Source organism: Equus asinus, chromosome 17 (assembly GCF_041296235.1).
Source record: "Equus asinus isolate D_3611 breed Donkey chromosome 17, EquAss-T2T_v2, whole genome shotgun sequence".
Taxonomy (NCBI): domain Eukaryota; kingdom Metazoa; phylum Chordata; class Mammalia; order Perissodactyla; family Equidae; genus Equus; species Equus asinus.
The window spans coordinates 18050876-18122964 of NC_091806.1; the positions used below are offsets into that span (position 1 = coordinate 18050876).

Below are 72089 nucleotides of genomic sequence, written 5' to 3' on the forward strand. Positions count from 1 at the left end.
TATTGGCCAGGAAAGGGTGGATCATCCACCCAAAGACTCTAAGAAAGAGGTTTCAGAGAAAACTGAGACAATTGAGGGCAGTGACTTTCCCTTCATAATTTGATCTATTCACTTTGGATATGTAAATTGCCTTAATGGTTCTCTAGTACTACGCTTTTGTGATTTTATGAATGGTGCATCTTTTCAGGAATTTCCTTCCCATATTCTCTTGTTCTTTTCTTTTTCCTTTAAACAGCTAAAGCATTGCTTCCTCTGAGAAATTTTCCCTGATTGTAGTTTGATTGATATCTTCCTACAAGGTGACTATTAGCTTTGCATGAATATTTTTATAATAGCACATATTACATTGGTCTGGAATTGACTGATATCTTATTATGCATCCTATCACTGAGGGTAGGGAACTATGTCTTATTCAACTTGGTGGTCACAATGTCTACAACATGTTTGACACAAATACATACTCAATATAGAGTTTTTAAAAATTGAATGAATTAATATAAGATTAAACTTATAATGCATTTAAAAGCTTTCCCCTTGTTTTATAGATAAACTGCTTCTAGCATATGAAGTCAGCATCTGTAAAGACTAGATGGAACCAAAGAACAATGTGACTTACTTTGTCCTCTTGGGCCTCACACAGAATCCAAAGGAGCAGAAAGTCCTTTTTGTTATGTTCTTGCTTTTCTACATTTTGACCATGGTGGGTAACATGCTCATTGTCGTGACTGTAATTGCCAGTAAGACACTGAACTCACCGATGTACTTTTTTCTTTGCTAGATTATCATTTATGGATGCCACTTTTTCCTCTGTCATTACCCCAAGGTTGATTTCAGACTTGTTCTTTGGGACAAATACTATATCTTTCCAATCTTGTATGACTCAACTCTTTACAGAGCACTTTTTTGGTGGGTCAGAGATCTTTCTTCTGTTGGTGATGGCCTATGACCGCTATGTGGCCATCTGTAAGCTCTTGCATTATTTGGTTATCATGAGGCATTGGGTGTGTGTTGTGCTACTGGTAGTGTCCTGGGGTGGAGGTCTTCTGCACTCGGCAATTCAACTTAGTACTATTTATGGGCTCCTATTCTGTGGCCCTAATGTCATTGATCACTTTATCTGTGACATGTACCCCTTATTGAAGCTCATCTGTACTGACACATATGTCATTGGCCTCTTAGTGGTGGCCAATGGAGGACTGATCTGCACTGTTGTGTTTCTGCTCTTGCTCATCTCTTATGGTGTCATCTTGTACTCTCTAAAGAACCTTAGTCAGGAAGGGAGGTGGAAAGCCCTCCAGACCTGTGGTTCCCACATCACTGTGGTTGTCTTCTTCTTTGTTCCCTGTATTTTCATGTATGCAAGACCTGCAGAGACCTTCCCCATTGACAAGTTACTGAGTGTGTTTTACACAATCATAACTCCCATGCTCAATCCACTAATCTACACTCTGAGAAATTCAGAGATGACAAGTACTATGAAGAAGCTCTGGATAAGAAAAGTTATACCTGATAATAAATAAGTTTACCATTTACCATGAGGAGTTGACATTGAGAACAGTCTCCTTGGTATGCAGGAATTTTCTTAAATCTGATGCAAACTTTTTTTTCTCCACAGGGTTTATGGTAATTATAATTAAAGAATGAACTATAATTGTGTAAATAATATGTATATAATTAATATATGTATACAGGAATGTGCTTTAATTATAATTAAAAATGAACATATGTTTGTGCTATTAGTAAGGGTGTCCTTGATAGAATGTAAGCTCTATAATGCCTTGCTTATCCCTGTAGCTAGAAATCTGAAATGCATGCAAAGTGAGAAGCTAACAAATAATATGTCATGAATTAGTCAATGAAATATCTAGAGTAATGCTAATTAGTAATTAATTTCTGTATTTATTTTTATTTCTTTCTCATTCTTAGTTTTATTTTTAGTCAGATTCTTGTCCTTTGTCTTCTTTTTATTTATTGTACTAGTTAAAATATTTAATGTTATATAGACCAGCCCAGTTTTTCAATTTCATTTGCATCACACATGAAATTTTTAGTCATATTTTCCTTTTTTAAATAAAAATTGACAATGTAGTAGATAATGAATCAATTTTATTGATTAAATTTAATTTTCAATAATATTTAATTTTTAATTAATTAAATTGAATGTTTATTTTATTTATTAATTTTATTTATTATTAATTAGTTCATTAATTGTGAATTAATATATTAAATATAAATAATGGAATCCATACAGAATGGTAATAGTATAGAATCGATTTCTTACCCATCCCTCATCAGAGACTCCCAGTTCTACTCTAGATGCAGTCACTGTACTCAGTTTGTAAGATTCTTCAAGTAATAATCTTTGCCATAATCATGCCATAATATCCTACCATTTTGAATGTGGCTTTTTATTGGTTGGAAATTTGTTTGGTTTCTATATATCTTTAGCTAGTTTCTCAAGCTCCTCTAAAGTTATTTTAGTCAGTTCAGTGTTTCTCCCCATATTCCTGTGGGGAATCTAAGGCCTGTGATGTCCTCATCTGCTATCTTCGTCTGGCAGCACCTTATTAAGGCATTTCCTGGGAAGTATCCTTCACAGCTAAAGTTTTGGGAATAATAAAGTGCTTACATTTTGATAAATCATGCAAAGCAAACTCATCGTCTTTGCAATTACAAAAAAAAACTTCGTATATAAGAATGTTTTACGTCTGCATTTTCCATATTCTCTTTTTATACTTTTTAATCTTCTGCCACATTTGGGCTGATTCTTACTCCTTCTGCCCTCAAACAGAAGATCTACCATTTATTCTTATTACATTATTTGGGCAAAAACTCACTATTATTTTTATCTTAACTAGTCATTCACACTGACAGCCTTTTTTTCATGGTTTGGGCGTGTGAAGAAGATTTTCTCAATCATTTTGTAAGCACATTTCAGAGACATGCATGAAAGGATTTAGTATATTAGAATGATATATTATTATGATTATTTTAATCATGATATGATATAATATGATTAGAAATTTTACAGCATACTATTTGAGTGAGACAGTCCTGAGATAAAACTTAACTTTTTCACCCATAGTGTGAATTTCACAAAACACAATGTCTTGAGGATTCAATTCAAGAGTAATGATAACGACATTATCAAGATCAAATAAATAATCCTTGTAAAACTCTTAGGGCCACTGAATGCTTAATAGATGCTAGTTATTGTGAACATTCATTCTTACTGGAGTATCTGAAAGTACAATAGAAATATTAATTAATGTAATCTTTTGTGAGCTTTAGAAGGAATAGTACACTACATTTTCCTGTTGTGAAGAATATTCTGAAAGCTGACTGTCATTTTAGAAGCTCTTGGGGACTGGAATGGTTTCCAACTTCTTCGGCCATTACTGAACCTCTGTCTCTTGGTTTTCTAATCTACATTTGCCCTGTGCCTCCATGTTCTTGGGGCCGAGCCATTTGTGGGCCTGATTTTCTTATGACAAGTCCTTTGTGAGTGGTCTAAAGGTCATTTTATTATGAATCTGAGGTCAATGGAGCAGGCAACCAGAATATGAACTGTTGAAATGAAGGAAGATATTTGTTTAGGGAAGATAGTAGGGTGCACTGGTTAAGAGAAGGCTCTGGAGTCAAATTTCCTGTTTGAATGTGACCTGGGAAATTTTTAAAATTCTCTGTGCCATTTTTTCTTCATCTGTAAAAACAGACATGATAGTACCTATCTCCTAAATTTGTTGGGCCACTTAAATGAGTAAATATTTGTTATATGCTAATAACAGTGTCTGACACATTGAAACATTATAAAAGCGTTTTTAAGGCAAAATATATTGACTTGTACTGAGCCAACTTCTGGATGAGTGTGGAACTTGCCCTGTCTTTTTCTTCTTAGTTGGAAAGGTATCTTCTTGTATGAGTATCCTAATACAAATTATCACCAATATGATTACTTCCTTGAAGTTCAAGCAGTTGTGTATGAGCTCTTAGGGCCATTATTCAGCCTTGGAAGTTCTGTAAGAAGTGGAGTCCAGAGGATGTAGAAGAAGTTGGTAGTTTGGAGTCAACTGAGTTAAGATCATATTCCATCTCACTAGTTAATGTATCACTGCATGTGTGCCTCGATCTCGGAATCTTATTTTAATCTCAGTTATTAAATATAATGAAAAGGTAGTACTTACTTCATAGAGTTATTTTAAGTATTAGACGAGATAATGTATGCAAAGCATCCAGGACAATGTCTGGCACTCAGTAGCTGCTTTATTAATGTCTGTGTTAATTAAAACTGTGTTTGTTGCCTCCCTCCCTTCTACAGCAATGTCTGGTTTGTCTAACTTTTTTGAACTGTGTGATTATTTTTATGATTCAATTATGTGTAGATAATATATTAAGCCCATGAGAAACTTTCAGAAATCTGAATGTAAGCCTAATAAAATTAATGTAAGGTGGATGAGATTAACTCTGAATAGCTTACTTCAAAAATGTCAGTGTCACCCAAATTAAAATTAGCTTAAGGAAAACCTCATAATTGAATGAACTTTTTAATGTCAAATAAAAAACATGTGACAAATACAATTGTGTTAAAGATTATTATTTATGTACTACAATGTGGCATAAGCTATGAAAGCATTGCTTTATATAATCTTCATAAGAGGCTTATGAAAAAGCTACCATTAATCCTTTTTCCAGAATAATGTACTGAAGTTTGGAAAACTTAAATAACTTACCCAAGGTCACAGAGCTGGCAAATACCTAAGGTAGGATTTGAACCCGTAGTTTAGTTTCAGAACTTCCACTCTTAAACACTTTGGCAAATATCATAATAATGATCATTCCTGAATAAAGAAACAGTTTCTAGTGGTGAGAGATAAGCAAAAAAATAAGTAAACATATATGAAGAAGATAAAGAGAGTAAAATTTCTAAAACAATAAAGGAGTGATTTAACAGAGTGTGACTCAGAGGCAGGGGGCCATGCTAGACTGGGTGTTCAAAGAAGACCCAAGAGGAAGAATTTACAGCATTTATCTAACCATGTCCAGGGATGAAAGACAATGAGCTGACGGTCATGAGTAAAACCACTAGAGATGAATTTCTGTATCTGCGAAAGGGAATTTTATCTGACCTGTAGGATTATCATTATCTACTTTTGTCTCTTCTGTCTCAAAGATCATGAAACAACCTTAATCTTGTTTAATAAATTCAGTTCTAATTAAATCAGGATGAAGCTAAATAAAATGTTATATATATATATATAATACACATAAATCATAGATATTTAAGCAAATATTACTTCAAGATGCTGAGTTAAGCACAGTTGTAGACAGAAGGCTATCTGTTTAACCAAATTTGCATGAAAATATAACTGGGCTTTCCATAGTCTATAAGACTATGCACAATTGCTGCCACTCAAACACACATCTCCATAAACTTATCCAGTACCACAGTCTCCCATGGTGCCTATGTTTCAGTCCCAATGGCTTCATTCTTGCCCCAGGGCCTTTGTACTATCTCTTCTTTATTTCTAAAATGCTTTCCTTCCAGAGGTCCACATGACTCGCTCGTTGTTATCACTCAGTTTTCAGTCCAACTGCCATTTTCTAAGAGAGGACTTTCTTAACCATCCATGCAAAGTCATCCTCTTTCTCCTTGAGTTACCGTTTATCAAACAACTCTGTTAATTTTTTCTACAGGATTTTCACCATCTGATTTATCTGTTTATTGTTTCTATCTTTCAACTCGTACATAAACTCCATAAAAGTAGAGGTATTACTTGTTTTTCTCATTACTGCATCTCCAAGCACCGAGGACAGAGACTGGTACAGAATAAATGCTTAATAAATATTTACTCAATAAATTGCCATCAGCTCCATGTACCACTCTTTAGAATAAATGAATTGGTAAAAGAAAGCCTTGTTAACTGGAATGCTTCTGATATTGATGGTATTCCACCTTGGTGAATAAATTGAAATGGAGAATTTTATATTAGTTTGGTATATGTCAGCGATCTTATCTGAAGAGACAGAATCATATCTAGAGAGATTAATTAGAAAGGACTTACTATATGAAATTATAGCATAAAGAATCTTTGGATGGTCTAGAGTCACAGATTCTAATCTGAGTGGCAAGGAACAATTTGCATAAGCACACCTGACAGGGCTGGCATGCTAAAGGACATGCTGCCTCTGCTGACACCATGACTGACTAACTGCAAAGGTGCCATCAGTGCCCTGACCTAGGGACCACTCTGACTCTATTGACGCCGTACCAGAACCCAGCCTCAGATAACTAATTTCCAATTTAAAGACTTGCACAGATGATTTTGGTTGGCAGAACCAAAGTCACATGTCTGTACTCGATTGTCAAGGAGATCTGGAAAATGTAGGCCTCTGGATTTTATTTTGGATATTACATCCTCTGGGACACTAACAAAATGTCTGAGTGCATTCAAAGTTTTTGGGAAGTCACTCACTGTTTCATACAGTTGGGGATGGAGTCTTGTGTAAAGCATTTTATTTTATCTGCTAGATAGTTGTCCCTGTTTCTGTTTTCCCTACACATAAGAAAGAAGGGAGTCATAAAGGACTATAAGTAAGTTTGTGAGCAGAAAAATTGGTGATACTGTAGAGAGCTATTGGTATATTCATGTAAATTTTACTGAACACCTACTCTGTCTGCATGGATTGTGCTTAGTGCTCAAAAAGAAACAAATAACTGGGATATTTTTTAATCCTCTCAGTATAGTATAACATGTGATTTGGTAGCAATTTTAAGAAAAGCAATTTTTTTTAAAAGCTATGTCCTATCTTAATTTTGAAATGTTTTAGATGGAAGCTTTCCTCAATTAAGAAAAAATTGTCCAAGCTATTTACTGTCACTTTAAATAAAATCAAAATTCCTTACTAAGCTCTGTACTGCCTTGAAGACTACAGTTCCTATTCATCTCTTCAATTTCAGCTTCTTTTCTTCTCTCCTTTCCCTATTACGTCCATGTAACTGACCTTTCAGTGCCTTGAACTTGCTTAACTCTTCTCCACATCGAGACTCTACATGTAACAGAGCTTCCAATTTTTTTTTTTATAAGGAAGATTAGCCCTGAGCTAACTACTGCCGATCCTCCTCTTTTTGCTGAGGAAGACTGGCCCTGAGCTAACATCCATGCCCATCTTCCTCTGTTTTATATGGGGAACGCCTACCACAGCATGGCTTTTACCAAGTGGTGCCATGTCCGCACCTGAGATCCGAACCGGTGAACCCCGAGCCACCGAGAAGCGGAACATGCGCACTTAACCGCTGCGCCACCGGGCCGGCCCAACAGCGCTTCCAATGGAAGCAACTTCCTCTCCTTTGGATCTCAGCTTCAACGTCATCTTTTAAGAAAGACGTTCTCTGATTACCTTATCCATAGTAGTATTCTCCCTCTTATTTTCTGTCACTTTTCATCCGCCTAGAATTTATATTGATAGAGGAGTTTAATAGGGATTGAATTTTAGGTTTTTTTCTAAATTTTAGTTTCTTTATAGTTGCATAATTATCTTTTTGTCATTGATTTCAAGTTCTGACTACTGTCTAAAGTCACATATATGTTAGGATCTGATTGTGGCCTCTATTTCATTGATCTCTTCATTTAGGTACCAATTGACACATAATTGCTTCAATATATAACACATTTTGATTTATGATGCAACTAGCAGTCCCTCATTATGTTTCAAAATTAAGTTTAAAATAAAATAGTGTTTGAATTTAAATAAGAAATATGTTTAAATTTAAATTAAGCTTACAATTGTTAAAATAAGTTTAAGGTAGTTTGATGACAAAACAAAGTTAAGTTATTGTTTTCTATATGATTCAATTTAAGAAGATTAATTTAGGAAGAGTTTGTGTCTTGGGAGTATTGAGAACTGCTAGTTATGAAGAGAATAGATCTTTTCCTTTAACAAGGCATCTTTTATTCCCTTGGGTAGTGCTTCCATTTCCTGCCTGTGCTACTTATCCCTTATAGGTAGCTGCTCTTCTTCACCCATGACCCATAAATGATAGCTGACACTTTTTTTGTTTTTGAGCAAGATTAACCCTGAGTTAACATCTGCTGCCACTCCTTCTCTTTTCGCTGAGGAAGACTGGCCCTGAGCTAACATCTGTGCCCATCTTCCTCTACTTTATATGTGGGACACCTGCCACAGCATGGCTTGACAAGTGGTGTGCAGGTCCACACCTGGGATCCGAACTGGCGAACCCCAGGCTGCCAAAGAGGAATGTGTGAATTTAACTGCTATGCCACTGGGCTGGCCCCAATAGCTGACACTTTTGCTTTAAGGAAAACCGTCTTTTTCAGGAAGTGGATGATCAAAGTGTTTGCTAAGCATCTTTTGGTGGTGTTGAGATCATTCTACCAATGGTGGTTGCGATTGACCATTATGTGACCATCTGGAAAGTCCTGTACTATGAAATCATCTGATTTCCTATGTACTATGAACCCCTGCACTTTGAGTGACAGGAAGTAGCTTTCTATCTCTAGTGGCATGAGGCAGAGGCTTTGTCCTTGCAACCATTCAGATCCTCTTCAGTCTGGCTGCCTGTCTCTCGCTCCAACGTCATAGACCATTCATGTGTGGACCTATAGCTTTGAGGGGAGCTGCAAAGCCCTGTTGACCTGTGTCTCTCAGATCCCTGAGGTCATCTTAGTCTTTGTGCACTGCATGTTTTTATTTTTGCACCCAATCACCACCTTCTCCATTGATAAGCCAAGGCTGTGTTTTCTCAGGATCATTTAGGGTTCTCATAAAATGCAGATTCTCAGGACACAGCAATGGAGATTTTAATTTAGTAATTTTGTTGTTGGATTATGTCTACCTTTTAAAAAAATTACGCAGGTATATCTGAAGTCAATGATCTTGACATGTACTTTGAACTATTATGTTCACATCAAGAGCCTATTGATGAAATCACTGTAATTTTTAAATTTATTTTTAAATTGTGGTAAAATATACATAACAAATTTGCAATTTTAACCATTTTAAGTGTCCAGTTCATGTGATCATTAAATTAATTCACATACATCACAAACATCACCACCATCCATCTCCAGAAATTTTTCTTCCTCTAAAACTGAGTGTCCACATCCATTAAACAATAATTCCTTGGGGCTGGCACAGTGGAGCAGTGGTTAAGTTTGCACGTTCTGCTTTGGCAGCACGGGGTTCGCTGGTCTGATTCCAGGTGCGGACATGGCACTGCTTGGCAAGCCATGCTGTTGTAGGCGTCCCACATATAAAGTAGAGGAAGATGGGCACGGATATTAGCTCAGGGCCAGTCTTCCTCAGCAAAAAGAGGAGGATTGGCAGCAGATATTAGCTCACGGCTAATCTTCCTCAAAAAAAAAATAAATAAATAAAAATAAAAATAAATAAATAAATAAAATAAACATTCCTCATTCCCCCTCCCTGAGCCCCAGGAAACCAACATTCATACTTTCTGTCTATGAATTTGACTGCTTTATGTAACTTATGTAATTGAAATCACACGTCTTTGTCCTTTTGAGAATGCCTTATTTACCTTAGAATAATGTATTGCAGGTTAATCTTTGTTTTAACATGTATCAAGATTTCCTTCCTTTCCAAGGCTGAAAATATTCCATTGTATGCACGTCTCATTTTAGTTATATATTGATCTGTCAGTAGACACTTCCTTTGTTTCTACTTTCTGGCTATTATAATTAATACTGCCATGAAAATGGGTGTAGAAATAGCAGGGCGTTTGAGTTTCTGTTTTCCGTTATTTTGGATATATATCCAAAAGCAGGACTGCTAATCATATGATAATTCTTTGCTTAATTTTTTGAGGTAAAACCACAGCATTTCTCTAGCAGCTACATCATTGTACATTCCCACCAGCCATGCACTATTGTCCCAATTTCTCCATTCTCTTTCTTATGTGTGCTATGTTCTGTTTTTTTCATAGTAGTTATCCTAAGGGGTGGGAAGCTGTATTTTATTATGGTTTTGATTTGCATTTCCATAATTATTAGTGATGTTTATATCTTTCCGTATGCTTACTGGACATTTATATGTTTTATTTGGAGAAAGGTCTATTAAAATCCTTTTCTCAACTTTGGTCAGTTATTTCTTTTATTTCTTTTCTCGTTGTTGAGATGTGGAGGTTCTTTATATATTTTGCACATTAACACCTTATCAGATAGATTGTTTGCTAATCTTTCTCCCATTCTGTGTGTTGCCTTTTCACTCTGTGACAGAGCATTTGATGCACAAAAGTTCTTAATTTTAAGGCACAATTTATGTATTTTTTCTCTTCTTGCCTGTACTTTTTGTCTCATACCCAAGAAATCGTTGCTGAGTCTAAATTTTCTTCTAAGAGTTTTATAGTTTTAGCTAGTATTTTAGGTCTTTGAACTATTATGAGCTAATTTTTGTATAAGGTTCAGGGTTCAATTTTATTCTTTGGCTTTTAGATATCCAGTTCTCTCAACACCATTTGTTGAAAGGTTGTCATTTTGCCATTGAATGCTCTTTGTACCCTTGTCAAAAATCGTTTGAAAACATATGCAAAGGTTTCTTTCGAGGCTCTGTACTTTATTGCACTAGTCTGTATGTCTGTCTTTATGCCAACACCGCACTGTTTGATTACCATATCTTTCTAGTAAGTTTTGGAATCAGGAAGTATGAGACATCCAACTTTGTTCTTCTTTTTCAAGATTATTTTGGCTATTTGGAGTACCTTGACATTCCATGTGAATTTTAGGATGGATTTTTCTATGTCTGCAAAACACCCTTAGGGATTTAATAGGGATTACATTGAACCTGTAGGTGACTTTAGGTAGTGTGACATCTTACTAACATTAAATCCTCCAGTCCATGAATGTCTTTCCATTTATTTGTGTCTTCTATAATATCTTTCAGCAACATTTTGCAGTTTTCAGTATACAAGCCTTTTCTCGCCTTGGTTAAGTTTGTTCTTAAGTATTTTATTCTTTTTGGTGATGTTTTGAAATGGAATTGTTTTCTTAATTTCCTCTTTGAGACATTCCTATATAGTATAGAAATTCAGCATCATTTTATGATAAAAAGCTCCCAAGAAATTGGATGTAGAAGTAACATACCTCAACATAATAAATGTTGTATAGGTCAAATCCACAACTACCATCATATATGGATTAAGTTTTAAAACTTTCCCACTAAAATCGGGAACAAGACAAGTATGCCCAGTCTCACCCTTACTTTTCAACATGGTACTGCAATAAAAATTCCTGTGAAATTTTTAGTTTTCTACATATAGATCATGTCATCTGTGAAGTGAGATAATTTTACTTAATGAGATAATTTTTACTTAATATTATTACATGTAGCAGTGCTTCTAATGGTAACAATTTCCTATCTTTTGGATCTCAGGGTAAACATTACTTCTTAAGAAAGTCCTTCTCTGATGAACTTAGCCATAGTAGACTTCTCCCTCTTATTTTCTGTCACAGCACCCTGTTTGCTGTCTTAGAAGCTCTGAATAAAACAATAATAACTTTATTAAACTATCCCTTATATATTGTGTGACTCAAAAGAACGTAAGGCCCATGCAGGAAGGACCTTTTAAAGATTTTATTTCAGTTTTATTTATTGCTGGGGTCCCACTCATAGCACAGTTCCTGGTATGGAAGTTGACAAAAGAAACCTTAATTTAATTTGAGTCCAGAAGCCTGGAGGGGGAGCTCTCACACCCTATCCTACACTCTAAGAGGAAGAAACCTGTGCTTGCATCTTCAACAAGAAGTAAAACTACATTAATGCTGAAGGAAGATTTCTCTCCCCACCTGGAAACAGCGAAGCCAATGGGAAATGCCGCGCCTCAGCCAAGGAGAAGCCATTTCTTCCCTGAACTGTTGCTTTCCCCCATGTACTTTCTTTTAGATCAGTTCCTCCCCTTTTCCTCGTAACTCATCTCCTTTGTTGTCTAGATTTGCCTACAGTCCACCATAGCACGCACATGCCAAATTGCAATTCCTTTGGCTGTTGCCAAATAAACTCATCTTGAGGGTGAAATAGTAGGTGCCGACAAAAATAATCCATAACCAATCTATAAATGAAAACTTGAGTGAGTTTATTCTGAGCTAAAATGTGAGGACCATGGCCTGGGGCCTTTCTTCCCGAAGGAAGAAAGGGCACCAAAGAAGTGGGGTATACAGAGTGGTTATACACCCCCAGAGAGAATGTTTCACATATGATTAAAATGTCCTTCACACAATAGTCACAAGATTGCTCTGTTGGCACAGCAATTGATGGACACAGCAGATAGGTCTGCTCTCTTGGTGAACACAGCAGGGTGGCAAGTCTGTTTTCTCAAGCTGGCTGGTCACAGGTGAGCTGGGTGGTCAAAGGTGAGCACAGTAATCAGTTCCTAGCCAAGGAAGAGATGCTTATCCTTAAGGAAATGCCAATATGGGGGGAAGTTGCACCTTTATCTTAAGGGCATTTGTTCTTGCCATAGTAAATGTTTAAAGCAGATATACAATGCATGCTCAATGGCCATGGTCAGGCTCTTTTGGAAAAAAAAATGTCAGGATGAATTAGGTTTACACCAAATGGCTTTCTCATATACTCTGATATACCCTCTTGCTTGCCATTTCTATTTGTCACAGGTGAATTTGCTTTTTAAGTTGACACTGGAATAAAATAGGTGGCCTTAATTTTTAAAAGTAATCCATAATTGGATAAATAATTAGTTATTACACCTAAATTGGTGACATTTTTTAACATATGTTATCACACTTCAAGACAGAATAAATTGACTATTAAATAAAAGGAAAGAGAAATTTGCTATGACAAGAGAGGAAATACTTGATAAATTAATCTTCACTGGAACAAAATGACTGGCTTGATATTTTATTCTTGACTTGCAATAGTCTTATCATGGTTCTGAAGCTTTTTGGTTTCTCTATGTTACATCTTTCTGACACTAATTATGTGATTTGTGCTAGTATATATTTACACCTAAATGTTCTTTTAAATTTTATGGCAAATCCCAGTGAATTTAATTAAGCAAGCATTAGTCTTGGATATATGCCAATTCCAGGACTCAATGATAAATGTGATCAGAAAGGGTAAAGTGTCCAATGATCTTTGCCCCAGTTGAGAAGAAGATGCTACCCTCTTCAGAACTGCTCTGAACTTTTCAGGAGTTCCTTTGTTAGGCTTAAAGTATGTCATAAAAAAATCACAAGAATATCTCTAAAAACTCAAGTCAAATGGTCTGGCTGTACCAACACAATAGAATGAGAAGCACTAAACAATTGAATGGTGTTTTTCTATTTTGAAGTTAGTAGGAAAGAAGTTACCCCAGGAAACTTTCCCTGGGAAATGGCTAGTAGCTGTTCTTATGTAAAATTAGGATTTGCTTATCTTTTGATTAAATTATCCTAACGTGATAAAATTTTGTTTATCTGTGTGCATCATACAAATCCTATCAAATAATCTACAGTGCAAATGAAAATAATCTTCTGTATAATCAGACGACTCAGTGGAGAAAATAGACAGACAGTCGAATGAAACAAAATCTATCCTCAAGTCATAATGCAGCTTTTTGTCCTCTCTTGTCATAGTGGATGAAAGAAGAATTCCAGGTCCCTATGAATAAGTTAAAAAGTCTTCCTTCAGATTGTCAACAAGCCATCATAAGGTAAGACTAACAGTAAACAGTGGGAACCAGGCTTCACAATTGTGTGACTTTCTTCATTATGTAAGAAATTAAATCACTTTGAAATAAATCAAACTTAAAGTTCAATTCTAGTTTTATTACTTAGAAATGTGTGATCTTGGGAAAATTAATTACATGTTCTGTACCTCAATTTTTTCAGCTATGAAATGGGGATTACAATTCTTGTTACAGTAAGTATTAAGTATGATATATTAAATTGTGAGTGTGTGATTAGAACCCCTTGTAAGAGTTTTGAGCATTAGTTGATATAATCACAATAAGATTTTAAAAGGATCATTTGAGCTGCTTCTGGAGAAGAAACTGTTGGAGGACAGAATGAAAATGGAGATACTGTGCAGGAGGTTATTGCAGTGGGCCAGGAAGAAAATGGGGGTTGGGAAATGATCAAATTTGTGATATATTAGAAAGTAGAGTCAATAGAACTTGTTAAATGTATCAACAAGTAAAACGGAAGCAATAAGGGAGTGAAGGACACTGTCACATTAATTGTCTGAAAAATTGCATGGAAAGTGATACCATTTAATGAGATAAGGAACATGTATGCTTATTGTAGAAAATTAAAAATTTAGTTTTATAAATACTAAACTGACATCCAATTAGTGACGTCTAGCAGTGGAGATTTTGTATACACACATTTGAAAATTAATGGAGAGATAGCTGCTGGAGACACAAAACTGAAGTGCCTCAGGGTTTACTGGTCACAGAAAACTGAAATATTCATCTAAAGACCCTAAAAAAATGGTTTCAATGAGACAAGAGACAACCTAGCACAGTGACCTTCCATTCATATTTGATCTACTCACTTTGACTATGTAAATTACCCTAAATGGGTCTCAAGTATTACACTTTTTTGACTTTATGAACGGTGCACCTTTCATGGAATTCCATTTCCATCTTCTCTTGTTCTTTCACTTTTCATTTAAAACCCAGCTAGAACATTGCTTCCTTTGCGAAGCCATCTCTTATTCCAATTTGGTTGATACATTCCTACACTGTGTCCCTTAGCATTGTGTGAATATTCTTATAATGGTTCTTATGACAGTAGCCTAGAATTGACTTGTCATTCAATACATATCAAATCATTAAGGACAGGCAACAATGTCTTATTCAATTTGGTAATCACTGTGTCCATGACTCATTTGCCACAAATAGATACTGTTAATTGAATGAATAAATAAAATATTAAATTTATAGTACATTTAAAAGGTTTCCCACTTGCTTTGTAGGTAAAGTGCTTCTAATATCTGAAGTCAGCATCTAATAGAGATTAGATGGAACCAAGCAACAATGTGACTTACTTTGTCCTCTTGGGCCTCACGCAGAATCCAAAGGAACAGAAAGTCCTTTCCATTATTTTCTTGTTCTTCTATATTTTGACCATGGTGGGCAACATGCTCATTCTTGAGACTGTAACTTTCAGTAAGAGGCTGGACACCCCAATGTACTTTTTTCTTGGTAACCTGTCAATTTTGGATGTCATTTATTCCTCTTCCATTACCCCCTGGTTGATTTCAGACTTGTTCTTTGGGACAAACACCATGTCCTTCCAATATTGTATGATGCAGCTCTTTACAGAGCATTTTTCTGCTGGATCAGGGGTGTTTCTTCTGTTGGTGATGGCCTATGACCAGATGTGGCCATCTGTAAGCCCTTGCATTATTTGGTCATCATGAGGAGGTGGGTGTGTATTTGGCTGCTAGTAGTGTGTTGGGTTGGAGGTTTTCTGCACTAGTAATTCAGCTTTACACTATTTATGGGCTCCCATTCTGTGGACCGAACATCATTGATCATTTTTTCTGTGACATGTACCCCTTATTGAAGCTCATCTGTACGGACACCTATGTCATTGGCCTTTTAGTGGTGGCCAATGGAGGACTGATCTGCACTTTTGCTCTTACTCCTCTCTTATGGTGTCATCTTGCACTCTCTAAAAAACCTTAGTCAGGAAGGGAGGCTGAAAGCTCTCTAGACCTGTGGTTCCCACATCACTGTGGTTGTTTTCTTCTTTGTTCCTTGTATTTTCATAAATGCAAGACCTGCACAGACTTTCCCCATTGACAAATCATTGAGCTTGTTTTATACAGTCATAACTCCCATGCTGAACCCATTAATCTACACTCTGAGAAATTCGGAGATGACGAATGCTGTGAAGAAACTCTGGAGAAGAAATTTCATATCTTGTAGTAAACAAGTTTATTACCTACCATGAAGAGAGTCATTTCACATTAGGGTCCATTTCCTTGCAATGCAGAAGTCTTCTTAAATCTGATACTGACTTTCTTCAAAGAATTTATGATAATTATAATTAAGCAAAGAACTATGTGATTGTGCTATTAATTACTGCTTCTCTCCCTTGTTGGGGATCATAACTGGTCACCTCAAAATATGTCTGTTTGGCTGGATTATTTTTAAGAACAAAAGACTCTGAAAGAAAGTTTGCCCTCCCCTACCTGCCTAAAAGAATTTAAGATAAAAGGCCTGTCCCCAGGATAGGCCATCACCATAGATAACTCTGGGTATTGATAGACTGAAAGAGTCCTTGCTAAACACATTCTTATCAAAGTTCTGTTTACCAAATATTTGCTTTTCCATTTCCATGTGAATTGCCTTCCTCCCCTTTGAAGTCCCAAACCACTACCACCAACATTCTCTTTTGTCCTTATCTAAAGATGCTATTTAAGGTGACAACTTTGGTCATTCTAGGGAGATACTCAGTTTTCCTGAGTGTCTCCCAACTACACACATTACAAAGCTTTGTTTGATTTTCTCCTATTTTTTTTTTTTTTTGGAGGAAGATTAGCCCTGAGCTAACTACTGCCAATCCTTTTTTTGCTGAGGAAGACTGGCCCTGAGCTAACATCGATGCCCATCTTGCTCTACTTTATACGTGGGATGCCTACCACAGCATGGCTTTTGCCAAGCGATGCCATGTCCACACCCGGATCCAAACCAGTGAACCCCGGGCCACCAAGAAGCGGAACATGTGAACTTAACTGCTGCACTGCTGGGCCACCCTGATTTTCTCCTGTTATTCTGTGTCATGTCAATTTAATTTATAGCCCAGGCAGAAGGACCCAGAGGATAGAGGATTTGTCTTCTTCCCCTACACCCTGCTAGAATGTAGGGTCTTATAATGTCCTGTTTATCACTTCACCTAGAGCAGTAATGCCTATAAAGCAACGAGTCAATAATATATAATGAATTAGTGAGGAAATTTTTATTTAGTTACCTTAATTTTTAATCAATTTATACATTTCTCTTTTTTGCTTTTTTCCGAGACTATTATTTCTATTCAGATTCTCGTCATTTAAGTTCATTCTTATAATTACAGTATTTAAAATACTTAATGCTATATACTCTGTCTTCTTTGTGAAATTTTAGTTGCGTTATATATGAAATTTTTAATGTAATACGTCTAGATTTTAAAGAAAAATTGAAGTGTAATATATAATAAGTAGTAAAAATGCAAACTGTACAAAACGGGATAAAGTGAAGATAAATTTCTTATTTATCTCTGTTTAGTCTCCAGTCCTCTTCCCCAGAGGCAGTCACTTATCTTTTTCTTAATATTCTTCAGGTAATAATCTTTCCAAATGCAAATGCATTCAAATATATTTGTGTTTTTTCTGTGTATGTTAATACTTGCATTTGCTATGCAACATCTTGAAAAGATTTCCATACCAGTCCATATAGTTCTAACAGTTTTTCTCAAACTGTATTATACTGCCTTATAAACATATATTAAAATTCATATATGCATACCTCTTCATGCTATTCCTCTTTTTCTATGACAAATAATTTTACAATAAATATGCTTTTGAATATGTGCAAGTATGAGTTCCTAGAAGTGAAACTGTCGTACATATTTGAATCAGTGGTCAGATACTGTATGTATATGAAATGTTGGTATTCATAGTTACTGCCAAACTAGCATCCTTGAGGACATACAAACTGCCACACTCCTGCCCACCATCTATGAGGATACTTTTGTCTACAATCTCAACCAACAGCACCTGATAAATATTTATGCATACATCTTGAAGTTATTTTATTTCATTTTTTATACTTTATTTAAAATCCTTTTGATATAATTGAATTTGAGCATCTTTTTGCATTTACTGTGATTTGTATTTCTTTTCCTGTGAGTTGTCTATTAATATCTTATATGTATTTTATTCAATAGATGTTTTGCATACTGATTTCTGTGAGTTAATTGTGTACGGGAAATGACACCTTTTACTATTGTTCATGCAGTTATTATTTTTCTGGCTTCTGTTATGGTTTTGACTTTATTATACTATGTAGAATGCTTTTGGCATGCAAATTATTTTTCTTTACATGTGATATTTATTTACTTTTAGTTTTTTGTTTCTTGCTGAAAGACTTTCTCCACTTTACTCTTACCAAAATATTCTTCAGCTATATTTGGCATTTAATTTTTAAGCATTTTTGTGGTCCTTATCTTATTTTAAAACTTCTAATCCATCTGAAGTTTATTTGATATAGGAGTTAAATAGGGATTGCACTTTAGTTGTTTTTCTAAATTTTAGTTGTTTTTCATAGTTGCATAATTATCTCTTTGTCATTGATTTGAAGTCCTGACTACTGTTTTCTAAACTCCTATATATATTTGGATCCAACTGAGGACTCTATTCTATTTTGTTGATCTCTTTGTTCAGGTACCAATTGACACACAATGTAGTTGCTTTGATATATAATGCATTTTGGTATATGAGATGACTAGCAGTCCCTCATTACTATTTTTTTTTCAGAAGCTTGTCTAGTCTTGCATGTGTATGTTGCAAAATTAAGTTTAAAATAAAATAATAAATTTAAATAAGAAAATAATATAAGTTGAAAATTAAAGTAAGTTTACAATTAAATTGAAATGTTTAAAATAGTTTAGTTAGAAAAAGTTCAGTTATTATTTTCAAGAAGATTCAATTTAAGAAGATTAATTTAGGAAAAGTTTATATCTTTAGAATATTGAAGAGAATATATCTTTTCATTCATCAGGTCATCTTCTATACCCTTGGGTAGTGCTTCCATTTCCTGCCTGTGTTACTTTTCCCTTAGAGATAGCTGCTCTTCTTCACTCATGACCCTAAAATGTCAGCTGACACTTAGGCTGTAAAGAAAATCATCTCTTCCAGGAAGTGCATGACTCAAGTCTTTGCTGAGCATCTTTTGGTGCTGCTGAGATTGTTCTGCCCATGATGGATGCCAGTGACCACTATGTGGCCATCTGTAAACCCCTGTACAATGAAATCACCAAGAGTGACAAGGATGTGGCTTCCTCTTTCAAGTGGTTTGAGCCAGAGGCTTTGTCCTTGCAACCATTCAGATCCTCCTCACAGTCTGGCTGCCTGTCTCTGGCTCCAATGTCATGGACCTTTCATGTGTAACTTGAACCTTCTGTTGAAATTCGTCTTCATGGGCACTCATACCCTTCATGTCTTTGTTGCTGTCAAGAGTGAGTTCATCTCTCGGTTAAATTTTTCCTCTTGATGGTCTTCTATGTGGTCATCTTGTACTTTCTAAGGATGTATAACATGCAGGGGAGATGCAATGCTCTCTCCACCTGTCTATCACATGACTGTTGTCATCTTAGTCTTTGTGCCCTGCATATTTATATGTTTGCACCCAATCGCCACCTTCTCCATTGATAAAGCGGTGGCTGTGTTTTATACTATGACAACTCCCTTGTTAAACTTCTTAAACCTACACACTCAGAAATTTAGAGGTGAAAAATGCTATGAGAAAGTTCTGGAGTGAAAAAGTGACTTTGAGAAATAATCATAACAATATAAAATGAACTTATCCTTTAAATGGAGAAGAGAAAAGAAGATAATTTCTATGGTTCAGAGCCAAATGAACACTATTAGTTAAAAGTATGTTGATGTCATCCTATAAGCACATCAAGGAAAAGTCCAAGAGTAAAATTATATATCATTATAAAAATATTCTATTTAGATTTATGTATTTCCCAATGGTTGTAAAATTTTAAGGTAGCATCAAAATTAGAGTTTCTATAAAATTCAGATTATCATGACAGTGTTAAATTTAGTAAATTTGTTGTTGGATTGACATACCTACCTTTTAAATAAATTACTCAGGTGCGTCTGAAGTCAATGATCTTTGCATACACTTTGAGCTATTTTGCTGTAGTTTATGTTCACATAATGAGCCTATTAATGCAGTCACCTTAGTTCTTAAATTTATTTTTTAAATTATGTTCCAGTATATATAACAAAATTTGCAATTTTAACCATTTTTTAAATAAATGTGTTTTTTTTTTTGAGGAAGATTAGCCCTGAGCTAACATCTGCTGCCAATCCTCTTATTTTGCTGAGGAAGATTAGCCCAGAGCTGACATCTGTGCCCATCTTCCTCTACTTTATATGTGGGACACTTACCACAGCATGGCTTGCCAAGTGTTGCATGTCTACACCCAGGATCCGAACTGGCGAACCCTGGGCCACCGAAGCAGAATGTGCAAACTTAATTGCTGTGCCATGAGGCCAGCCCTCCCAATTTTAACCATTTTTAAGTGTTCAGTTCACTGGCCTTAAGTTAATTCACATTGTTATGCAAACATCCCCACCATATATTTCCAAAACTTTTTCATCTTCCTAAAACTGAAACCACACCCATTAAACAATAATTCCCCGTCTCTGAGCCCCAGGCAACCAACATTCTACTTCCTGTTAATGAATTTAACAACGTTAGTACCTCATGTAAATGAAATTATATAATCTTTGCCCTTTTGTGACTGTCTTATTTCACTTAGGATGATATACTGTATATTAATCTATTTTTTAGCATATGTCAAAATTTCCTTCCTTTTCTAAGCTAAATAGCATTCCATTGTATGCATATACCTCATTTTGCCTATACATTTATCTGTCAGTGGACACTTGAGCTGCTTCTACTAGAAGGACCTACAACTAGAATATACAACTATGTATTGGGCGGCATTGGGTAGAAAGAAAATAAGAGGAAAAGAAAAAGATTGGCCACAGATGTTAGCTCAGGTGCCAATCTTTAAAAAAGAAAATCTGAATATATAGGAATGTTTTAGGTCTCTATTCTCCTTATTCTTTTTTTTTGTGAGGAAGATTTGCCCTGAGATACTGTCTGTTGCCAATCCTCCTCTTTTCTTTCCTTGAGGAAGATTAGCCTTGAGTTAACATCAGTGTCGATCTTCCTCTACTTAGCATGTGGCATGCCTCCACAGCATGGCTGATGAGTGGAGTAGGTCTTCACCTGGGATCCAAAGCTGTGAACCCGAGTGGCTGAAGCAGAGTGCATGGAACTTTAACCACTCAGCCATGGGACTGGCCCCTCTCCATATTCTTTTTTTGTAATTTCTACTTCTGCCATATCTGGGCTGATTCATTCTTTCTCTTTCTGCCCCCAAATGGAAGGTCTAACATTTACTGTACATTATTTGGACTAAAAGTCATTGTTATTGTTATCTTAGCTGCTTATTCAGAGTGAGAGCCTTTTTTTCTTCACGATTCTACTGTGTGAAAGAGATTTTCTGTATTATTTTTGTAAGCAAATTTTGGAGACATGGGTGATAAGATTTAGTATATTAGAATGATATATGACTATGACTGTTCTAATCATGATATGATATGATTAGAAATATTAGAGCATATTGTTTGAATTAGACAGTCCTAAGATAAAACTTAATTTTTCCACTTAGAGTTTGAATTTCTGCAAAACACAACATCTTGAGGATTCAATTAAAGAATACTGATAGAGACATTATCAGGATCAAATAAAGAATTCTTGGAAAGCTCTTAGTACCACTGAATACTTAATAGATGTTAGTTATTATGAACATTCTTTATTACTGGAGTCTGAGAGTATAATAGAAATATTCATTAATCTAAGCTTTCTGTGAGCTTTAGAAGAAATGATACTCTGCATTTTTTCCTGTTGTGAAGAATATTCTGAAAGCTGACTGCCATTTTAGAAGCTCTTGGGTACTGGAATGGTTTCCAACCTCCTCGGCCATTACTGAACCTCTGTCTCCTGGTTTTCTAATCTACATTTCTAATCTACATTGCCTCCACTTTCTTGGGGCTGAGTCATTTGTGCGTCTAATTTTCTCCTGACAAGTCCTTTTTGAGGAGTCAAGGTATTATTTTGTTATGAATCTGAGGCCAACAGAGCAGGCAACCAGAATATGAACTGAGAAAATAAAGGGAGATACTTGTTTAGAGAAGATAGTATGTGATAGAGGTTAAGAGAAGGCACTACAGTCAGATTTCCTGGGTTTCAATGCAACCTGGGAAAAGTTTTAAAATTCTACGCCACATATTCTACATCTGTAAAAACAGTAATGATAGTGATTATCTCATAGAGCCATTGGGCCAGATAGATGAGTTAATATTTGTTAAGTGCTTATAACAGTGCCTGACACATAGAAAACATTATAAAAGTGTTTTTAAAAGCAAAGATATGACCTTGATGAGTATGATTAATTACTCTTTTCTGAGATCACCAAACAACCCTAACCTATAATTAATTCAGCTCTAATTAAAGTCAGGATGAAGCTAAATGAAACCTTATATACTTATATTTATCTATCTATCATCTATCTGCATCTATCTCTCTATCTATCTACCTATCTCATCTATCTATATCATACATATTCAAGCAAATATTACCTTAAGATGCTGAACTATGCTGATTGGTAGAATGAAAATTACCTGGCCAAATTTACACTAAAATATAATAGGCTTTTCATAGCATCCAGGGCTAGGCACGGTTGCTCACCACTCAAATACAAATCTCTGTAGATTTATCCAGTACTACAGTTTACCATGTTGCCTATGTTTCAGTCCCAATGGCTTCATTTTTGCCCTAAGGTCTCAGCACTAGTTCTTTATCCCTAAAATGCTTGCCTTTCAGAGGTCTGCACGAGTGGCTCTTTGTTATTACTCAGTTTTCACTCCAACTGCCACCTTCTAAGAGAGGTCTTTCTTAATCATCCATGTAAAGCCATCCTCTTTCTCCTTCAGTTACTGTCTATCAAACAACCCTGTTAATTTTCTTCTCAGCATTTTTCACAATCTGATTCATCTGTTTTTTGTTCCTCTCTTCCAACTAATATATAAACTCCATAAAAATAGAAGCATTATTTGTTTTGTTCACTACTACATATCTAAGTATCTAGAACAGAGATTGACACAGAATAAATGCTTAATAAATATTTACTCAATAAATTACCATCATATCCATGTAATACTCTTGAGAATAAATGCATTTGTAAAAAGAAACCTTCTTAACTGCAATGCTTCTGAAGTTGATGATCTTCTACCTTGCTGGTAAATTGAAATGGAGAATTTCAGATTAGTCTGGTGTATGTCAGAGTTCTCCCTTGAAGAGATAGAATCATATCTAGAGAGATTAATTAGAAGGCACTTACTACATGAAATTATAGCATAAAGAACTTTTGGAAGAGCTAGAGTCACAGATTCTAGTCTGAGTGACAAGAAACAATTTGCATAAGCACCCCTGACAGGACTGTCAAGCTAAAGGACATGCTGTGTCTGCTGACACCATAACCATGCTGGCACTGGCTAACTGCAAAGGTGCCATCACTGCTCTGACCTAGAACCACTCTGACTCTGTTGACTTCATACCAGAAGCCAGCCTCAGATAACTAATTTCTACTTTAAAGACTTGCACAGATGATCCTGGTTGGCAGAACTAAAGTCACATGTCTGCACTCAATTGTCAAGGAGATCTGGAAAATGTAGTCCTTTGGATTTTATGTTGGGAGTGTGGACACTACATCCTCCGGGACACTAACAAAATGTCTGGGTGCATTCAAAGTTTTTGGGCAGCCACACACCTTTGGTTTTGAGTACGGTTGCTGATGGAGGCTTGTGTAAAGTATTTTATTTTATCTGTTAGATAGTTGTCCCTGTTTCTGTTTGCAATACACATAAGAAATAAGGGAGTCATAAAGGACCACAAGTAAGTTAGTGAGTAGAAACATTATTGATACTATAGAGAGCTGTTGATATATTCACTTAAATTTTATTGAACACCTACTCTGTAAGCATTGTGCTTAGTGCTCAAGCAGAAACACAAATAAGTGATATTTCTTAACCTTTCCTGTATAGTAAAGCATGTGATTTAGTAGCAATTTTAAAATAGCTCTTCGATCTTAATTTTGAAATATTTCAGATGGAAAATTTCCCTAATTAAAAAAATATCTAAGTTATTTACTCCCACTTTAAAAGACTTGAAAAAATAAAATCCAGATTCCTTACTAAGCTCCGTACTGCCCTGAAGAGTATGGTTCCTATTCATGTCTTCAATTCCAGTTTGTTTTCTCCTCTGTCTTCCCTATTACCTCTATGTATACTGACCTTTCAGTGTCTTGAACTTGCTACGCTCCTTTTTTTTTTTTTTGAGGAAGATTAGCGCTGAGCTAACTACTGCCAATCCTCCTTTTGCTGAGGAAGACTGGCCCTTAGCTAACATCCGTGCCCATCTTCCTCTACTTTATACGTGGGACGCCTACCACATCATGGCTTTTGCAAAGCGGTGCCATGTCTGCACCCGCGATCCGAACTGGCGAACCCCGGGCTGCGGAGAAGCGGAACATGCGAACTTAACCACTGCGCCACTGGGCCGCCCCGGCTACACTCTTTTCAACACTGAAACTACATGTAACAGTGCTTCCAATGGAAGCAACTTCCTCTCCTTTGGGTCTCAGTTTAAACATAACATTTAGGAAAGACCTTCTCTGATGCCATTATCTGTGATAGAATTCTCCTTCTTTTCTGTCTCAGTACCTTGTTTGTTGCCATTAGCACTGATTAAGATTATAATTATTTTATTAAAAAGTCCTCTTATTTATCATCTGTCTCTCTATAAGAGTATAAGGTTGATGCAGGCATGGTCTTTTATATGATTTTTTCCCCATGTTTTATTAGTTGCTGTGCCCTCTTTCATAGCAGAGTTCCTGATATAAAATACGTGCTCTAATTTTTTTTAAATAACCAAAAGTTGGATAGTTATTTTATCTAAATTGGTGATAAAATTTTTAATGTTTCTAGCCACGCTTCAAGACAGAATAAATTGAGTATTAAACAAAAGGAAGGAAACACTTGCTAGGACAAATGGGGACACTTGATAAATTAATCTTCACTGGAGCAAAATGACTCAGCTGATAATTTATTCTTGACTGGCAATAGTATCATAATTGTTCTAAAGCTATTTTTTTTCTCCATGTTACATCTTTCTGATCCTAATTATGTGATTTGTCCTGGTCGTATGTTTACATATAGATGTACTTTTAAATGTTGTGGCAAATCCCAGTGAATTTAATTAAGGTAGAATTAGTCTTGGATATATTCCAATTCCAGGACTCAATGATAAATGTGGTTAGAAGGAATAAAATGACCAATGATCTTTGCCCCTGTTGGGAAGCAGAAGATATCCTCTTAAGAACTTGTATAAATTTTTCAGGAGGTGCATTGTTATATTTAAAGCATGACATAAAAAAAAGCACAAGAATGTCTCTCAAAATCTCAAGACAGATAGTCTGGCCAGACCAAAATGATAGAATGAGAAGGGCTAAGCAATTGAATGGTGTTTTCCTATTTGGAAGTTCATAGGACAGAAGTTACTCAGGAAAAATTTCCATGGGAAATGGTTGAACAGACAGCTGAATGAAACCAAATATATCCTCAAGTCATAATGCATCTTTTTGTCCTCTGTTGTCATACGGGATTAATGAAAAATTCCAGGTTCCTGTGAGTGAGTTAAAAAGTCTTCCTTCAGACTGTGAACAAGCCTCCATAAGGTAAGACTAACAGTAAATAGTGGCAACTGGGTTTCACAATTGTGTTAATTTCTTCATTCTGTAAGAAATTAAATCACTTTGAAATAAACAGATTCCAAGCCTAGTTTTATCACTTAAAAATGTGTGACCTTTGGGAAATTAATTAGATGTTCTGAGCCTCAATATCTTCAACTGGGAAATGGGGATTATAGTTCTTGTTACTGTAAACAGTAAATGGAATACATTAAATTGTGCGTATGTGATTGGAATCCACTGCAAGAGTTTTGAGCAGTGGAGTGATATAATCAGAGTGAGATTTAAAAGGGAATATTTGAACTGCTTCAGGAGAATAAATTATTGGGGACAGAGTTAATTTGGAGAGTCTTGGTAGGAGGTTATTGCTGTGGGCCAGGGAGGAAATGGGGGTTGGGAAATGATCAAATTTGTGATACACTGGAAAGTAGAGTCAACAGGATTTGTTAAGGTCTGAATAATAATTTGAGAGCACTAAAAGAGTGAAGGATGCTGTGAGATTTATTGTCTGAACAATAACATGAAGGTAGTACCATTTAATGAGATGAGGAACACCTATATGTATCATGGAAAATTAAAAATTTAGCTTTATAAATACCAAATTGACAGACAATTGGAGATGTCCAAAATTTGAGACGTAGCATGTATGTTTGAAAATTAGTGGAGAGAAGGAATGGAGACGCAAAATAGAAGTGCTTCTGCATTTATTGGTCACAGAAAAGTGATCTATCCATCTACAGACCTTAAGAAAGAGGTCTCAAGAGGTCTGAGACACTCCAGGTCAATGAGTTTCCATTCACAATTTGTTATACTCACTTTGAATATGCAAATTACCTTGAGAGTCAGGTATTACGCATTTCTGACTTTACAAATGGTGCACCTTTTCATAGGATTCCCTTATCATCTTCTTTTGTTCTTTGCCTTTTCCTGAAAAAACTCAGCTAAAGCACTGCTTCCTCTCGGAAGCCGTTTCTGATTCCAGTTTGATTGATATATCCCTGCATTGTGACACTTAGCATTGTGTGAATATTGTTATAATGGCACTTATTATATTGACCTGGATTGTACTGATCTCTCATTATGCATCATATCACCAAGGGTAGGGGACTATGTTTTATTCGACTTAGTAACCAAAATGTGACACATCTGACACAAATAGATATTCTGTACACTTTCTTTTAATTGAATGGATAAATAAAAGATTAAACATATAATGCATTTAAAAGTTTTCCCTCTTGTTTTATAGGTAAACTGCTTCTAATATCTGAAGTCGGCACCTGTAAAGACTAAATGGAAACTTGGAACAATGTGACTTACTTTATCCTCTTGGGCCTCACAGAGAATCCAAACGAGCAGAAAGTTCTTTTTGTTTTGTTTTTACTCTTTTACATTTTGACCATGGTGGGCAACATGCTCATTATTGTGACTGTGACAGTCAGTAAGAACCTGGACTCCCCGATGTACCTTTTCCTTGCAAGTCTCTCATTTATCGATGTCCTGTATTCCTCTTCCATTTCCCCCAGATTGATTTCAGACTTGTTCTTTGGGGAAAATACCATATCCTTCCAGTCTTGTATGGCCCAGCTCTTTACAGAGCACTTTTTAGGTGGATCAGAGATCTTTCTTCTGTTGGTGATGGCCTATGACCGCTATGTGGCCATCTGTAAGCCCTTGCATTATTTGGTTATCATGAGGCAGTGCGTGTGTATTGTGCTGCTGGTAGTGTGTTGGGTTGGAGGCTTTCTACACTCAGTAATTCAGCTTAGCAGTATTTATGGGCTCCCATTCTGTGGCCCCAACATCATTGATCACTTTATGTGTGATATGTATCCTTTATTGAAACTCGTCTGTACTGACACCCGTGTCGTTGGCCTCTTAGTGGTGGCCAATGGAGGACTGATCTGCACTGTTGTGTTTCTGCTCTTACTCTTCTCTTATGGTGTCATCTTGCGCTCTCTAAAGAATCTTAGTCAGGAAGGGAGGCGGAAAGCCCTCCAGACCTGTGGTTCCCACATCACTGTGGTTGTCTTCTTCTTTGTTCCCTGTATTTTCATGTATGCAAGACCTGCAGAGACCTTCCCCTTTGACAAATCATTGAGCGTGTTTTATACAGTAATAACCCCCATGCTGAACCCATTAATCTACACTCTGAGAAATTCAGAAATGACCAATGCTATGAAGAAGCTGTGGAAAAAAATAATTATGTCAACTAGTAAGTAAGTTCATCATCCATCATAAAGAAAGTAATTTGGCATTAAACCCATCTCTTTTGAGTGTAAAAGTCTTCATAAATCTGATGCAAACTTTCTGTTTCTTCAAAGGATTTATGATAATTATAAGTTAAGGATAAACTGTGTTTGTGCTATTAATAGCAATTTCTCTACTGGATGTAAGTTCTATAATATCTTATTTATTATTTTACCTAGAAAGGTGAAATGCATGGACAGTAGGGAGCCAATAAGTAATATGTAATGAATTAATCAATGAAATTTTTATAGTGTTGCACTAATTTTTAATTAATTTATGTATATTTTTATTACTTTATTTTTCATTCTTAGCCCTATTTTTAGTCATATTCTTGTCTTTTATCTTCATTATTTTCATTGTACTAGTTAGGATATTCAATGATTTATAGAGTTTTTTTTATTCAATTTCATTTGTGTTACATATGAGCTCTTTAGTGTAATATTTTACCTTTTTAAATAAAAGTTTGCACGTATAATAGATGATAAATATTAAAAATAGAATCCTTACTAAGTGGTAATAGTGTAGAATAAACCTCCTACTCATCCTTCACCAAAGTCTCCGAGTTCTTCCAGATGTAATCACTACAGTCTGTAAGATTCTGCAATTAATAATCTTTGCAAATATAAGCACATTTCATATATGTCTTTGTGTTTATATCTGCATATAAATTTTGCATTTTACTACTCAGCCTCCTGAATATCTTTCCACATCAGTCTATATAGATTGAAATCATTCTCAGTTTCCTCATATTGCTTAATGCTCCTTTATCGAGATACACTAAAATTAATTTATCCAGTCCTCTTCATGTTTCCCCCAATCTTTTTCTATGACAAATTATTCTGCATTGAAGTCTTTATGAAATTGTGTAAGTATGAGTTCATAGAAATGGAATTGCTGAGTCAATTGGTATGTGTATTTAAATTGTTGATGTTCGCAGTTATTGCCAAAATGCCATCCATGAGCTTGTACTAAACTATACTACTGCCCTCAGTCTGTAAAATGCTGTTTGACCACATTCTCAACAATCAGTGCTTGATAAACATTTATGGTATTTGACAATCTGATTAAAGAAATTATGTTTCAATTATATGGCTTAATTTGTAGTTAATAAATACAGGTGAATTTGAGCATCTATTCACGTTTGAAATGATTTGTATTTCTTTTTTGTGAATTGCCTATTAATGAATTTTACCTGTTTTACTTGATTGCTGATCTTTTCCATACTGATTTTTATGATTTAATTATATACTAAGAAAATTAACCTTTTTACCATTGTGTGTGTAATTATTATTTTTCCAGCTCATGATTTATTTTCCATGTTTTTATACTGTGAAGAATATTTTTGGCCATATAGAAATAGATTTATATTTACATAATCAAATCTTTCAATATATTCTTTGGCCTTTCTGTCTTTTAGAAAGACTTTATTTCAGTATTATCAAAATATTCTTCAATTTTTTCAATATTTAATTTTCTTCATTTTTGTAGTTTCATATTTTATGTTTAAATTTTTGATCTATCTTCACTTTATTTTGATGTAAGGAGTTAATTAAGATTAAATTTTAATTGTTTTTCTAGATGGCTATTTTCATAGATGCATAATTAATTTTCCCCACTGCTTTGATTTCCCCACTTTGTATTCTAAAATAGGGCACATGTTTGGTTCGAATTCAGGGCTCTATTATCTTCCATTGCTCTCTTTAATCCTGTGCTATTTAACACAGGATGCAATTGAATTTGATTTATAGTACACTTTGACATCTGAGAAGCTTAGCATTCTTTCATTACTATTCCTTATCAGAACTGTGTCTATTCTTGCATATTAATGTTTTAAAATTGAATTTCAATATGTTAGTCTAGTGTAAACTAAGTTTAGTTAGTATTTTCAATAAGATTTGATTTAGAAAGAGTTTATATCTTTAAAGAATTGAGAATTCTTATCCACAAACTGAGTGAATCTTTTCACTTAGCAAGTTTCCTTTTATGTTCATATGGATCTACTATGGTTCTTTGCAAATTTAGTATTTTTAAGTTTGTTTCTTATTGTGCTGTTATAATTAGGACCTTACCTTCTATTATATTTTCTGAATATCTATTTCAATGTAGGAAATCTGTTTTTTTAAATTTTTCAGTAAGATATAATCTTCACATTGCATCATTTATCCTCTTGTAGTCTAACTTCTGCAAGTTTTGACAAATACGGACAGTTTGTGTAAGCACCATCACAATCACTATACAGAATGTTTCATCACCAAGAATACTTCCTCATGTATCTTAGTAGTCATCTTCTCCCTTCCTCTCCAAATCCTGGCAAAAACTGATCCATTCCTCTCCTAATAGTTTTGTCTTTTCCAAAGTGTTATATAAATTGAATCATACAATATATAGTCTTTTTGTCTCCCACATTTATTGAGATATAATTGACAAGTTAAAATTGTATATATTTAAGATATACAAATGTGATGATTTGAGAGAGATATATATATATATACACACACACACACAGTGAAATGATTACCACAATCAAGCTAATTAACATATCCATTATCTCATCTTATTACCATTTCTTTTGATAAGACCACTTAAAATCTACTCTCCTAGCAAATTTCAAGGATACAATATGGTGTTATTAACTATAGTCCCCATGCTGTATATTAGACTCCCAGGAATTATTTATCTTATAACTGGAACTTTGTACCCTTTTGAGAAATATCTCCCACTCCCCCACACCAAGTCTCTAGTAATCAACATTTTATTCCCTGCTTCTATGAGTATGACTTTTTTAGATTTCACATATAAGTGAGATCATACATATTTTTCTTTCTGTATCTAACTTATTTCCCTTAAGGTCCTCTAGGTTAATCCATGTCCCCAAAGGCAGAATTTCTTTCATTTTTATGGCTGCATAATATTTCATTGTTTATAGGTGTCCCATTTCTTGGGCAAAGAAATGGGGCACATATAAATCTAATGAACACTTAGGTTGTTTTCATATCTTGGATATTGTGAACAATGTTTCAGTGAATGTGGGAGTGCAGATATCTCTTTGAGATACTGATATCATTTCCTTTGGATATATAGCCAGAAATGGGATTGCTGGATCACGTGGTAGTTCTATTTCTAATTATTTTAGGCACTGTTTTCCGTAGTGGTTACACCAATTTATGTTACCACCAACAGTGTACAACAGTTCCAACATTTCTATATCCTTGCCAACATTTCTCTGTTTCAAGGGCATTAATTTCAATTATGAAGACTCTGCCCTCATGATCTAATCATCTCCCAAAGGCTTCTCCTCCTAATTCCATCAGTGGACATTAGGATTACAACATATGAATGTTGGGGGACACAAACATTCAAACCACAGTAAGTGTTCAATTTTACTCTTTTGCATATGGATATCTAGTTTTCCCAACAGAATGAAGAGATTTTCCTTTCCCCCTAGTGCGTTCTTTGTCCCCTTTTCAATGATCAGTTGACTGTATATGCATGAGTTTATTTCCGAGCTTTCTGTTCTGTTCCATTGGGCTATGTATCTCTTTTTATGCTGGTACCATACTGTTTTGGTTACTATAGTTTTGTATTATATTTTTAAATTAGAAGGTCTGATGTCTCCAGCTTTGTTCTTCTTTCTCAAGATTGCTTTGGCTATTTTGGATTTATTGTCCATAAATTTTATGACTTTTTTTTACCATTTCTGTGAAAAATGACACTGGGATTTTGATAGGGATTGCACTGAATCTGTTTATTGGTTTGGATAGTATGGACATTTTAACAATATATATTCTTTCAATATGTGAACACAGGATATCTTTAATTTATTGGAATCTTTGATTCTTTCATCAGTGTTATATAATTTTCAGTGTACAAATCTTTCACCTCCTTGGTTAAATTTATTCCTAAATAACTTATTGTTTTTCTACTATTGTAAATGAGATTATTTTTTAATTTTGTTTTTGGATAGTTCACTATTAGTATAAATAATATACTAATTTGTTTATTTGTTGAATTCATTAGTTTTTTTATTAGTTATAACAGTTTTTGATGGAGTCTTTAGGGTTTTCTATATATAAGATCACATCCAGTATGTAGTATATTAAATCTGGCTTCTTTCTCTTAGTATAAGCATGTGAGATTCATGCATATCATTGTGTTCATCAATAGTTCATTTTTATTGCTGAGTAGTATTCTCTTTTATAGAAGTATCATTTTTCAGTTAAGACATCTCTTGATTTTTTTCCAGATATTTCAATTTATAAACAAAACTATTATAAATATTCATGAATAGATCTTTGTGGGAACATAAGTTCTCATTACACTTGGATAAATACCTGGGAGTGGAAGAGCTGGGTTTTATGGCAAGTGTATGTTTGATATTATAAAACACTTTCAAACTGTTTTCCGAAGTATAGCATATGGTTTTCCTACTAGCAATAAATGATGTTTTTAGGTTTTCTCCACCTTTTTCAGAACTTGGTATTGTCAAGGTTTTTATTTTAGCCATTCTATTAAGCCAGTAGTGATATCTTGTTGTAATTTTAATTTGCATTTCCTGAATGGCTAATGATGTTGATCATTTTCATGAGCTGTTTTTTGCTATTTATATATCTTCCTTGGTGAAATTTCTGTTCAATTCTTTTGACTATTTTATACTGAGTTGTTTATTATTACTGAAAGTTGAGTGTACTTTATATATTCTGAAAACGAGTCCTTTATCAGATATGTGATTTGCAAATATTTTCTCCCAGTCTGTGGCTTGTCTTTCCATTTTCTTTAAAATACCCTCTGAAGAGCAGAATTTCTCAGTCTTAATAGAATCCAATTTACCATTTTTTTTCTTGTATTGATCATGCTTTTTTTTGTTATGTGTAAGACATTTTTGCCTAACTCAGGGTCATAAAGATTTTCTCTGATGTTCCTTTTTAGAAGTTTTATATCTTTAGGTTTAACATTTAGCTCTATGAGCCATTTTGGGTTAACTTTTGTTTATGGCTTGAGATATTGATCAAAGTTCACTTTTTTGCAAATAGATATCCAATTATTGCAGCACCATTTATTGAAAAGATGACAATTTCTACAATGAATTACCTCTAGTACTTGTCATAAGTCATCAAATGTGTGGGTCTATTTCTAGACTATCTATTCTATTTCATTGATCTACATGTGTAACCTTTTTATAATACTATATATTAAGTTCAGAAAGCAGTAGTGTGAGTCCTTCAACCTTGTTCTTTTCAAAATTATTTTGGCTATTCTAGTTATTTTGCCTTCCCATATACATTTTTGAATCAGCTTGTGAATTTTGACAAAAAAATTATAGTGGGATTTTGTTTAGAATTGCATTGAAACTATAGCTTATATAGGAGATATGAATTTTTAATAATAATGTCTCCCAATTCATGACTACAGTATATGTCTCCATGTATTTCATTTTTGTTTCATTAGTATTTTGTAGTTGCATCACACTATAGCACATATTTATAAAGGATTCACAATTTTTGTTATTAATTTAAATGGTACATTTAAAAATTAAAATTTCAAGTTGTTCTTTGTTAGTGTATAGATATATGATTAATTTTTGACGATGTATCCTATGACATTACCAAACTCACTTATTAGTTCTAGCAGCTGTTTTTGTATTCTTTGAGATTTTCTAGGTATGTGACTATTTTGTCTGTGAATAAGGACATTTTGATTCCATTCTTTCCAATACAATACATTTTATTTCTTTTTCTTGCCTTATTGCTTCAGTTAAGACCTACATCTGGTGTTGAACATGAGTGGTGAGGGAGGCCATCTTTTCCTTGGTCATGATCTTAGGCTGAAAGCATTTGGGTTGTCGTCATTAACTATGATGTTAGCTATAGGGTTTAGGAGATGCCTGGTATCATATTAGGGGGTTATCTTCTATGCTTAATCTGCCAAGTGTTTTTATCTTAACTAGAAGTTGAATTTTGTCTCAGTATTTTTTGCATCTATTGAGATGATCATATGATTTTAATTTCTTAGTCTGTTGATATGTTGAATTACATACATTGATTTTCACATATTGAATCAGCCTTGCATTCCCAGGATAAATCTCACTTGATCATCATGTATAATTTTGATTTGCTAGAATTTTGTAGAATATTTTTGCACCTATATTCATGAAAGAATCTGCACTTTTAAGCTGTTTATTTAGTTTTGGTGTCAAGGTAACTCTGTCCTCGTAAACGGATTTGGGAAGTTTTTCATACTCTTCTGTATTTTGGAAGACTTTCTATAGAATTGATATTATTTCTTCCTTAAGTATTAGTAGAATTCCTGAATGAAGTTATCTACCTTTGCATTTTACTTTGTTGAAAGGATTTTTTTCTATAAATTCAAGTTATTTCATAGCAAAAGGGATATTCATGTTATCTCTTTCTTTTTGAGTGGGCTTTTGCAGCTTGTCTGCTACAAAGAATCTTCTCTTTAAGTTGTCACATTTATGAGCATAGAGCTGTCTGTCGTATTTCCTTATTATCCTTTTAATATCTGTAGGTTTCTATTATGTTCTCTTTTTCATTCTGATGTTTATAACTTGTGTGTTTTCTCTTTTTCATTCTGATATTTGTAACTTGTGTGTTTTCTCTTTTTATTTCTGGATTAGTCTGGCTAGAAGTTTATCAATTTTATTGATTTTTTTAACAAATTGTTTCTTCATATCATTTGTTTTTCTCTGTCCTTTTTCTGTTTTTAATTTCATTGATTTGTGCTCTTTATTATTTCTTTCCTGTTGCTTGCTTGGATTTAATTTGTTCTTTTTTCTTTTATTTTTTAGGTAGGTACTTAGATAATTGATGTGAGATGTTTCTTCTTTTCTAATTATACATTTAATATTAATTTACATCTAAGGACTGTGTAATGGTCCTTTATATATAAAGACTGTTTTAGCTGTAACCCATGAATTTTTAAAGGCTTTTTAAAAAAAAATAGTTAATTAATCTAAAATATTTTTGAATTTCAGTTTTGATTTTTTCTTTGGTCCTGGGTTATTTATAAGTTTGTGTTTAATTTCCAAATATTTGATGATTTTTCCTAAATATTTACTGTTATTGATTTCTAGTTTAATTTCGTTAATATCTAAGAGTATATTATGTATGATTTGAATCGTTTTGCATTTGTTATTGTATTTTTTATGGCCCAGAACATAGTTTATCTTGGTGAATATTCCATGTTCACTTGAAAAAAATGTATGTTCTACTGGTCACTTAATTTCCAAATATTTGGGAGATTTTATGGATTTTTTTCATTATTGATTTTGAATTTATTTTCTTTTTTGCTAAGGAATATGGTATGTATGATCAAAATTCTTAAGAATTTATCATTTCTTAGTCCCAATATGGTTTATTTTGGTGAATGGCGAATATTGTATATGCACTTGGAGAAAATGTATATTCTGTTGTTTTTGTCATTAAGGTCAGGTTGGTTAATAGTGCTATTCAGTGTCATCTATCTCCTTACTGATTATCTGTCTACATTTATATTGACTAATGGGAGAAATGAGTTGAATTCATCAATTAAAATTGTGGGTTTACGTTGATTTTATTTCTATTATTTTCTGCTGCATGAATTTTGAATTTCTCTTGTTAGGGGAACACACATTTAATATTGTTATGTGTTCTTGGTGAATTAACTCCTTTTTCATTATGTTATAGTTCTGTTTATTCCTGGTAATATTTATTTTTCTGAAGTCAGCTTTATCAGCATATTTACTCCACCTCACTTTTGATCAGTGTTTACATAGTATATGGTTGTGTATTCCTTTACTTTGGCATATCTATCTCTTTCCATTTCAACTGATTTTTTGTAGACAGTAAGCATATTGGGTCTCGTTTTCTATCCAATCTGACAATCTTTGCCTTTTACTTGTGTTTAGACCATTTTTTCTTCTTCTTCTTTTTTTTTTTTTTGAGGAAGATTAGCCCTGATACAACTGCTGCCAATCCTCCTCTTTTTGCTGAGGAAGACTGGTCCTGAGCTAGCATCCATGCCCGTCTTCCTCTACTTTATGTGTTGGACGCCTACCACAGCATGGCTTGCCAGGCGGTGCCATGTCCTCACCCAGGATCGGAACCCGCAAACCCCAGGCCACTGATGAAGAATGTGCCGGCCCCTAGACCATTTTTATTTAATGAAATTGTTGATTTCATTGTCTCAAAGTGGTGTCTTTACTGTTGGTTGTTTTAACATTGTGCGACCAAGATCCAGTCATTGTATTTGTTTGGTATTCTCTCAGGTGACTTTTATTTTCTAATATCCACTCTCTCATTTTAATCTATTTTAGTGATTTAAGCTATCTATTTTTCAATCCCAAAATGGTCCATTTAATGGTCATTTTAAAGCTATAGATTTGTTAGAGAGACCAGGTCACTTTTCTTATAGACTATTCAAAAGTTTAAAATTGTTTGAGTTCAAATTCAAGTATTGTTTAAGTCATTCCTTCCTTTTTGGTACTTACTATGAGCTAATGGTAGCTAGAACTAAAGGCTCGAAGGGATTCAAGTTCAACTTTTTTAGCAAGAATTCTTCATTGCTGGGGTGAGTACTTCCTATTACATCATAGTAGAAGGTATATGTTGATGCTAAGTTTGAAGTGCAGGTTCTGGTTGTGTCAGTCTTTTTGCTTCATTTTAAAGTTTTCCATTAACCTTAACCCAATAGTTTCAGTATCCACTGGTTATATTGCTTATATCTATTATGTCATTAGGGGTTTTAAAATGGTGATATTGTAATTCTAATATTTCTTCTATTAACTGGATTTCTTATTTAAAAAAGGAGTTTCCCTCACTTTTCACACCCTTCCCTGAAAGAAAGTTCATACAAGAAAGACAAGATGAATCTTTTTTTTTTTAAAGATTGGCACCTGAGCTGACATCTGTTGCCAATCTTCTTCTTTTTTTTCCCTTCTTCTCCCCAAAGCCTCCAGCCAGTACATAGTTATATATTCTAGTTGTAGGTCCTTCTGGCTCTGCCTTGTGGGATGCAGCCTCAGCATGGCTTGATGAGCAGTGCTTGGTCTGCACCCAGTGCCCAGGATCTGAATTGGTGAAATCCTGGGCCACAGTGTGTACTTAACCACTCGGCCATGAGGCCAGCCCCAAGATGCATTCTTAATTATTTCACTTTATTTAACAAACTTCACAGTAATAATTTGGTGCCCTAGTAATTCCAGTTGTGACCAATGAGTTTAGTATCTCATCTATTGGCTATAGTTTAATTCATTGCACTTCTTACTCTTTTTACTGGACACTTGATTCACCTTAGTTTAGTGAGAAGCCTTTCAAATGTGTCCTCTGTCTTTTTGGTATGGCTACGTTAGTGTCTGAGAGCTTCTTTGTTTTCTTATACTACTAAATATCCAAGCCTCATCTTTCACATTTCTGCACTGTGACTGGAATGAACCATTTTTCTGAAGAGCCCTGATTCCTTATGCTGATGAATCATTTTTAGAGATTATAACCTGAGTATCGGTTTTCATATTGCTCCTCCATTTTATTAGTTCTAGGCATTTTCAGTGAGTAAGACTAGAAATAAATATTATTGGAGAGAATATAAAATGACTCTTCTTATTGATATTTTTAATTCACAGTTTTTATTAACTTATTTGATATCCAATATGACAAATCTTAGTTCATTAATCTATTTCAATTTTACCTATTTATTTTATCCTACAGTATACCTATTTTAAAGTAACAATGCTGCTACTACTAAAATATAACTGCTACTCATTGCAGTTTAAGATTTCTTTGCAGTTTTTTTGTCTGTAGAATATACGATCATATTTTTTGTTTGACCTATTTTCACGAAATATAGATACATTTTTAACCATTCAATAATCATTGTACTTGGAAGGTTAATTAAGTCCAAGATGGGGAAATAGGAACCAGATTTACCCTCCTGCTTAAAACAAGCAAACAAAACAGAAAAGAATGTATGAAATAATAGTTTTCAGGATGCTAGATGTCAGAAACAATTGACAGTAATAACTGAGAAATGGGAAGTGAAGAAGCTGAGCCCTAGAATTGTCCCAGTTTATTGCCTTTAAAAAGTTTCCATGTCATGGTGCAGAGAGGGATACCTGAGAAGACCGTGGTAGACTCCTTGAGTTGAGAAGATGCAGCTAAGAGTGTGAAGAGATCAAGGCACCGAGGCAGACCAAGGCAGCTAGAATTCTGAGGGTAGAATACCAAAGAGAACAGAGCTGGAGAGAGAGAGTGACAGAGAGAGTATACTGGAGAACTGCAGAGGCTCTCCCTCAGTTATTCATCAGCGTACAGCTCAGTGCATGCATTTGAGGAAACTACTTGAGGCTGGGGGCAGATTTATTTAGATGGATTAGAGAGAAGAGTGCCTGGGCTTTGAATTCAGTACTTGACTATTTAGGGAGATCTTGCTTCAGTAGTGGGACATAATTAGCCCTAGACTGAGCACTACTCCAGACCTGCCTAATAAACCATAACAGCAAGCATTAAAAAAAAAAAATACAGAAAGAAGACATCCAAAACAATCAAACTACATATTGTATTCAGAATTTTGAGTGTATATTAATGTGAGATATTGATCTGATTATTTTCTTGTGATGCCCTTGTTTCATTCTGGTATCAGGGTTATGCTGAGCGTATAAAATGAGTTAAGAAGTATTTTAATTTCTCTTGTCCCTGAAAATGTCTAAGTAAGGTTGGTACTATTTCTTGATTAACTGTTATATAGAGTTCATTAGTGAAACTATATGGGAATGGAATTCTGTTTGGGGAGGGGAAGAATTTTAAAGAATTAATTTAGGTAACAAGCATAAAATTGTTCCAGCTTTTAAATATTTTACTGTATATGTTTAGAAAGTTGTGTTTTTCAAAGCAGTGGTCCATTTTCTCATAGTTGACAAGTATACTGTCACAAATTCATTTATAATATCCTTTTGTTATCTTTTTGAGATCTGTAGAATCTTCAGTGATGACACTCTCTTTATTCTTGATTCTGATAATTTGTTTTTTCTCTTATCTTTCCTTAATCCGTTTTGCTACGCACTTATCCATTTTATTAATTTTTCAAAGAATCAATTCCTAGGCTTATATATTTCATCTATTTTTCAATTAATTTCCATTTCATTGATTTCTGTCTTCTATTTACTATTTCCATTCTACAGTGTTCTCTGGGTTTATTTTATTTTTCCTTTTCCAGCTTCTTGAGATGGAAACAGTTCATTTCTTACATTTATTGTTTTCTAATACTTGCACTTAAGGCTATAAATTTCTCTCTAAGCACTCCTTTAGCTGCATCTAGTAAACATATATATAATCTTTCATATATATTTCACCCATATCTTTCATATCTGCTCTATATGCATATGGTATATCATTAACTTTCTGCTGAACAATTATTTTTAAAAATGATCTTATTTAATTTATACTGTGTTGCTTAATTTATAAATAATTGGGAAATGTTATATTTTTCTTATCAATTTCTAATTGAATTACATTATTCTAAGATATATATTCTGTATTATTTAACTCTGTTGGAATGCATCACAACTTTTTTGTGGCCTAGGGTATTGTCTATTTTGGTGAAAGTTCTTGGGTGCTTTGAGATAAATGGAATAGTCCCACAACTGTGTTCTGTTTCCTCACTCCCATACTAACACAGATTCTACCAACTTGCCTGTCTGAAACTATGTGAAAAACTTTATCTTCATTTGAAATAAGTTTTAAATGACTTGTTCTGAAATCCATGTTCATCATCATCTGGAAGTCAGTTCAGATGTCATCTGCGAAGATACAGTTTAAGCTGAAACAAGTTTGCCGGTTTTGAAGGTTATGATTAAACAAGAGAGTTTTTAGGTATTCCACTTCTGCCCAGACTGTACTTTTCCCTTTTGGTGGTTTGACCTCAAGTTGTTCTTTTTATGATTTGCCCCCCATCAGAAGACATTGTTCTGAAAGTCCTCTTCTACGTGGTGATTATGCTGATGGCGTCTCTGGAGATGCAGAGTCTACCTTCAAAATCATGATTAAAGTCCCAGTGAATTTAATTAGAGAGGAATCTTCCCTGGAGATGCACCAGCTGAAGGACTCAATAATACGCACTGTGGTTCAAACGTAGACAAAGTGTGTACAGACCTTTGCCCTTACCTCAGAAATGTTTGCCTGTTTCAATATTCACAGGACTGGCTTTTTCAGGAATTGAAATGATGGATGCAGAACATAGTAAAGTATGTATATAAAATTACTCTCCATCCTTCAGGCAAGCCAAATTCAGTGATGCTGTTTGAAGACAGGCCAGTATACCTGATTGAGAATCAAAATGTTGTTAAGGCTATTTCACTTTTATTGGTGTAAAATGCAAACTAAAAAACATTTATCTCAACAATTCCAAATTTTCTCTCCCACAAAGTTATTTTTTAACGTGAAAATATTGATTTACTATTTGTCTATTATTAGGACAAATTCTGCTGACAATGAAGTTTTGATTTCTTTGTTCACAATCAAGATTCAGACTTCTTTAGGTTACAGACACTCATACTCATTTTGAAAATCCCAGCAATTTGTTAGGTAACATTTTTCTGAAAGACTGAAATGAATCAGACTACCTGCAGGCATGGACAGAGTTGGTTACATGGAAACAGGTCAAAGTCCAGTGACGGTGCATGTGTTATTTTGCTCTCTGTGTTCACAGAAATGGCAGCAGTGCATGAAGGACAAGGGGGAAGGCAGCACAACGTGGAACCTAGGTGTAATGACTGTCTCATTATGCAGGTAACCCAGAAAGTATATTTATGCATAAGATTTTGAACTAGGCTTTACATTTACAGGAGTGCTTTAGTGGTATGGGAATTCACAGACTTAAAAGTTCTCCTTTGTAGTTCTGATAACCAGCAATATTAAGGATCCTTTGTGATCGCTAAAATATATGGAGGTTGATTCAATTGTAATACTCTTTTGCATATTTTCATATGAAAAAGTTTTAAAATAAATTTACCTCCTCTTACATCAGTATTTTTCAAAAATAATTTCAAGTGTGACTATTTAGGGATGTTATAATGGGCAGATATTTCTAAATCTCATGATAGTTTCAACTGATATGTTCTCTAAATGTCGTTTGTTAATCTGTCAAAATTAGAGGATGATGTAGCATGTTACTTCAATTCCTGTTTTTCTGTTCACAGGTGAGCTTCAGCATTTATCATATATTTGTTGACCATTTGTATGTACTCTTCATTCAACGTCTTGTTTATATGATTTGCCCACCTTGCAGTTGGTTTGTTTTTCTTTTGTTAATTGCTTAGAACTCTTTGTCTGTGTTGATGTTAACACTATATATGCCCTCTAAAATGTAAATTTTTTCCGCAAACTACTTCTGTCTATTGATATTATGGTATCTTTTCTTAAATCCTTAAAATTTTTTGAAATCTTCAAATATGTCTATTTGAGATTTCAATTATTAGTTAAGAAGATTCTTCTAAGCTTAGAATGTAGAAAGACAGCTCCTTTATTAACTGGATGATAAATATAAGTTAAATCTTGCTTTAGTTTTTAATTAAACCTTTAATTTATTTTTATTTTATTTTTCTGTAAGATATTAGCCATATGTACAATTTTATTAACTTCCAGATGGAAAGCTAGTTGTGGCAACCCATTTATATAATAATGTATCTTTTTCCCACGTACGTCTCTAATTACTTGTCTCTCCATTAGTCTGTAAGATTACTGAGGTTAGGGAGCATTTTTTAAGCAGCCTTGTATTCTTATAATCTCTGAATGTACTGGAACATGATAAGTCATAATGCCTATTTGTTGAGTGAATAAACAAATCACCTTAAGATTTTAGGAAGCCACTAGCAATAATCCCATTTACAGGTAGGTTTGTTCTCAACTCTGAAATAAGATGTAGAGAAGAACCTATGGAACAAAGGAGCAATGTGACTGAGTTTGTCCTCTTGGGGCTCACTCAGAGCCCCCAGGGTCAGAAAATATTATCTGTAGTGTTCTTGCTCCTCTATATTGTGACAATGGTGGGCAACCTACTTATTGTCCTGACTGTGGTGGTCAGCCCAACCCTAGATGCCCCTATGTACTTCTTTCTTGGCTACTTATCATTTATGGATACTGTTTATTCTACTACAGTTACCCCAAATATGATTATAGACTTACTCTATGAGAAGAAAACTATTTCCTTCCAAGCTTGCATGAGCCAGCTTTTTATATGGCACTTATCTGGTGGTGCTGAGATTTTACTCCTGGTGGTCATGGCCTATGACCGCTATGTGGCCATCTGCAAACCCTTGCATTATTTGGCGATCATGAATCAACAGGTGCGTGTTCTGCTGCTTCTGTTGGCCTGGGCTGGAGCTTTTTTGCATGCTATAGTTAAACTTCTCTTGGTTTATAACCTGCCCTTCTGTGGCCCCAAGGTCGTCGACCACTTCATCTGTGACATGTACCCCTTATTAAAACTTGCCTGCACTGACACCTACATTGTTGGTCTCACTGTGGTTGCCAATGATGGGGCAATCTGTGTGGTCATTTTTATGCTCATACTCTATCCTATGGGGTCATTCTGCACTCCCTGAAGAATCTTACTCAGGAAGGGAAGCGCAAAGCCTTATCCACTTGTAGCTCCCACATCGCTGTGGTGGTCCTCTTCTTTGTCCCCTGTATTTTTGTGTATGTGAGACCTCCCTCTACCTCACCCATTGATAAATGCTTGACTGTGTTTTATGCTGTCATCACCCCTATGTTGAACCCCTTAATCTATACTCTGAGAAATGGAGAGATGAAAAATGCCATGAAAAAGCTCTGGACAAGAAAAAGAAAATGAGCCAGCAGAGAAATGTACTACATCTTTTCAATGAAGAATTGCTCCTTCCAGGAAAGTCATGTGTGATTATTTAACTGTAGTTAAATTTCTCCTCGTATTTAATAACTTGGGCATGATGATAAACATATATTACCTAAATATAGCCCATGATCAAGATACATTTTTTAAGATTTTCATAATTTATTAGGAAAATGTATTTCAGTTTTAGTTTGTAAAATGTCTCTGTTGAGACTATAGCTTTATGTTTTATGTTATGAGTTATGCTACAGTTCATGATGTAAATTAATTAGTCAATAGAAGATTTTCTCGTTTCTCTTTTAAATAATGTAACCTTTTTCAGAATTAATAGTGCTCATTACAAATTTCATAAATATAAAATAAAATATATAACAAAAACCTTGTCTCACTCCTCTCCACACAGACAGCTCATATTAATATTTAAAATATATCTTACGTTTGTATCTATGAGATACTTTAAATATGTAATTTTGTTCATATTTCTTAGTACAGTAAGGTTGAAGAGGAATGATGCTTGGGATTTCTAATATTAATCATAAGGAGGCTAAGTATATAAAAAGATTTGAACGAACAAGATAGAGATGCAGAAAAATAAATCTTGTGTATTGTTCTGATTGGGAAATCATAGTGTATCCTCAAGTGGAACAACTTTGTTTGGTGTTAAATTTTAAATTTTCGTAAAGATAATCTATTAATCTTCCCAGATAGTTTATAATATCTGATCACACCTCTTCTATTTTTCAATATCCCCATCTCATTTTTTTGCTTATAGCATTCCACAGCCTTCTATGGTGACCCAGGCCCTACCTTTCATATGTAAAGTTAGCATAACCTATAATCCATGAGCTTCAAATATGCAATACAGAACTCTACACCAGATATTTCAGGTGATATTATTAAAAAAGATGCTGACAATATACGCTATTCTTTCTTCTCTTATTAATGGAATGTAGATTATTAGGTAATATAGAAGCCAGAATATATTGGTTTACTTGACAGAGACCTCAATCATAAAATCTTCTCTCTCTCTCTGAATGAGGCTTTAAAGAAAATATTATCATGGACATGGCAAAAAGATGGCTGTCTGTGAACTAGAAAGTGGGTCCTCACTAGACACAGGATCAGCCAGCACCTTGATCTTGGACTTCCAAGCCTCCAGAACTGTGACAAATAAATGTTTGTTGTTTAAGCCACCCAGTCTATGGTATTCTGAAATAGCAACCCAAATGAACTATGACCGACATTTAGTTAATTTTCAAATTTGTATTGTTGTTTCAATTGATGAGATTAAAATCTTTATTAATTGCCTATGTTCACTGGTCTATAAGCTTCCTGAAGTCAGGGAAAGTTACTTAGTTGTCTTTGTTGTCTCTCTTTCTTGCATAATGTCTTGGACATAGGACACACTCCATAAACTTTGTCTTTACTTGTATCCTTGAATTCTTGTTCTATGGGAATGAGAATTTTTACTGATGAATTTTGATGAACTCTTTCTACATTAAATATATATATTTGCTAAAAATATTTGCTGTTCTTTGATATTTGCTAAAAATATTAACCTTATGTTATTTGTGCTATAATTATGGGCATCTTATATAAAGATTTTATATTTTAATATTCTTTTCTTTTTTGACTTCTTCTATCACTGTTAGCACTTTCATATTTATAAAATCACTGAAGAAAATGGAATTTTCCAAGACTGGCCTCATGGCTGAGTGGTTAAGTTCACACGCTCCGCTTTGGCGGCCCAGGGTTTCACTGCTTATCAGTGCTGTGCTGCGGTGGCGTCCCACATGCCACAACTAGAAGAACTCACAACTAAAAATACACAACTATGTACTAGGGGACTTTGGGGAGAAAAAGAAAAAATAGAACCTTTAAATTGTTGTTTGTAATAACTTTTCAAAAAACTTTTTTAACCCGTCTGGAATTTAATTTTGTTTATGATTAAGAAATATCTAAGCATATTTTCCTGAAACAGGTAAAACAATCTGCCAACATTATTGTTAACATCAGTAATAATTGAAATTTTTCTATATAATATGTCATTTTATACATTTAAAGGGTTCAACCTTGGAGCCATTTCTCCTCCTTCTCCTAATACTCATTTTCCTTCTTCTTCTTTGACGTATTCCCCTACCACTAACATACTATTTCAGTGGTAAAAGATTTTTAATGTGTACTTGTATTTAGTAGGGGTGGTTTCCCCTAATTTTTCATCTTTTTCAAAAGTTTCTAACAATTCCTAAATCTTTAGTTTTCCTGATAAATTTTAGGATCATTTTGTAAAGTTTCAAAACTTCCCATAAAAATATATTTGGAATATCATGATTCTAGACTTTTATTTTAAGGAAAATGGCATGTTTTAATATCTTGTTTTCTACTAACAACTAGGTGGTCTGTAGGATCCAGGACATCTTAATTCACATTCATATTATCTTGGAAGTGATGTCTGGAAGAGATCCACGGAGTGCTTCTCCCTACCCATTTAGATGCAGGACCACAAGCAGGACAGTCATTATTTTATTCAATTCAAGGTGTCAGGCTTGAACACAATATATCTATTTACTTGGGTATTTTCAAAAAGTAGTTTTTAGTGTAGGGATATTATTCATCAAAAAATTATCAAATATTTTTGTTGTTGTTTTCAGATGCTATTGTAAAGGATACTTAACATTTTTTCCAATTGTTACTACTGCTAATATATAGAAATACAATTGAATATTTTATTTGGACCTTGAATCCTACAAACTTGCTAAATTCACTTATTTCTAGTAATCTCTGTAGATCCTTTAGGATTTTCTATGACACAATCGTTATCTACAAAAAAAAGGACAGTTCATTTCTTCATAAGATATAGGAGTATTTACCTTTCTAATTTCTTTTTGAGTCATTTTCAGAAGTATGTGTTTTTTCTATATTTTACTCATTTTATCTGTTATAAAATTTATTGGAATAATGTTTTTAACAAAAACCTTAACTATTCTTTTAAAGTCTGATGGATCTGTATGATGTCTATCTCCTTTTTCATGTCTGATATTGGTAATTTGGATTTTTCTCTCTTTTCTCTTGATCACTCTTGCTAGAAGTTTAACAGTTTTTCTATAAGAGTACCAAATTTTGGCTGTTTTGTTTTTCTCTGTTTTACGTTTTCTAATTTATTGATTTTTTTATCCTATCATTATTATGTCCTTTTACTTTGGCTTTAATTTACTTCTCTTGTCCTAGCTTCTTAAGATAAAAACTTAGACAGCTGCTTTTAAGACTTTATCTTTAATATCACTATTTAAAGCTATAAATTTCCTTCTAAGTACTGTTTTGGTTGCATCTCACAAATTCCAATATGTTTTTATTGCTTATTTATAAAATCTACTTATTTCTATTATGATTTCTTCCTTGATTTATAGGTTCTTTAAATATTTATTGCTATTTCCAAATACTTGGAAGATTTTCTAGATATCTGTATTAAATTTCTATTTATGCATGAAAAATATCTCAAAACAGTGACTTGAAACAAGACACACTTCTAATCTCACAGTTTCTGTACATCAGGAAACTGGGCATGATTTATCTGGTCCTTCCACTTCAGGGTCTCTCACAAGGCTATAATCAAGGTGTTAGCTGGAGCCACAGTCTCATATGAAGGCTCAGCTGAGGAAGGATCCACTTAGCTTGCTCACATGATCATTGGCAGAATTCAATTTCTCAACATAAATTAAAAATCTCTTCAAACTATAATTCTAATTACATCCCACTGCTTTTTGAAATTGTTGTCATACATCTTACTACAGCAAATGTTATAAACCCCTGAATATATTATTAATCTTCCTTTAAATGATTACTTTTTAAAAATCATTTAAGAAAAAATAGAAAAATATATTCTCTGTTTTATCCATATATGTCATTTCCACTTTCTCCATTCTTTTCTGTAAATCCTTATTTCCACGTCTCAAATACCTAGCTGATTACTAAGCTGCTTATATGCTGGTTGAGACTACATTAAGCTCAACCAAAAAATAGCTGAAAGTCTGAAAGAGTGAGCAGAAATTTCACTTTTCTGAAATGAAGCTGAGCAGCTTCCCAGTGCAGAGGTATGGGGAAAGAGTTTGGAGTTCAAGTTCTGCTGGTTCAGAGTGACTTATTAAGGGCATCAGACTTTCCATTGAAACACAAGAAGGTGCATGCCTCACAATTAATGTCTACATCTCAGGATTAAGGACTATACTATAGGACTTTTAGCTATTCCTCTACCAACTGGACTACCCTTTTCTTTCTTTACTCTTTACAATTTCTACCATTTAACAGTTCAGGTGGGTCAATAGAGGCATTGCATTATATCTTTCCTACAAATAATATACTTCTCAGGAAAAGCACTAAATAAACTTCAATCAAGTTCTCTCACTCAAGTAAAAAGGGATTGAGTACGTTTTCCTAACATCAACTGACTTAATGTCACACGTGAGAAGTAGCTGAGTTTTATTTTCTAGAGTCAAGATAATCTCATGGGAAAGGAATAATAGTGTCTTTCCTAAGAGTTATCACCCATTTGTGTGCTTCTTTGCTTTCTGTCATGATTTTCCCTTTTAACCATTTATTACCCTTCTGAACCCAATTTCAGATTTTGATTTAGCCATTATTGTTTGAGTTGTGAGGGGTATAATATGTTCATGTGATATACTTCTTAGTCCATTTATGCCCACTAGACATGGGGAAATTTGTTTGCCTTGGTTCAATAAGATGAAATTTGGGGGAGAAAATTGGCACGTTATGTATTGTTCCAACAGCTTGATAGTGTTTTCATTTATGATTTGGATCATAGGCTAAATGAAGTCCAAAGTGGAATTAAAAGTCTATTTCAAGATAAATCTATTTGAGGTCACCAGGTCACATCATTTATCTCATATATTCAAGTGGCTACTCCTGGAGGTTAGGTCAAAGGCATTCTATTCTTTTTTGAGTCAATACCTGGATTCTTTGGGGGGATCAACATTACCCACTTTAATCTTCCTTCTGAATACTGTAAGACCTTCCACAACAGCATTCTTTGTCACGGATATCATGATTATCCGTTCATCGAGGGCTTATTTGTCTGACAAAATGATGAAGCTATTACCTACAACCCATGGATTTATAAATATCCAGACATTGCTCTGAAGGTGAGGACCAAATGCTCCTTGCACTGATAGATAGGCTGCTCATATATCGGGCCACTGGGTGGACTTAACTTTGTCTTATTTGACCTACATTTTACCTTTTACATTTCAAGGGGAATTTTAGCAGATTTCCATGTGAATCCTACCCTTCAGTTTGGGAACTTCCATTGGGGAATCAAGTATCTTGTGTTTCTTTAGCAGGAAGCGAATAATTAAATTCATATCATTTAGCAATAAAAGTGAGTGGCCAACTCTGCCAGAGGTTCTATTTTGTTCTGAAAGTTATGCTTGTGACTATGAAGTACTTCCCCTGTGCCACCTCTCATAGCATATTTCTGTATATACTATTTCCATTTCATTAAAGAACTTTGTTATTCTACTCCATTTTTATGGAATGACCTTCTGACATCACCCATGGCATAAAGGACACTGGTGATGCATTTAAGTTGTGTCTACAAACATCCAAAGACTTTCAGTGGTTGTCTTTCAAATAAGCTGCTTCTGGACACTGAATCAAGGAATTATTGAATCCCAAATCCCAGTGTTCATTAAGGGTAGCAGTATTTGGCCTCTGCCAAAGTCTCCTGGCTGCAAATATCTATATGGTAGACACTTCTGATAATATCTGAGCACTGATATTATGGGATTCCAGGGAACTTCCCATTAAAATCTAGAGCCAGGGTCATTTCTTCCTTGTTACTAGGACTTGAAAGGGCTAGAGGTGTGTTTGGCAGGGTTGGTAGAATGTCTGTAATGATCAAGGACCGTGTTATTCCTAGAAACTTGTCTGATTGCTTCAGGCTCTGTATTTTGACTAGATTGATGGGTCATATTTCACTAACCATATGTATCATAGCTTTTATATTCTCTCAAGCTTCTTCCTCTGAAAAAAAACTATTATGTTGTTATCAGTGTAATAAATTCACCTACTTTGAGTATAGTCACATCTAAATTTCATTAAAAACTATGGCAGTATGCTAAGTATATATATCCTTGGGACAAAATGGTAAACATATATGGCATTGCTTTCCACATAAAAGAAAACTATGCCTGACATTCCTTTGATTCTAAAAGTTCATGTGGAAACATAAACATAAAGATATGCAAATCACAGTTAAATTTGAAAGAGTAATGAGGTATTCTAGATGACAATACAGATTATAATGTTGCAACAAGTAAAATCATGTGATAGTTTCAAAAAAATATATATATATAAATGAATAAAAGGACTTATAAAATAACCCAATTACACATACATATTTGAAATGAGGGTATTTCAGTTAGGATAGTTTTGCTTGTAAATGACAAAAAACTCAACTCAAATTGTTTTGAAATATAAAGATACTTGTTGATTGGCTAACTTAACTGCAAACTTCGAAGTTATGGAAACCTTCATAATTAGTTGATCAAATGGATCAATTATGTTATAAAGGAATTCTTTTCTTAATTCACCATGTCCCATTTGTCACAGTCTTGGATTTATCTTAAATCTGGCTCCAATAGTGCTAGAAGGATTGCTATATGTAGCAAGTCAGAAAGAGGTTCTTTCTATGACTCTGGTAGAGGTAACTGACCCTGATTATCAGATACTATAACACAGTGGTGACAAGGAAAATTATTTTTGCCTCTCAGGCGATCCACTTGGCTACCTCTTGCTTCTGTCATCCAATTGTGACAGTAAAAGAGAAAATACAGGAACCTTGGCCTGAAAAGACATAATGAAGAGGTGATAAGACATTTTTGGGGTGAAGTTCTGGGCTACATCTCTAGGTAAGTCACTGAGACCAGTCATGGTGTTAGTGAAAGGTGAAATAAGAACTGAATTGATAATGAAGGAAGAAGATGATGAGCGGAAGTTGCAACTCTAACATCAGCTGCAGTAGTAATGTACATAGCTTATCCATCTAACCGTTCTCTTCTAATTTTCCCCCAGAAAGAGGATCCTAGTGGAGCTGTCCCCATAATGTATATGATAAAATGGACTCAAGCAGCATAAGAGGTGGACTGTGGTGTATATGGTGATCTACTACCCTGCTCTCCGTTTGGGGAAGAAGACTTTGTTGCTCCTGCTGCTGTGAGTGCTGTTAGTAGTCATTCTCTTCAAGGTTAGCTTCTTCAAGGTTCATATAAGTTGCAGAAGGCCTCTTTATCAAAGGTCTCATGCCCTTTCCCAGAGCAGTCCCTCACTGTCTCCAGATCAATAATTAGATTCAGGTGTCAGTAGAGCCAAAAGAGGAAATACAGTTGTGTTTTAGAAGGAAATAGTTTATTTAACTAAAAATATTGCAGAATCTTGGTAATATGTACTGGTAATAGCTGGAGTAAAATAGGTGGAAATGGATCTCTTGGATATTGAAACAGAGGAGGGCAAAATATAAGGTTATACGAGGGAAAGTATTAGCATGGGGATATTCTGTCATGAATATGCACGAGATAAAATATAAGATGACTAAAAGTTACTGAGCACATACTGTATGCTAAACACATAGGAGACTATTCTAAACTTTCAGAGTAGGGTCTTCCAAGTGGTACCATAACTCAGCTTTCAGTAGGCCATTCCAACGTGCTATTCAACCAGTTGCTTCTAGGTGATGGACAATATGGTTACACCAGTGAATTCTATGGTGGTGAGCAATTTGCTTTACTTTATTTACTGTAAAATGTGTCTTTTGGTTAGCGACGACAATGAGTGGAATACCATGTCAACGGATAAATGATTCTGATCCATGAATAATCAGGCAGACTGAAGCACTGCAAGTAGAAGGGACAAATATTTACCAAGAACATATGATGCCAAGATGCTGGCTCCTCTAGGTTGAGGCGTTTCAATGAAGTAATCTGCCACAGGTTGTTGGCTGGTTTCCCTAGATTATTGTGCCCTGTTAAGAAGTCAGTGATGGACTTTACTGATGGAATTTTGGACATTCAGCAGTACTAAAGCCAGCTCAGGATTGGTGAAAGATAGATCATGTTGTTCACTGAGCCTATGTAGAGCATTCGTCTCTGCGATAGTGACCACAAAAGTAGCTGGGGAAAATGCTGAGTGATATGCACAAGACAGGTCCTCTTGTCAACCGAACTTTTGAGACCCTTCTCTGCAGTGATCTCTGATGGTACTTATACAAGAAACAAACCTTGTGGCATTCAGTGTCTATTCTAGGGGATCTATCCACATACCACTCCTCCAAACTGCTTTGTTGTCCATTCTTCCATTTGTTTTCCTTGTTCAAATCCATAGTGATGGTCCACAAGTCAGCGTAGGTCCATAACTCAGGCAATATGCAGATTTATTCATACACTTACTCTTATTTTTATTCTTTCCATCCCTCTGCTTATTTTGGCCTCACTTTTATGTTATGTTAACAACTTCTTGAAAATACATTTAGTGCATTGGTTTTTCAAGATTTATCGTTTTCTAATACACACAAATAAGATTTTAGTTGACTCTCACAAGTTTTGATATGTTTTAATTCGTTACTGTTGAGCTCAAAATATTTTCTAATTTCTCTCATGATTTACTTTACCCATGAGTTACTTAGAAATGCACTGTTTAATTTTCAAAAACACAGGAGTTTTCTAGTTTTAGACTTTTATTTTCTAGCTTATTTTCCTCATGTTCAGAGACACAACTTATGAATATAATTTTGAAATTTTTTGAGAATTGCTTTATGGCCCAGCATATAACCAATTTTGAAAAATGTTCCATGTGCACTTGGAAAGAGTATGTATTTTGCAGTTGTTGGATGCATTGCTTTCTTATGTCAATAGATTACATTTGTTAATGAGGTTGTCTAAATTTTTTATATCTTTATGAATTTTTGGTGTGTATGTTCTTGCAATTACTGAGACGTGTTAATCTCTCTATTATTGCTGATTTATCTCTTATTCCTTTTAGTTCAATCTATGTTTTTTTTAAAAAGTTATGAAACTATGCTTTTAGTTGCATATCAGCTTAAAATTGTTATATATTTCTTCTCTATTGACGTTTTGCAGTTGTAAAACTTCTGTATGTGGAAATGTGTCCTGCCTTGAAGTCTACTTTTTTCTGATGTTAGTATAGAAACAGTGCACTTTTTTTCAGTTAGATTTTATGCAGTTTATTCCACTATTTTATTTTCACGTTTTATCCTCATATTTAAGATGTTCATCTTGTAAGGTTCATGCCATTGAGCTCTGTTTTCATTTGGCACTCTGAAGATGTCATTCCTCTTCTTGCTTTCAGTCCTTTTAAGAAATTGGTTGTCAGCATTGTTGTTACTTCCTTGAATGCAATATGTCCTTAGGTTTTCTCTGTCTTTTGGGTTTATGCTGTACCATTTCTATTTATCCTTTTTGAAAATTTATCCTCTTAAAATTTTATTCTTCATGAAATTTGTAACTCCCTATGAATATACAGCTTAATGTCTTTCAGGAATTTTGGAAAAATTTCAGCCATATCTCTTCAAATATTTTGCCTAGTCTCTTTCTTTTATCTTTCTGGAATTATAGTTAAATTAAAAGTATGTTGGAGCTACACACTGTGCCTTTTAAATGTATTTTGTGCTATTTTCTGCATTGTCCAAACTTTTATCTCTCTCTGCTTTTGTTTGCATATTCTCTTCTAATCTTACTTCCCATTTATGAATCCTCTATTCATATGTGTCTACTTTGCTGTTAAAACCAATGATTGAGTTCTTAATTTCAGTTACTATATATTTTAGTTTTCAAATTTCTTTTATTCAATTTATTATCCATCTTGATCTTTAATTATTTGAACACACTAGGTTTATTTTAAAATGCTTGTTTTTTCATAGTCTGGATCATCTATACCTGTTTCTATTACCATTGCTTTTCACTTAGGCCTTGTATTCTCCTATGCTTTGTTGTTTTTGTTTTTGTGCCAGATTTTATATTTCAAAAGCTGTGGAGATAATTCAAGGATTTTATGATGTTTTCTTCTTTAAGAGGATTTTGTTTTGTTTCTAGCTACCAGCTAGGCTTGGGGAAAAATAAATCCCAGATAATCTAATCTAATCAAGAAATTAGATGATTAAGGTTGGCTCGAGGTTCTCTGAGAACTACTCTATAGTAGTAGAAATATTTACCATGATTCCAAGAGTAAAGCCCTTTGTGGTCTCAAATGAGAGCCTGTTTGTTTACAAAAGCCTCTTCTTGATAGACCCACAATTTCATTTGTTGTTGCCCAGGGTAAAGCATCTGTGGAAGTTCCACTTAGCTTTTCAGCCTTTCATTTGTGGCTTTTAGAATTGGGCCATATCTTCAGAAAAAGAAGCAGTGAAATGCAGGGTTTTAGCTCTCTAGTTTCTCTTCTCTTCAAAATTTTGGACCTACAAATCCTCGATTCCTTGTTAGATCTCTGATACTTTTAAACACATACATTTTATATTTTTCTAGCTCTTCCAATTGTTCTTATTGGAAGATTTGATGCAGAACAACCCATTCTTACTTTTCCAGATGACAAATATTATCTCTCTATTTAATTTTCTAGTTTGGAATGGATGTGGCTTGTAGAGAATTTACTGGGTATTATTACGTATTTTTAGGCAATGTCTATACCAGTTAATATTTTAAGTGTATTATTCTTATTGGGGCACATAAATTCAGCCTCTGGGCTGCAGTAGACATCATCTTTCTAGAAAATCCCTTCACTTCATTCAGTTACACAGAAAGCTTTAGTAGTTCTTTGCATTCAGCTGGAAGGGGGACATAGAGAACTATACCTATGCATATATTAGTTCTCCAGCTCTGAGTCATAATTCAGTTCACAGGAACCCTGATCATATCAGATAGTTCTCTTAAATTAATAATAACTACTATATCCTTTGCCATTCACTGGTAAGAGAGGAAAAGTGCTTAGATCTATTCTTTAAGTCTTACAAATAATACACGTAACATTTGGGCTTACTGGTTTTCTTCCATTTATTAGGTAAGCTGAAAACTTCCAACTTTTGATGTGGCTTAGTACATAATAAAGATCTTCAGATGGTTCATACAGGTATTTAATGACTCTTTACCTAAGACCCTTATGACCTAGAAAATTCAATATTAAACTAAATATGTGTGGAGATGAACATCCTCAGTGGAACCCATAGTAAGGTTTGATGTACAGGCAGGCTCTTGTTGAAAACTAATTCCTTTCCTGTAGAAACAGTTACCAGTTGATATTGAACTAAAATTAAGGGAATAAATATCATTATGATTCCACCTGACATAGATTCAGACAGTTCTCAACAACCTCCACTCCAATAGAGAACTACAGGTCTGTGATCACTTGTCTTTTCAAGAATTGAAATATCTACCATGTCTGCTCAGGTAAGGGAAACATAAGAAAAAGTTAACAAATGGGACTATATGAGCCTAAAAAGCTTCTGCAAAGCAAAGGAAACCATGAAGAAAATGAAAAGACAACCCACCAACTGGGAGAAAATATTTGCAAATCATTTATCAGACAAGAGGTTGATCTCCAAAGTAGATAAAGAACTCACACAACTCAACAACAACAAAAAGCAAACAACCGGATCAAAAAATGGGCAGAGGATATGAATAGACATTTTTCCAAGGAAGATATAGAGATGGCCAACAAGCACATGAAAAGATGTTCATCATGACTAATTAGTGGGGAAATGCAAGTCAAAACTACAATGAGATATCACCTTACACCAGTCAGAATGGTTATAATTACCAAGAAAAAAAATCAGCAAATGTTGGAGAGGATGTGGAGCACCACGCTGCTAGTGGGAATGCAAACTTGTGCAACCAGTATGGAAAACAGTATGGAGATTCTTCAAAAAACTAAAAATAGAAATACCATATGACCCAGCTATCCTGCTACTGGGTATCTACACATTAAGGTGAAATCAACAATCCAAAGTAACATATGCACCCCTATGTTCATTGCGTCACTATTCACAATAGCCAAGACATAGAAACAATGTAAGTGCTCATCGACTGATGATTGGATAAAGATGTGATATATATATACAATGGAACTGTACTCAGCCATAGAAAAAGACAAATTCATCCCATTTGCAACAACGTGGACGGACCTGGAGGATATTATGCTAAGCAAAATAAGCCAGACTGAGAAAGACAAACACCAGATGATTTCAGTCATATGTGGAATATAAGCAAATACATGGACAAAGAAAACAGTTCAGTAGTTACCAGGGAAAGGGGGGTGGGGCGGTAGGCGCAAGGGCTGAAATGGAGCACTTGTGTGGTGAAAGACAAAAATAATGTACAACTGAAATTTCGCAATGATGTAAACTATTATGAATCTCAATAAAAAACAATTAGGAAGGAAAAAGAAAAATGGGAAAAATATTTTAAAATATACTACATGAATCTGAGTTTGTTTTAATTATGGAAAACTCATTCTTGGGTAAACTAACTTTATTTGATATGCAAATACAAGCCTTAATAATCTGAGGAAAAATGAGTACAGGTCTTAGGGAAGAATTCAGGTCTTTGATGGATTATTCATGAAAAGGCAAAAAATTACGTTTGAAGATTAGTTTTTCCATGTGTAATAGTTTCAGAACAGAAGTGCCACCACCTTCTCCTAAAATAAATTTATTTTCAGAAATTAAAAAAAAAGAATTCAAATATCAGCTTCAATTACTTCTCAGTCTTAGTGCTTTCTCCCTCTGAGCCTCAGGGCCCCTTGAGCAAAGGTTATAACAGCTGCAGTAAGGAGCTCTTTTGTTGTGGATGTGAATCACAAGGAAACTTGAAACTGATTTTCCTTTCATTTTGGCTGAAATACTTGCCTTGCCTAAATATTTCCTAACATGAAGCTCTTAATTTGTTATTTACTTTGTTTAACATTTTTTTCTTTTCACATTATTGGCTTTTCACATATTTGGCTGTTTACTACTCTTTGTTGGCAAGAGCCAAATCTTTTTTTCTCTATGGATTATTCTAGGGGAGAACACTGTCCAGAAGAGGTTACTTTACTTGAATTTGTTCCACATATTCTAATAAACTAATCTATAGTGACCTTACATCATCTTTCATTTAAAACAGCATGATGTAAAAACCGTAGGCTGAGTCCATGCAAATAAATGGAAGAATTATTTTCCTTATGGAGTGGCCCAAGAGATTTCCAGGATGGAGTCTATCTTCAACTCATGTCTGGTCCTCTAGATGTTTTCATGTTATATTTTCCTGTTCATAGATATCCTTCATTGCTTGTAGAAATTTATTAAATTTCTCAATTTTCTTGGAGGAAGTTGGATAGATGTAGAGACATGCTTTTAATTAGGGAGGAAGCAGCCTTAGGGATGAGCTATTTGAATGATTGAAAGTCTAAAGAGTTCTGCTATTACCAGGAGGAATGCTCTCATTGGTTATTCTAGGAAGTTAAATCCCAGTATTTGTCTTGTTAGGCACCTGGATATATTAATGGTTAGAGACATGAATGTCATCCTAAATCCTCAAAGTAAAGTACTTTTTCGTTGCCTCACTGTAATTGACTGAGGAGAAACATTCAAATAATCAATGTCAGTGTTTAAAAATTTGGGGGCAGTTTGTTTTGGCAAGGAAGGGGCTTGGCCAAGTTAATCTCCACTAATTACATCACTTTTTACATAGTCTGAGAACAGAGCAGCTTTGTTTATCTTTGAAGAAATTTTCCCAGCAGGTGAGAATGTTCAATTATCTTTGCACAGTAAATATTTATGTTGTATTTAAAACTGTCTTTATATTCTAGGCATCCACACCCAATACTTCCACGTTTATCTAAAAGATTGAGGTAATGGGGAACCTGAGTGGAAGTATGGAAAGTGCGGCCACCTGAAGTTATTTCTAGATCCACTGATCAGTCATACGTTACTGTGTGTTCTGTGTTCACACATAGGTATATGAAGGTCTATGTTACCCTCAGTGAAGGAAGCACTGATTTTAGAGATCAAGGAAAAAACCAAGAGGTGAGTTCTTGAAAAATCAACAGGGGATACTCATTGAAAAGTCATATGTTTAAAGATAGCTAATTCTTAAATATCATATATTTTCATTGGACGAAGTCTGAATTTAGTAACGTAAGCTAGGAACACACAGAAATAAACCAGAATATACAAAGTGTATTTGCTTTTAGTATTACAGCCTGACAGATGTTTGTTGTCCGTTTCGCCAAATAACAAAGAGAAACGTGCAATGCATTACAAGTACACTCATGAATTAATAATCTTGGTTCACGGGCTATTATATTTTATGTGATATGTTAATATTTATAATTACTTTTACATGTTTAGAGAATTTAAAATCATATGTCATACCAAACGTGTTAAAATATAAAGCAATGAAAAACTATTTTGTTCTGGGAGCTTGATGAGGGCTTTTATGTGTGAATCTTTTAGAACTATCACAGCAACCACGTTTGTACACATTCATAAAGAAACCCATACTCAGGGAAGTGTCTTGCTTGCTGTCACTTAGAGGCATAAAATTGTAAAATTGTAAAGGACTGTAGTATTTTTCTACCTATAGTATTTTAATGTCTTTTTAAAAAATCATATTCTTAAGAAACTACGTTAAATGATAGTTACAAAATAAAGAAGTGTTAACTTACTGGTTTAATTTGAAAACCTAGTAATACTATCTTTTGGTTTTTATAATATCAAATCTTTGATGACTTAAACTACGGAGAATACGTTATATACCTAATTTTCACATATAAATAATTTAACTGGTAGTAGAAGATTCATCCTGGTGAAATCCAATATTGATGATTAATGAGAGTAAGAGCACTAGATTCTGCAGAAAGTAAGGAGTGAAAAAAAGTAATTGGATATAGATGACCTTTTACTCTTATGTTCTTCAACAGGTGAGCCTTTAACAACCTACAGCTTCCACAACAACAGAACTTCTGAATCAAGTGGGAGCAGTGATGTGAGTGAGTGTGTGGAATGTTCACCACAGGGGGCTTCTAAAGAAGGGGGCAGTGATGTGAATGAGTGTGTGGAATGTTCCCCACAGCGGATTTTTAAAGAAAACTCAGACTTTCCTGCATCTATCCTCCCCGCCTGCCAAATCTGTGTGAATGGAATCAACTTGTCTACATCTGAGGTTTAATAATTGTGTAAAGTTTTTCGAGCAGTGAATAATCTGCAAATTTGGGTTTGTGTCTGTAATTATACAATTCTTCTCTCTTGTTTAATTCTGTCCTTACCATCAGATGTAAGGTCTCTGAGAAATGAATGCTTCCTTTCCTTTTGAATTTTCTTTTCTTTTTTTACTAGGATGTGCTCTGTGTTTATTTGCTATGGCTTCCCAAGGAGCCTCCTGGGTAACCCCTGGAAGCCTCAGGGAATTGGGCTTCCAGCTCTTGTTCACTAAAGGAAATGTTTTTGAAGATTTTTTTAAAGAATATGACTTCACTTCATTATCACATTAATATTCTTATTGGGTGAAAATTCATTTCTCAAATATAATTTCTTCTTACTGATTTGATCCTTGTTTTCTTTCATTTTCTACTTTTTTTCTAGTATTATGCTTGCTTCTAGCTAAAATACATTCCATCATAGGCAAATATTACTAGTCATATATACTAAAATAGATAATTCCTAAATATACCTTCTTATCTTATACCCAAATTGGGGTTCATGAATTCTAGCTATGATATTCTTTTTATCCTGGACTATGTCTATAATTCTTATCAAATTGACAAAGATCCAGATGGCTTGTTCTGATGCAGTGTTCATAGTGAGGCACTCAAGAACATTAATAATAGCTGTCATTCATTGAGGCTTTATCAGGTGCCAGGCACTTACCAGGTTTTAGGGACTTTATATATAATAAAACAACCACCCCAATAGGTAGGCACGATTGGTATCCCCATTTCAAAAATGATGAAATTGAAGCATAGAGAGGTTTATTAAGTTGCCCAGTGTCACCTAGATAGTAGGTGGCAAAGCTGAGATTCCAACACAGACAGAGCAGCTCCAGAGTCCACATTACTCATCACTGTGCTGTCTTCTCTCTCCAAAGATCTTTTGGATCTTAAATAGGTACACACTGAATGAGAAACTTGTAGTCACTACTTGGTCTCTGTGGTTATCAAATCCCGTTACCACTGGCTAGCTTTTTTCAAGTAATGGTGATAAGCTTGAAAAGTTTTATTTAGTTATAAAAATATGAAGAAAAAAATTGTCAGCAGAGTAGAATAAGGTGGAGCTGCACTAATAGTACCATAGACAGTTGGACTGGAAAGGATTTGGGGCCATCTAGTTTAAACCCTTTGTTTTCCAAAGAGCAAACTGAGCAGGATTGTAATTACATTTTGAAAATGACTCAAACCCATGGCTTTTTATACTGAACTTGGACTTTTCCCTTGAGTACGCTGCTTTTTCAAATCTGAGCACTGAAGTTCAGTTTTTGAGTTCTCTCAGTACCTAAGAAGCATTGCAAATAAAACTATGTCGCATTGTCCTCTACCTCTCTTTCCAGTGCCTGTTTTCTCTGACCTCACTACCTTTCTCATCCCAAGAATTTTGAAAAAAAAAAGCTAGATGTTAATGCAATAGTTGGTGATAGTCATGAGGCATTTCAGTTCAGTTCAAAAATATTTGCTGAAAATTTAGGTAGTGTTGTGTGCATTAAGATTTGTGGGAAGGCAAAGATTAAGTGGAGAGAATTACTACTCCTTAAAAAGCTGACAGAAAGTCAGTCAGAACAAGTAGTGGCTACAGGGGATAATACTTAAATAATTTTGTAGTTATTTGATACAGTTCAAAGTCTAGTTTCTTTAAATTTAATGAGAGATTCATGAAGACTGAATGTCCTTTGAGACATAAAGGACTGTACATCTAATAGTGGAATATCATAGTATTAAGTGAGTTGTTCCAGAAGAGACATTGTCTTTGGTGCTACGTAGATCATATTGTCAAGGTACTTACTACAAATACTACCAACTCAAAGGTCTGAATCCATGCCAATTTATTTAGAGTTTATCACCACCACCAGTGAGTAAGTTTCTGGAGAATAGGAGCCCTTTCCCTGTTCATCATTGCAGACTTCTGTGCCAAAAACGGACACAATTTAAATGTCTTTATTAAATGTAGGACTTGACTATTGGCCTTTGATTACGTTCTCCACAGAGGAGAAGATCCACTAGGACTTTGAGATAGAATCTGTTACTTGTAATCCAGGCAAATTCATCTGAGGAGAAGTAGAATTGTCAAAGGAAGATGTAATGGGCTCTTTGGTAGAAGACCTCAATAGATATTTACTAAATGTTTATTGAGTGTAAACCACTGTGGAAGACATAATGATGAAGATGTGTCTATAACATAATAAACGTATTCACTGTCATGTTCACAATTTCATTTCAGGTCCTGTTCTGAGCTCTCATCCCTGAAACAGGCCTTATGGAAGAGTAAATGGGACATAGTAACAATGTGACAGAATTTGTCCTCCTGGGCCTCACTCAGGATCCTGAGGGGCAAAAGGCATTATTTTTCATGTTTTTACTCATCTACATTGTGACAATGGTGGGCAACTTGATCATTGTGTTGACTGTTTTTGCCAGCCCCTCTCTGGGCTCCCCAATGTACTACTTCCTTGTCCATCTATCACTCATGGATGCAGTTTATTCCACTGTCATTTCACCCAAATTGATTATAGACTTACTCTGTGATAAAAAGACAATCTCCTTCCCAGCTTGCATGGGACAGCTATTTCTAGAACACTTATTTGCTGGTTCTGAGGTCTTCATTCTGGTGGCAATGGCCTATGATCGCTATGTGGCCATCTGTAAGCCGCTGTACTACTTGACTATCATGAATCAACAGGTTTGCATCCTGCTGGTAGTGGTGGCCTGGGTTGGAGGTTTTGTGCACTCTATGGTTCAACTTCTCTTTGTGTACAACCTCCCCTTTTGTGGACCCAATGTCATTGATCACTTCATGTGTGACATGTACCCATTATTGGAACTTGCCTGCACTGACACTTACGTGGTAGGCTTCACTGTGGTTGCCAATGGTGGAGCAATCTGTATGGTCATCTTTATCCTTCTACTAATCTCCCATGGAGTCATTCTGAATTCCCTTAAAGCTCACAGTCAGGAAGGGAGGCGCAAAGCCCTGTCTACCTGCATTTCCCACATCATGGTGGTTGTCCTCTTTTTTGTTCCCTGTATTTTCATGTATGTTAGACCTGTTTCCAACTTTCCCATTGATAAATCCATAACTGTGGTTTGTACAGTTATCACTCCCATGTTGAATCCTTTAATATACACCTTGAGAAATTCAGAGATGAAAAATGCCATGGAAAAACTCTGGTTTAAAAAGTTAACCTTAGGTAGAATAAGAATGTGTCACCCACACTGAACACATTTGTTACTAGTTCTAAAGCAACAAACAGGCAGTAAATTCTGACAATGGATGGTAGTGAATTCAATGGATTCTCTAGGCATGCTTTTCTTTGTTTATACTAGAGCACTAATAGTCCTTTGAGGTTAGAACTAATCTAATAGAGAAATTCTAGAGGATGAATAAAAGGCCCAGATATTTGTCCTATCACAAGGAAAAATAAAAAAAAGAAACTAATTTCACCCTATAACTTTATTTTTCTCAGTTTGTATTCAAATGGGACTTTAAAAGAAAGAGTTATTTATTTTCTAAAGTGAAAAACAAGCTACCTTTGAAAGTTTACTGTCACTCAAAGTAATGAGAAAGTATTTGGCTGATACTTAGAACAAATTTCTGTGGGTGACATTCACGACTATGAGCTTTGCTGTGATGTGGGATTCTTGGCTAGAGACAATGTTGAATAGGATTTAATGGGAATGAATAAAAAGAGTTTTGTGAGTCCATGTACAGGAGTACTATAAACAGAATGTATCTATTCTTTTTTTGGAGGTGGGGAAGATTAGCCCTGAGCTAACATCTGCTGCCAATCCTCCTCTTTTTTGCTGAGGAAGGCTGGCCCTGAGCTAACATCCGTGCCCATCTTGCTTCACTTTATATGTGGGAGGCCTACCACAGCATGATCTGCCAAGCGGTGCCATGTCTGCGCCCGCGATCCCAACCGGCGAACCCTGGGCAGCCGAAGCGGAACTTGCGAACTTAACTGCTGTGCCACTGGGCCGGCCCGAGAATGTATCTATTCTTGTGAAGACAAATAAGTGACTCTTTCATGATTAACTGGGTCTGATACAATAAACCTAACATCAGATACCTGACTGGTGCTTTATCGAGTTCTCTGCAATGGCCTGTATTCATTAATGATATGTTGAGCGTTATGCTACAGAGGTTGCCAGAAAAGCATTGGTGAAGACAAATACATATTATTAAGCCCATGCATGATATTAGACTGCCATTAGATCCAATTTTTACATTGACCCATTTAGCAAGCTGTGAGAGCTTGGAAAGAACTTGACTGTCATTCACAGATGGGTCATCCTGTCAACTTGCTCATCAAGAGTCTTCTCCTTGATGTCTGGTGGGCATTTACATGGAACAAATAGATTTTCATATCATGTTCATTCTAAAAGGTCCATGCACTGCCTTATTATCTACCATACCCTTGCTTTTAATCTTTTTCTTTCTAAGTTCTTGACCAGATAGCCAAGCCATGAATGAGGTAGGTCTATGCCTCAGATTATCTCTTAGCAAAGTTTGTTACCAGATATGCCTCCTGAAAAAATGCCTACTGAGACTACTTCCTTCACTACTCCCTTTCATCACCACCTTGTAGGACTATATGCAATAATAATATTTTTCCTGAAGTCAATGCACTGTGTAAAACCATACATCTAAGTGATTTTTTTTGCCTTAAAAAAAATCTAACTCTCTTAGGTGACCTTTTATGATGCCCTAGGTGTGAATGAGAGAGAAATGATGAAGCAAAAGGAGAAGTTAATTAGGAACGTTAAAAATAGATTATCAAGTGTTAATCTTTAAAAATACTATTTTTTAAAGCAGTTTTAATATCACAGCAAAATTGAGTAGAATATATAGAATTCCCTGTATCCCTGTCCCAAAATAAGTGTGACCTCCTCCATTATTGACATCCTACAACACAGTGGCATACTTATTACATTTGATGGATCTACACTGAAACATCATCATTATCTAAAGTACATAGTTTGCGTTAGGATTCGCCCTTGATATTGTACTTTCTGTAGGTCTGAAAAAATGCACAGTGACAGGAATCCACCATCGTACTATTGTACAGACTAGTTTAACTGCCCTAAAAACCTTCTGTACTCTACCTGTTCATTCCTCCCTCCTGATTAACCCCTAATAAACACTGATCTTTCTATTGTCTCTGTGGCTTTGCCTTTTCCAAAATGTCATATAGTTGGAATCATACAGAATGTAGTCTTTTTGGATTGACTTCTTTCACTAAGTAATATACATGTAAGTTTCTTCCATGTCTTGTCATTTCTCTTTAGTGTTGAATAATGTTACCTTGTCTGGATATGCCACAGTTTATTTGTCCATTCTTCTACTGAAGGATAGCTTGGTTGTTTTGGCAATAATTGTGGGGTTTGGCAATTAAGAGTAAAGCTACTATAAACATCCATGTAAAACTTCTTTGTGGATGAAAGTTTTCAACTTCTTTGGATAAATATTAAAGAAAATGATTTCAGGATAATTTGGTAAGAGTATGTTTAGTTTTGTAGGAGACTGCCAAAATGTCTTCCAAAGTGGCTTCAGCATTTTGAATTCCTACCAGCAATGAATGAAGAGTTCTTTTTGCTGTACATTCTTGCCAGCATTTGGTGTTACCAGTGTTTTGTATTTTGGCCCTTCTAATAGGTGCGTAGTGGTAACTCATTGTTAATTTAATTTGCAATTGCCTGATGATGCACAATATTTAACATCTTTTCAACTTGCCATCTGTATATCTTCTTTGGTGAGTTTTCTGCTAAGGCTTTTCCTCTTTTTTTGGTAAGGTTATTTGTTTCCTTATTATTGAGTTTTAAGAGTTCTTTGTATATTTTGGGTAACAGTCTATTATTATATCTTGCAAATATTTCTTGCAGTAGGTAGCTTGTATTTTCAATCTCTTGCATTGACTTTTGCAAAGTACAAGATTTTAATTTTAATAAAGTCTAGTTTATCAATATTTTCTTTCATGTATCCCACCTTTGGTGTTGTAACTAAGTCATCACCATTCTCAAGATCATCTAGATTTTCTCTTATGTTTTCTTTTAAGGGTTTTATAGTTTTGCCTTTTACATTTAGATATATGATCCATTTTGAGTTAATTTTTCTGAAAAATGTAAGGTCTGTATGGATTTATTTTTTGCATATGTGTGTCTGGTTGTTCCATACCATTTGTTGAAAAGACTATTTTTCCTCCATCGTATTGTCTTTGTGTCTTTGTTGAAGATCAGACAACTATATTTATATGGGTCTATTTCTGGGCTCTCTGTTCCATTCCATGGATCTGTTTAGTACATTTTTTTTGTCACGACTATATTGTCTTCTTTTCTGTATATTTACAGAAAATTTTGTATATAATATAAAACTTATATTATATATAAATTATATAGTAAATTTTTAAGTCCGGTGGTATTAGTCCTCCAGCTTTGTTTTCCTTCAATATTGAATTGACTATTCTGAGTTTTTTGCTTCTCCATATAAACTTTAGAATCATTTGGGTGATATCAACAAAAGAACTTGATGGAATATTGATTGGGATTGCATTAAATTTATTGATCAAGTTGGGAAGAACTGATATCTTGACAACACTGAGACTTCCCATTCATGAACGTGGAATATTTCTCTGTTTATCGAGTTCCTCCTTGATATCTTTCATTAGAGCTTTGTAGTTTTCCCCATACAAATCTTGCATATATTTTGTTAGCTTTATACCTAAGTATTTCACTTTAGAGGGAGGTGCTAATGTATATAGTAATGTGTTTTAATTTCAAATTCCATTTATTCGTTGCTGCTATATAGGATTGACTTTTGTATATTAAGCTTGCATCCTCCAACCTGGCTATAATCTCTTATTAGTTCCAGAAGTTTTTAAAAATCAGTTCTTTTGGATTTTCTGTATAGATGCTCATGCCGTCTGTGAACAAAGACAGTTTTATTTCTTCCTTCTCACCTGTATATCTTTTATTTCCTTTTCTTGTCTTATTGCATTGACTATGATTTGCAGTACAATTTAGAAAAGCAGTGGTTGGAGGCGATATCCTTGTCTTGTTCCTGATCTTAGCAGGTAAGCTTTGAGTTTCTTACATTAAAAATGATATTAGCTGCAGGGTATTTTGTAGATATTCTTTATCAGATTGAAGAAGTTCTCCTCTATTCCTATTTTCACAAGAATTTTTATCACGAATGGGTGCTGAATTTTGTCAGATGCTTTTTCTTCATCTATTGATATGATCATGTGATTTTTCTTCCTTAGTCTGTTGATGTGATGGAGTACATTAATTGATTTAAAATGTTGAACCAGCCTTGCATACCTGGGATAAATCCCACTTGGTCAAGATGTATAAGTGATTTTATACATTGTTGGTTTTGATTTGCTAATATTTTCTTGAGGATTTTTACATTTATGTTCATGAGAGACACTAGTCTGTAGTTTTTTTCTTACAATATCATTGTCTGGTTTTGGTATCAGAGCAATGCTAAACCCATAGAAGAATGATCTTAGACGAGTTGTTGATTTTTCACTTTGTTCAACTTTTTACTTGTTATTAGGTTGGAGTGGCAGCTTTTAAGATCCTTATGTGCCAGACCAACTAATACTGGAATTTGAGTCAATGCTCAAGCAAATTACTTGTGCCTTCTACACCTGTTTGGGCCTAGATATATATATATAGATAGATAGATAGATAGATAGATTTATAGATATATATGTATCTCTACATATCTATATATATGTCTACATATATATATATAATTTCTATTTTAAAATAGTAAGCAGTTTTATTTACGTGTTTTCACAATTTGTTGGATAAAATAACATCTCCTTAACAATGGACATTTTGTTCTCATTTTCTCTTGGAATCCCACGGTTGAAGTTTGTCTATATCAAAGCCTGTTAGCAAGCCTTGAATTACTTTGTCAAGGAGAATTTTTGACAAACGAAGAGTGTACTGAGTCATTAAAAATCCTAATTGTCTGCACTGTGAGTCTCCTTTGGAGGCTTACCAGACACCCATATTATATCACTTTATTTCGTAAAAACTTTCCAGCATGATTCATCTGCATGGTTATAAGGCCCATTTCTCAGGGTAACTTTTAGTACACGAGTACCTTCTGCAGACTCTTCTCCTGTTCTGAACTAACTCAAAATTTTCAACTTTTTAGGCAACTCTATAAACAAAGGCACATATCTAATATGTTGTATGCTGTTTTCCAAATTGGAAAAGTCAAGGGAGTCACTCCCAGAATGGTGGAATAATGGCCTATGAAAATTCATTCCTTCACAAAGACAATGAAAGTACTGGTAAAAATCATCAAGATAAAATTTTTGGAAATCTGAAAATTAATAAAAGGCTTTCAACAATCCAGAGGTTATTTAAGGAAAAAAAATAGCTGAATCCTGATAACAGTGAATTTTGCAGCAGTATAACTTTCCCTATTAAATAACCCTCTCCCCAAGAACATAGTGTCTTGCAATCATGATGCTCATGAAAACCAGCAGTCTGACACACATTGGAGGGGGCTGAACAGGTTTAGAGCTCCTTCAGACTTCACTCTCAGAGAATTATTTTATTCATCTTTAAGCATCCTATATCTCCCATCTGCAGGGCTTGTCTTTATCTACTCTGTCTCAGAGCTCACTCTGTGAGGACATTTTCTCTGAGACATTTACTTAATAAAAATTCAGTGAACAACATTTAACTTCCTAGCTCTTTGAGGTGACAATAATAAGTGGGAAAAACATGAAACTGCCCAAAAAACTTAACGGAAAAATCTGTGGAATGAGATATGCATAGGGGAATTTGAAAAGCTGAGATATATCCCTGGGAATCTAGAAGGCCATGTGCATGCCCAAGTCTGGATGAATTTTCAGGAATTACCTAAGAAAGCTCTACTATTTAATGCCAACTAACCCTGAGGCTCTGCACAAGGGAGGAGAAGGGTAAAGTATAGTTGTAAACTTCTTGCTGGACCATTGAATCCGTGCCCCAATGCACACACATAACGCCTCACAAAGGCTGGGAAACTGATCACTTTAACACATTTAAGGAAATTTCCATCCAATATTAGCTGACCACTAAACTAATTGAGGAAAAACTTCGGGGGTCACTCATGATGAAGAATGTGGCTGTTAAAATTAGTTTTAGCAGGAAAACCAATGAAAGAACAAGTTGCAACAATAACAAATATGATGAACTACAAGAAATCCTGAGTGGTACTGGTGGGGTAAATATGATTTCCAGATTTGCCACATTATATCATTTAAATTTCCAGTTTTCACTAAAAAAAAATTAAGACATACAAAGAAACAGGAATGTATGTCTCATACAAAGGAAGAGAAACACTGTCAATACATAATGTCCCTAAGGTAGCCTAGATGGTGGACTTACTAGACAAAGACTTTAAATTAATGATTTTAAAATATTCAAAGAACTAAAAGAAACCATGTCTAAAGATCTAAACGAAAGCTATAGAACAATGCCTCAACAACTAAATGATTTATATCAATAAATGGATGGAAATTTTAAAAAAGAACAAAAAGAAATTCTAGAGTTGAAAGCATAATAATTGAAATGAAAAATATACTAAAGTAGCTCAATAGTAGATTTGAGGAAGTAGAAAAAAACAATCAATGAAGTTGAAGACAGGTCATTGAGATTATCCAGTCTGAGGGACAGAAAGAAAAAAAGAATGCAGAAAAATGAACAGTCTCTCAGAGACCTGTGGGACAACGCCAAGCATACCAACATACATATATGATTGTCCAAAAATAAGAGGAGACAGAGCTATGCATAAAAGAATATTTGAAAAAATAATAACGAAACTTTCAAAATTTGATGCAAAACATCTACACTTTGCAGAATCTCAATAAAGGCTAACTGGGATGAACTTAAAGACGTGCACACCAAGATACCTCATAATCAAACTGTGAAGGGCCAAGAAAAAAAGAGAATCTGGAAAATAGCAAGAAGCAAGCAATACAAGGTCTCCTCAGTAAGATTCACAGTAAGTATCTCACTGAAAACCATGGGTCTGTGAAGACACTGGGGTAACATATTCAGTGTGATGAAAAAACACTGTAAATCCGGAATTATATATCATGCAAAACTATCGTTCAAAAATGAACAAAAATATTCCCAGATAAACTTGCCCTATAACAGATACTAAAGGCAGTGCTTCAAGCTGAAATGAAAGCTCTCTAGATAGTATCTTGAATCCACTTGAAGAAACAAAGAGTGTTGGTAAAAAAATAACATAGGAAAACATAAAAGACAATATAAATATTCATACATTTGCTTTTAGTTCTTTTATTGTCTGATTTAAAAGACAACAGCATAAATAACAAGTCAAAATCTATGTGAATGCCCTTGAAAACATAGGAAGATAAAATTTGTATGACAATAACAGTACAAAGGAGTGAGGAAGGGAATGGAGCTATATACAAGCAAGCATTTTATTTATTGAGGTATCATTCACATATCATAAAATTCAACATTTTACAGCAAAAACTTCAGTGGTTCCTAATGTGTTTATAAAAGGTGTTTAGTGTGTTACTACTGTGTAGTTCCAGAACCTTTTCTTCATTCCGAAAAGCAACCCATGTCAGAGGATTCTGGGAAAATGGTGGAGTAGGATGCACCAGAAATCCGCCTCTCCACCTGGACGATAATTTCACTGGCAGAATCTGTCTGATATAACACATTCTAGAACTCTGGAGTCTATTGAAGGCTTGCAACTTCCAGGGCAAAGCTTGGATGGTAAATTGCAGTTAATGTCAGTCGACTTCAGCTTTTGGCACAGTACGGCTCCTCATCCCCACCCTCCTCAGCCCTGTGGCAGGCAGCTGTGTCTGTGTTCCTGGAGCAGCTTGCACACAGCTTTTGGGAGCCAGAGTGGGCTAAAATGACCCCACCCTCCAAGTATCAGAATCTGTGCTCTGATCCCTGATTACTATTTCTGATCAGACAAACTATTAGTATTATCAGTATTGTTATTATTATTATTAGTTCAGGCAAAGAGGTGGTGGCCATTGTTGCTGCCCCTCATCCCATTGTTACAAGTGCCTCTCTCTCTGGTTGAAGTGAATTCCAGGATGTTTAAAGGGGGTGACACCTTTTTCTCTCCATTTTTATTTTCCCCTTTTAGGAGCCAGATATCAAAGAATAGGACATTCAAAAGCAACTGCATATACTAGAGAAATTACAAAGTCGCGATGTTTGCCCAGGGGAAGGACCAGGCTCAGAAAATACCTGGGAAGAACTTAAGTTTCGTTCAGGTAGATCAACTGGTCTCCTCCAATAGCTAAAATACATATTTAAGTCAATTATATCACAGTAAAGCCCCGGAATCTGCCTACATTTAATTAAACTCTGGATACACATTTTTTTTTTGCATGCAATATACGTATAACATTTGGGGAACATATTATTTTGTTTTACATAATAAAAGCCTTTCTGATTTTTTGTAACTATGCATTCTTGACCTAAGTGAGAAGTCAAAGATGATTTCTCTGTTTATAACTGCTCTATAGTAGTTCTGGTGATCAAATACTGTATTTAAAATATCATATTTTTAAGGCTCTGGCATTACATGCTCCTTGTTAGAAGTCAATACACAACATAGTTTCTAAGGCATAAAATACGCCTTCACCATTTTCTCATTTTATAATTGGATTCATTTGGTGTGCCTAGCAATGTTAATGCCTCACTTATTTAACGCATGTTGAGTAAATGTCAGCCATGAAGTTCTATTTACTTTTCAGTGAAGGAAATAAAAAGTACTCTAGATACATTAATCAGAAAGAAATACAATACAGTGAATTAAATACTTCAAAATTATCAGAATTGGAGGAGCTGACATCTGGATACTGGAGTGAACACGGATTCACCACCTAAGCTATGATGCAGAAATGAGGAGCTGGACTCGGGATGAAAGATCTCTGCATGTACTTCTCAAAGTCTTTCTATGCCTTGAGTTTATAAAGATAATTCCCTTTAACATTTTTAAAGTTTTTCTTTTCACTTTTATATTTTCAACTCATGTAGGATATAAATTTTCAGGTGTGGTGTGAGGTAGAAATACGTTTTCATTTCTTATTATAGGGATAAATAATTTTCTTAGCACATTTATTGAATAATCATTCTGTTTCCCAGTACCCTGTCATAACACTACTTTCATATATAAAAATCTGTATTTCTATGATTTTATTTCTTAGCTTTCAACTTTGGTCAATAAGTGTATCTATCCATGATCCAATACTACAGTGTCTAAATTATTGCAGTGTTTCAGAGACTACTGCAGCATAAAAAATCACTCCAAAATTTAGTGACTTAAAACACCAACATTCATTTTATTATTTCAGATGTTTTTAGTGGGTCAGAAATTTGATCAGTTCAGCTGGGTACTTCTGACTCATCATCTCGTGGAGTTATAGTAAAAAATTGTCTGAGGCTGAAGTCATCTGAAAAGATTCTTCACTCATGTATATCTGGTACTAGGCTTGAAAGCCTTGAACAATGGGGACTGGAATAGCTGGTACTCTTTGATATCATAAGGGTGGGGCCCTAATTCACTAGAACTGTTGTCCTTAGAAGAGGAAGGGACACCAGTGTTCTCTCTCTTGTGTGCACAGAGAAAAGGCCATGTGAGGACAGAGTGAAAAGGTGGCCATCTATAAGCTAGGAAGAGAGGCCTCACCAGACACCAACCTTGCTGTCACCTTGATCTTAAACTTCTAGCTTCAGTAACTGTGAGAGAATAAATGTCTATTATTTTAACTACCCAGTATTTTGTCATGGCAACCCAAGCCGACTAATGTGATGATGATGATCATTATGATTATGATTGATGATTATGATGATGATGATGATAAAAATTAAATCTGGTCTTGGTGAGCAGAGCGCTGAATTGAATCACCAGGTTTCAATTCAGGAAAAGCAGGGCTTTTCATCCAATCACTAGATGTGAATAATTTCCAAATCAAGAGCTTGTTGAATGAGGGAGTCATCAGGTATCATAGAATAAGAACTCTGTGATATCACCACAAATATGTGGTGTAAATCTTGATCTTAACCTTTCTCTGAGGAATCTGAGACCATTTACCAGGGTAACTGCTCTGAGTAAAGAGAAGTACTCAAATCCTTCTGGAGATTACCGGAAATAGGTTCTAAGCTATTGTTTATTTCTGAGTGTTAGAATGCCACTATGGTCCACTAGTCAGAAGGCTGATTGAAGGTGAAATAATGTTGGCCCCAAGAGATCACAGTGGGCGAGTTCTGCCTATATATTAGACTAAATGTATTCCACAAGAGGCATAAGTTTCCATGGTGGGCCCTTGATCACTGGAGTACAGTTATCATGACATGAAGGACTGTGTAGAAGTATTTGGAACTAATCTTCCTTTCCAAAATAGTAAGCAAAATGTGGCACCACATCCTTGGGCTACCAAAAAGATTTGACAGATGCAGAGAACGAGTCTTATCATGTTTCCATTTAATTTACTTGTTTGGTTTGGCACTAAAATGGAGATGGGCTAAATCTGTGCAGAAAATGGAAGCTTAAAACAATTCTGTATTATTAATCTTTATGTTTTGTGATTTACCATTATATGAGAAAATCCTAGAGTAGAGAGTCAAAGGCTGTATTTGGTTATGATCTCTCAGCATCATCATTTCCCAAGGCAGGTCTCACTTGGAGAACAATGAGGTTCATTGAAGTAATTAAATAGATCAATTAGGCAAACAAAGCAATATCTTTTATTTGAATTACTGTGTAACAAGTGAGAATTCCAGTTATTCCGGCTAGGCAAAAGATAAACAGGTTAGGATTTAGGAAACCTAAATTCTTAGCCTTAATCTGTCACCATCTGAATGTGCAACTTTGGGAATGATTCTTTTCTTTCCTGGGTTTCAGTTTCTTGATATGAAGTAAATGGAATGAATTAGATACTCTCCAGTAATCCGTTCAATTCTTGATGCCTAAGGTTTTTTAATTTGTTTATTTATTTATAGATCAAATTATCACCTCCATTTACTTGAATTCTCAGAATATTATCATTAGAATATAATTTGAAATCCAAGATGATTATTCTGCTTAAAGTGAAACATGGTTCAACACTTTCCAGAAACTTCTGATTTTGGAGGGTTCTTAAATCAGGCAGA

The 72089-nt window shown here is 34.7% G+C and overlaps 2 protein-coding genes and 1 pseudogene across 2 annotated transcripts; all 3 read left to right on the forward strand.

Moving 5' to 3' along the window:
• Positions 1 to 589: 589 nt before the first annotated feature.
• Positions 590 to 1520, forward strand: LOC106821855 (olfactory receptor 4A47-like; annotated as a pseudogene).
• Positions 1521 to 26858: 25338 nt separating this feature from the next.
• On the forward strand, positions 26859 to 27788 carry LOC106821864 (olfactory receptor 4A47-like). The gene has a single exon (XM_014826747.3). The coding sequence runs from the start codon at positions 26859 to 26861 to the stop codon at positions 27786 to 27788; it is 930 nt and encodes a 309-aa protein (XP_014682233.1).
• A 32410-nt stretch (positions 27789 to 60198) lies between these two features.
• Positions 60199 to 61146, forward strand: LOC139040709 (olfactory receptor 4A5-like). Its single transcript, XM_070487469.1, has one exon. The coding sequence runs from the start codon at positions 60199 to 60201 to the stop codon at positions 61144 to 61146; it is 948 nt and encodes a 315-aa protein (XP_070343570.1).
• The last annotated feature ends 10943 nt before the right edge of the window (positions 61147 to 72089 follow it).

Coding starts and splice junctions, on each gene's coding strand:
- LOC139040709 (XM_070487469.1), top strand. CDS start 60,199: ATGGGACATAGTAACAATGTGACAGAATTTGTCCTCCTGGGCCTCACT.
- LOC106821864 (XM_014826747.3), top strand. CDS start 26,859: ATGGAAACTTGGAACAATGTGACTTACTTTATCCTCTTGGGCCTCACA.